At 38.3% G+C, this 71,750-nt stretch overlaps 5 protein-coding genes across 12 annotated transcripts in view; 1 reads left to right on the top strand and 4 right to left on the bottom strand.

The window, feature by feature from the left end:
• Nucleotides 1–25,716, bottom strand: part of LOC144649248 (uncharacterized) — a 78,709-nt gene extending 52,993 nt beyond the window's left edge. The window contains exon 1 of the mRNA XM_078508705.1: nucleotides 25,697–25,716. The gene's annotated coding sequence lies outside the window, so the exon portion shown is untranslated. The remainder of the gene's footprint in view (nucleotides 1–25,696) is intronic.
• Nucleotides 4,572–15,043, bottom strand: LOC144649260 (uncharacterized). 2 transcript variants are annotated; one of them, XM_078508732.1, is made up of 6 exons: nucleotides 14,944–15,043; nucleotides 12,847–12,905; nucleotides 10,928–11,349; nucleotides 10,608–10,830; nucleotides 8,526–10,128; nucleotides 4,572–6,960 (listed from the first exon to the last, which is right to left on the bottom strand). In XM_078508732.1, exons 4-5 carry the CDS (start codon nucleotides 10,768–10,770, stop codon nucleotides 9,800–9,802), a joined length of 492 nt encoding a protein of 163 aa, XP_078364858.1. In that variant the 5' UTR covers nucleotides 10,771–10,830; nucleotides 10,928–11,349; nucleotides 12,847–12,905; nucleotides 14,944–15,043; the 3' UTR covers nucleotides 4,572–6,960; nucleotides 8,526–9,799. The 2 variants fall into 2 exon arrangements, with proteins under 2 accessions (XP_078364858.1, XP_078364857.1); XM_078508731.1 differs by having other exon boundaries at nucleotides 12,847–12,981; nucleotides 14,944–15,032.
• On the bottom strand, nucleotides 19,448–34,773 carry LOC144649253 (uncharacterized). The gene is made up of 5 exons (XM_078508718.1): nucleotides 34,665–34,773; nucleotides 21,270–21,691; nucleotides 20,604–20,826; nucleotides 19,978–20,070; nucleotides 19,448–19,614 (listed from the first exon to the last, which is right to left on the bottom strand). Exons 2-5 carry the CDS (start codon nucleotides 21,675–21,677, stop codon nucleotides 19,448–19,450), a joined length of 891 nt encoding a protein of 296 aa, XP_078364844.1. The 5' UTR covers nucleotides 21,678–21,691; nucleotides 34,665–34,773.
• Nucleotides 34,774–38,620: 3,847 nt separating this feature from the next.
• LOC144649250 (uncharacterized) lies at nucleotides 38,621–67,174 on the bottom strand. Of its 7 annotated transcripts, none has more exons than XM_078508711.1 (5): nucleotides 67,051–67,174; nucleotides 53,717–54,128; nucleotides 46,794–47,022; nucleotides 43,772–43,966; nucleotides 38,621–40,132 (listed from the first exon to the last, which is right to left on the bottom strand). In XM_078508711.1, the coding sequence occupies exons 2-5, from the start codon at nucleotides 54,107–54,109 to the stop codon at nucleotides 39,960–39,962; spliced, it is 990 nt and encodes a 329-aa protein (XP_078364837.1). In that variant the 5' UTR covers nucleotides 54,110–54,128; nucleotides 67,051–67,174; the 3' UTR covers nucleotides 38,621–39,959. The 7 variants fall into 7 exon arrangements, with proteins under 7 accessions (XP_078364837.1, XP_078364839.1, XP_078364838.1 ...); XM_078508713.1 differs by lacking the exon at nucleotides 67,051–67,174 and adding an exon at nucleotides 65,491–65,570; XM_078508712.1 differs by lacking the exon at nucleotides 67,051–67,174 and adding an exon at nucleotides 63,711–63,813.
• LOC144648110 (uncharacterized) lies at nucleotides 56,005–57,546 on the top strand. Its single transcript, XM_078507744.1, has one exon. The coding sequence runs from the start codon at nucleotides 56,005–56,007 to the stop codon at nucleotides 57,544–57,546; it is 1,542 nt and encodes a 513-aa protein (XP_078363870.1).
• Nucleotides 67,175–71,750: the final 4,576 nt, after the last annotated feature.

The raw sequence follows: 71,750 nt of genomic DNA, 5'->3' as shown, positions 1-71,750 counted from the left end.
GGTGACACTAGCAGAATGACTTCAAACACCGTACCCGCCTAGCAACAGATAATTTCCCATTTATATGATTTCCAATCCTCGCTTTAGAAGAACTCTTTTCATAGCGAACCCAAGGTGATCTTATTTACTAAAAGGTTACGTTTATTATACATTTAACAGAGCGATGGTTTAGTATATTCGTATCAAAATTCATGTCTCGTGGAAAAGAGTTATTTGACATCGGTTTCCTAGAAATTCGATTGTAATTTCATTTTCTGCATAAATAGGCCCATGCAACAAGACGTTTCAGTGTACGAGTCCGTGTTTGAATTACTTTCATTTGTATAACACCAAGGAAGTAAACGAAACACGGTGTACAGCTTTATACAGGAATTTGTATATGATATAAAACCAAGAGGTTGTCAGTTGTTCTTAGTATTACCACCCAGTCTTGCCAGGATAATTATCGACTGCTGTTGAAGATAAACATCAGCTATGCTGATTTTAATTCAAAACTTTCAGCTCCAAAATGGCAGTGGTCAATATTCGAGAGTCCCCTGCCTTTTCACATTCGAGAAATTTTGAGATATTTGGCGATAAAAATCATGCACCCTTGTAACAAAAACTAGTTAAACATTTCGTGGACACCAAATACTGTTCCTTAGTCAAAAATTGACGAGTTACTTTCTGGTTTAAAGAGTCATGTTCCTTTGCTGAGGCAATTCTCTCTTTCATCAAAAAACTACAAAAATCGGAAAGAGTTATTTCACGTTTCTTAGAAATTCGATTGTAACTTTCCTTTTATGCATAAATACGACCCAACAACAAAACAAGATTCAGTGTTCGAGTTTGTACTTATAATAGTTTAGTTTACACATTACCAAGGCAATAAAATGCGAAACACGGTGTACAGGTTTGAAATTGAGACTGTGCCATAAGTTCTCGTTATAGTATTCCGAGAGGAGCCGAAGTGCTAGCAAGCGGAAACGCTTCTTGAGTTTTCTGTAGTTTCGCTTTCATTCGAATTCAAACTTGACTCCTGCTAGACATACTACTAAAATTATCTTTTGAAGAAAAATAAACATAACCTGTCTACACAAGAATATCAGAACTGAGAGCAAATGTAAACTGTTTAATTTGAAACTGCCTGAAGTATTAACCAAGCGGTTGAAGACTGGTTGAAAACGAATAGCATACCGTTTCAGGCTATTCCGGCTCTAGATTGCGGGTCGATCGCCATTCATTAGTTATTTTCCGTGCCAAGTTTTTATGATTTTTACATAGGTAAGAAACTTAAAATACTTAATATCTTTTTTATAATTTTAACCATTATTTACTGATACCTTGAGAAGTTTAACTCAGCCGTATTACATAAAGTCATCGAACATAGCCGATTGCAAAGGGAATGTTCGAAGAACAAAATATGTCATAAAAGCACATGGTGAGTCATTTAACCGTGTTAGGAAGCAAGATGTGAAGACCCAGGCGGTTGTTGAACAACTTTCAGAGTTTCTTATTCAACACAGATAATTTGTCGGTGTTGGTGAGTGTTTCAGAAAAACGCTTCGGTGTGATTTTCACTTAGTCGACTCGGAATGACTAATACAACGCACTTGATCAAATGTATTTCTCCTTCTTTAATTTTAACCCTCGTGTTAGAAATATCATCTCTCCTTCTCAGCTAATTAACCTTCTCTCATTTAAGAGAGGATTACGTGTATTATACATTATAAAACCAAACATTTAGTGCAGGACTCATGAAAATCAGTTATTTTAAATTCGATCGTAATTTCCATTTTCTGCATGAATACACCCAACATGAATTAAAAAAATTTCAGTGTCGAGTTTGTATTTGTAGTACTTTTATTGATAAAATGCCCAGGAAGTAAAACGAAACACGGTGTATACCTTCATCATAGTTACTACTAACTTGGCTTCATGGAATTGAAATAAAGACTGTGCCATAAGATTTTGTTACTATTCTGAGCGGAGAGTGCTAGCGGAAACGCTTCTTGTGTTTTCAGTAGTTTCGCTTTGAAATCGGATTTAAACTTGATCCACTGTTTTTTATACTACACTTAGCAAAACATCTTTTACAGAAAATCAACATATACTGGATATACAAGAATATTATGCAGTACTGAGCGAAAAATATAAACTGTTCAATTTGCAATTGCCTAAGTATCAACCACGGTTGAGGCCGAATAGCATATACAGTCTCTTTCCACCATATATTTGGGCTCGATCTTTATTCATTGGTTACTCGTTTTTCCGTGCCAAGTTGTAAATGTTCTTCCTTGGGTAAAAAACTTGAAATGTTCAATATACTTTTGTAATTTTAAAGCAGTATTTATTGATACCTTGAGAAGTTTAATCCAGCGTTTTACATCAAGTCATCGAACATAGCCGATCAAGTGTAACTGTAGGAGTGTCGGAAGACCGAACCACCCAATACTGAAAGCTTTCGAAATGTGTCGTAAAAGCACATAGCAAGTCACTATACAATGTTAGGAAGTAATTACCTTTTATACCTGATGAAGATGTGAAGACTTAAGTGGTTGTTGAACAACTTTCAGAGCTTCTAAAAGGCCAACGCAGGTAATTTGTATTGGCCAGTGTCTGAACAAAAATGCTTCGGGAGGCGTTTTCGCTTCTGTCGACTCGGTATGCTAATACACCACACGTATCGGTATTTGACTGATTGGACAAAAAATTTCTTCTCTGACAGTTTGTGAGGTTTTCCACGAATCAGCTGCAGAGATCAATAAATTTTCCCTTTGGCGAACAATTAAATTAATTGGGCCATTTATTTAAACGATTTAAAGAATCGGTTCACTGACCTCACTGTCACTTAGTATACTGTCGTTCACTTGTTTACAACCAGACTGACACCTGAAGGCAACCATGAAGGCGGTGATAAGCATTTATCGACAGGGTAAAGAGAAGCCAATTCTTTCGGTTTGTGATACAAAACACTACTTTTATCGACAGTTTAAAAAAAAACACAAGAAAATGAAAAAAGCTAAAGTTACCATATAAACCACAATCGCTTAAATTCTTTTTCCGCTGTCACTTGAAAGAAACCAACCGTTCTTTCTTTCTTTGTTTACTGAACCCATGTCTGATTTAAGCGATCGTATCATCTATCCACGTTTTGTATTTCCCTGATCGCGCCATGTCGCTCTGGGAATCTGAGTCAGAGACCACCTAAATGCCAGAGTATCGTGTGAAAGAAATGACTTCGATTGTAAGTGGGAATCTGACTTATTTCAGTTCACATTCGGCAGTTATATTGTTGAATTTCACTCGTGAGCACAATCGTTTCGTTGTTTTGGTTAAAAGAATTTCTCGAATAGAAACCAGTCTAGATATCGATTCTGCAGAACTTCGCGTCGTCGGAGGGCAACTAATAATAATTATTCAAATTAAAGAAAACAACCACGGTACATTCAACAAACAAGACTGCAAGGCTGATCAGACTACGTGAAATTAGACTTTGCGAGACACCAACACGACTAGAACCGATACAGTAGGATTTCAACCGCGGACAGCTGTTTCGTCCTTATTGCATGGGACTCGTCAGTGCGGTATAACACATGGCAACACATGGTATGGTATAACACGTTATATTTTACCAGTCTCCTGTTATATCAGGGCTCTACTGTACAGCATATGCTCGATGAAGCTGACGTCCAAGACACGTTACTGAAGCTCACAGGCATAACTACTACCTGATGCCCACGGGGTAAGAAGGTTTCGTATCCAATGGAACAGCTGCCACTCATGATCGATCGATCACGGGCCCCTCAAATATTTGTTTGTGGGGAGGCTAGAGCCTACCTGCCCCCTCCTGTTCCGCCGCCTATGCTGTATTTGCAAGTACAGTCAACTCTCTCTTAACGGACACCTCTATAAGACGGTCACCTCCATAAGACGGACACCTGGTGTTGCTCCCGTCCCTGCCGTTTTTCAGTCATTTTACTGTAACTAAACTCCCTATAAGACGGACACTTCTGTAAGACGGGCAGTTGGAGCTGGTCCCGAACGTGTCCGTTTTAGAGAGAGTTGACTGTAAGCTATTATTGAAGACGAACAGAGGGTGGCAGTACCGATCGCGTTCAAGCGTATGCATTCATAATTGTTTTTCTGCGTTTGATTTCTAAATAAACTTCAATTTGATTTCTAAACCAGACTTAATTCGTATATTAATTTTTAATTAATATATCAGGGAAATATGTACAGTCAACTCTCTCTAAAACGGACACGTTCGGGACCAGCTCCAACTGCCCGTCTTACAGAAGTGTCCGTCTTATAGGGAGTTTAGTTACAGTAAAATGACTGAAAAACGGCAGGGACGGGAGCAACACCAGGTGTCCGTCTTATGGAGGTGACCGTCTTATAGAGGTGTCCGTTAAGAGAGAGTTGACTGTATCCCAAATATCTTTTCGTTTGCGCGTGATAGTCGACCAATCTCGTTCCCAGAGCCCGCATCTTCTAGACCGGTGGTCGGGAAACGATGGTCTAGGGGGACGCGGGCTCTGGGAACGAGATCGCTAATAGATAAAAGCGCAGAAAGATAAGACATTTAAAAATTTATGCTCAACTGAACATCTTTTATTTAAGATAAGCATTTCTCTAACAATTTAAAAGCAGTTTAACTGGCCTTTATTTATTGCCAGGAGAAGGTTACAAATTTCTTATATACCCGCTTCACATACAAATACAATAAAAACTGTTCCCTTATGTATCTACATTCTAAAGATTTTTACTCCTTACACTCTGTCAGGCTATCAGTATACTTAGCCTTTTCGTACAACACATACTCTATAACTACTCCTTAACAATTTAACCTGCAAAACCAAGAATTCTCCAACCCTTCTGGTGCTGAGGTGGAAATATTAATTCTCATTACTGATAGACATAAGTTTTCTTGTAAAGTTGGTTATGAGAATTAACTGGTGCATTAAGAGTATGCTTTTCCTTCTTTCGATATTCTCATCACTGGTTTGTTTGACAATGTGTTCATTTTTACGAGGAGAAATAAGACATTGATCACACTGGGCACAAAAAGGGTTGAAAAGATACATTCTTGCATGTGTTATGATATGAAGCATGCAAGGAGAAGTATAGCTCTCCGCTCTAAAGCATATCTCTTAGTATAAATATCTATATTATCACTTAACCGGTTCGACTAAAAAATCTACTTTCTTTGCAGCAGGAAACCTCTTTATGCAAGCAAGGAGTTCAAAAAAGGTAAATCTCCTTATAAAGTCCAGCGACTAGACTAAAACCGTTTGATACCAGTTGGTAAAGCAAGTGCCGTTCTTGGCAAACGTCATTGAAGTACCGTCCCGAAGAAAGAGGAATTCCCGAAGTGTCGATAACTGCGGGACCTAGAACAAGTTTCACCTTCCGTGATATGTAATAGAAAGACTAGAAAGAGGCGGAAGCCACTAAGGAAGGGGCGGGGGGGGGGGGGGGGGAACGGGGTGTACAAGGTACACGCAATGGGAAGTTTAGGGCCCCTGTCTATTCCCCTCCCCCATGACATGTAGTCCATCACCGTACGTTAACAACTGAAGACTGGAGAGCGACTCTCCAATGACTGCCTAAATTATAAACTGAAAACAAGACAATAACTGATTTCGTTCCTGAGGCCATGTCCCAAATAGATGTCCCAAATGTCCCAAAATCGCGTGCACTTTTGTGCTTTTTCCGACAACCTTTCTCGAATTAGCTGTATACGCTGGAACCGGGATCGAGCGGTCTGGTCCTGGCCTGGCCCTAGTTGTGTTGTGTTCTTGGGCAAGACAAGCTCCGGCCTGATGGACCCTGATGGGCCACTGGGCTCGAACGCAGACTTAACAGTTTCAAAAAAGATATTTTTTGTTGCCAGTTCCTATCTAATTTCAGTGGAACTACGATCCCGGATTTACGTTAATAATCATTGCAACTCTTTCTTCGAATTGAAAAAGATTTTTTTCTAAATTTTATAGCATATATAATGACAAATATGCTCTCAATATCTTCTCGTTTGCGCTTGCGTCGTACAAGATGCTAACCCATCCTAATCCATCTAAAGCGCAGAAAAGTTGCACATTTGAAAAATTACGCTCAACTGAACATTTTTATTTAAGATAAGCATTTCTATAAGCAGTTAAAATGGAGTACATATATTACCAGAAGGTTAAAAACTTCTGATATAATACATAACATTATATACAAATGCAATGTAAAGTCTTATCCTATCTCCTACAAATAGCAAAATAACTGATATTGACAATGAAATAAAACTCTGACTTAACGCTAGATAGATTAAACTAAGGAATCCTTGAATGGACTACTTTGGCATTATCGCAACGTTTAAAACGAAAATTTTGATGTCCGTAAAGTTCTAAAATTTAAGGTCAACCGGGAGTTCACCTTTCCTTTGCAGCAGAAAAACTTTGCAAGCTTTCTGCTTAAATATCAAGAGTTAAACAAAGTGAAGCTCCACACACATAATTCACTTAATTAAGTCCGACAACAGGACTTACCGGCACAACCGGTTATATTTTCAAAGCAAAACAATGAGACCCAGCAAGGCAAATAAGTGCCTGTTCAAATCTTAAAAAACCTCCAGAGAGTTCGATCCGTATTGAACAATCAGAAATCTGAACAAGAGCACTCCGAACGTCGTCAAGCCACAGCGCGTTTCCATGGTGATAAATAATACTACTTAATATATTAGAAGACCATTTTAGAAAGACAGCGGCTGGCCAAGTAAGTCCCAGAGATGGGTTTCCTAAAAGAAACTCAAAGGCACCTGTTTTGCCTACCAGACTAGTTAATCAAAACTGATAAACAAACAATTTGTACTGGAAGTTTCCTCTCCAACACTGTGCCTAGATCACAAGCATGCAACATGTAGTCAAGATTCGCTGATGATATCGAACTGACTATGTAAGGAAGGCGAGTCTTGTGAACCAATTACCGTAAAAGCTCTATGACCCCTGTACTGTCGTAAATTGTAATAACGTCGTGAATTGTAATACCTGTCGTAAATTGTAATAACAGTTGTCGTAAATTGTAATAATGCACCTATCGCAAATTGTAATAACACATTGTCGTGTTTTGTAATAAGCAGTATTATCACACTCTATTCTTAACTTCGGATCTAGAGCAGTTTCTAATGGCAGCCTGGCAGGCCATTTTTGATCGTTTGGTAATGCTTTATGGTGAATTTGTTGCATGGAACGAGAAAAACTACATTGAAAACATAATATTTCGCGCTCGTAACTAGTGCAAGTCCAAGAAGGACCCCCCTAAACTCTGGCGACGTACATCGAAGGGAATTAGTGAGAGGCTCCGGCAATTATTATTATTTTTTTTAAAAAAAAAAATGTGCATTATTTTGATAAAAGAAAGAAAATACAAAACAAAATTCAAGTTCACAGCTTGTTTTTTTTTCTAAATAAAAGGGTAGAAATGGTACCTCATTAGTACTTAATTGCATTGCCCAGCCCCTCACTCTCAGGAGTGTTGGCACGGATTGGGAAAGGTTAACTTCGCTGTTTCTTAGTTTTTACCTTTTCAACATTTATTTTTCAGTTATCTGGCTTCAACCTTTCTCCGCCGATGATATTATTGAAAGGGTTATTCACCGGACAATTCTTTCAGCCAAAATAAAATAAAAAAGCCATCCAAACAAAATTATTTAATTGAACATCACTGTGAAAATAGGAGGAGTTCGGAATTACAATGGGTGGTCTGATACCACAACATCATTGCCGTGGAGCCTGGAAACAAAATCAATATGATGGCAATAAATATTGAGGAAGACAAGGTCGATGTGGTTGTAAAAATCAAACGAAAACACGGAGAAAAGAACGAAGAACCGCCATTACTACTATTGCGTGTTAAGAAATGCCGTTAATCTGTTGTGTTTGACTACGTCATTATCTTCCTCATAGTTCGTTTTACTTTTTTAACGTGAAAATTTAAGTCGGTCAGACGACACCGAAGGGAGATAAAGGGTGGAGTGGCTCAACACTTAAAAGACAAGCTAAATATCATGACAATATGTTTAGATTGTTTTTCCCTCACAAAAATGAAGACCAATGACTTGTTAAAAACCGACTAGAGGAATAACAAATGTAACTTCACGTTTCCTTACAACGTGCTTTGCTGCAAATTTGTCGCAGTTCTGGTGAGTAGTTAGCTAATAATGTTGAATAACTATGACGATACAAAGCAGGAATAAATTTACACCACGAAATCTTTAACTGTTTTTCCCCAGTTATAGAAAACGAAAACCAGATTTCTGTATGATTGCTAATTCTCATATTAAAGGATTATTACAAAACACGACAATGTGTTATTACAATTTACGACAGCTCGGAGTATTACAAAATACGGCAATGTGTTATTACAATTTGCGATAGGTGCGTTATTACAAATCACGACAATTGTTATTACAATTTACGACAGCTATTACAATTCACGACAACTGTTATTACAATTTACGACAGGTATTACAATTCACGACGTTTATTACAATTCACGACAGTACAGACCCCCCCCCCTCCCCTCCCGAAGGGGAGGGGCTTATTTCTTTTAAGGACCTTTTGGAGATGGGGGTTTTTTCAAATCGTATTTGAGTTAGGGTGCATATAAAAGAAATATAGTGGACTTGTTAATGCTCTGGTACTGTTTGCGGTAGACGAATACCATTAAAAGCACAGGGTTTTCTTGTTTCCTTGTTTCGCTGTTTATAAATGGTCATGATTTACCACCTAGGGAATGGGGGAAGGGGGGGGGGGCTTAATTCCAGACGGGGGTTTAATAGAGCTTTTACTGTATGTAAAGCCTTATGCAGTTTCTGATAACGCTCAGGTTAAAAGAAACGTGATTTGTTTTGCGAAACTCGTTAAAAAGCCGCTCTATTTTACTGGAAATAAAGCAGTATAATAAAGTATATCTACCATAAGCAACTATTCAAAACGCAACGCTATCGTTGTGTTTAACTGAATTCGACTTAATCACGGTCGTAGCTCGATATGGCGTTTTAGGATCTTTGAGACCAACGTCGCGCATGAGTCTTTTATTTTGGATATTTTTACACACTGCATAAGTGGCGCCAAGTTGGCGTTCAATATAGATGAACGCCCAGGGCGATTTATTGCGACTATCCCCAGTAAAAATTACTTTCTCTGGCTTGTCTCTTGTTGAATATGTAAAGGTAATGTTTAACTCCAAACAGAAACACGTAATGATTTGATCATTATGTAGAGGATGGCTAAGTAATGTACTGATGTGTCAGTTTCTAACCGCAACGCATAACCTGCACTGAACTACTTTTTGGCCAAGTTTTGCCGAATAAATCTACACATTTTAATCAAATCTCGAGCTGCAGTCGCTAACATGAAGATAGCGCGACGTTTGCTTCATTAATATTAATCAGATTATTAATCAATTTTTCATTGGAATTATAACTCCGCTTAGTTTTATAGTGAAAAAAAAACCAGACCAAAACAAAGCAAAACTGTTTCCCTAACTTATACTTGTCATACTTTGGCTTTCATTAATTAGATCTGTGTAATGACGATGAATTAATAGTAATAATTTGTTGCAAAAGTTCCTCTTGGCAAACCATTTTTTCAACACCAAGTAGAGGCCTGTAACAGAGACTGCAGCCCCAAGTGAAAGGGCTATAAAAAAAATGGTCAAAGCGGAAAGAATAAGTAAGAGTGCAGTTTAGCTGTCCAACTGTCCATGTTACAAAAATTAAGTAACAAGCTACAACAAGAGCGGCTTAATAATGAGAAATTAAAACCGAAATTTATGCACGCTTCTCCCCACAGCATTCAGTCCCAACTGGGCTTTTCAATTGATTAATCTTTATGGCCAGTTTATCATTTAAATCTATATTTTTTCCCTCGTACTCCAATTTAATGCACTCCAGTTGACTCTTCAATTCATTGCATTCAGTTTCCAGTACTTTTCTGCGTTTAAATGAACTGGTTAAAGCGTAAATTGAACTACCAAACATTGATAGACCCAACCCACCTGCGGCCCCGCCTCCAATTAAAGAGGCAGCCGCCGCTCCTCCCAGTGCTGAAACTGCACCGCTTGCGACGCTAGCGATTGCTGCAACTCCACCGGTGAAGACTAGGGAAGCAAATCAAAAATACAGTATTGAATAATAAGATGATTTGAATAAAATTGCATGCATGCATGGCACTGGCCATGGGGGAAAAATGTAAAACCTAAAGGTTGGCGAGACTTTAACTGGTGTAAATGGCTACTACAAAACAAATTTCCTTTTCGATTTTAGTTATAGCTATTTTCGAACAGTTATTGATAGGCCGAACAACAAACATCGACCTCCTTTTACACTGTAAATATGCTAGTTGATATTAATTAGGTTCAACTGTTTAAATTTAAAAATGACAAAGGGAAACCACACATTCCAATAAACTTATTTTATAAAACTGCACCTGAAGCCAAATTCGTTGTTTTGTGTGATGTTTGAGAATTAATACCAAACATGAAACACAGCTGTTGTGAACTTAAGAACTTTTGCAACAGGGAACTTACATGCGGGACATTTTCACTAAGAAAAATAAAGTTTTCAATTTGTTACTTACCAGTGGCAGCTACTGCTACAATCCCAACTCCAAGTTTAAGTTTTCTGTTATACTTCTTTTGGTGAGCTTTGACTTCCTCGTCAAACTTGGTGAGTATAGCATCGGCTTTTTCACAGTAGCTGTTCCATTTCTTCAACTCCGCCTCCATATCAATCTTTTTCATATCTATTTCTGATTTTTCGTTTCGTGACAAATCAGCTGACTTCTTACTGGCTTTGTCAATCTGAGGTATCGCAACAAAACAATTGATCGATTAATTATAAAGCGACAGACCAAGGCTGTTACGATGAACAATTTAAAATTCAAAACTAAGATCTAACCTTATCAGTTAAGTCTTTGTATAAACTTTCAACCTCTTTTTTTGCCTGGTTGACCAGAGATATGTAAAACTTGATCTGCTTGGTTATTGGGACTAATTCGTCGGGGAGTTTGGACTTCTTTTGATGTTCTTCGATTTCCCGGGCCGTGCTTGATAAGGCTGCGCTTTATGCTTTCAAAGGAACATACTCAGTTCCAAACATCAGATATAAACACATCTCCTTGATAAGATTAATTTTCTCATCTACTTCATTCGGTTGACCAGGGTTTTCTTTTTTCTGGTTATGTAGCTTTTGAAATAATTCCTCCACTTGGGATAGGATTTTCAGTTGCTCTTCCACTTCTTCCCCGGTTTTATTCCCAATCGCCTTCAGTGTTTGTAAAGACTGTTGGTACAACGTTTCGTCCATGATGTTTGGATTATCTGCCAACAGATTTTTAGTTATTAGTGTTCAATACCTTAATAATACGTGGCATTTAAATATCTCAGTCAGTGGTTCAGCCAAAAAGGAACAAGAAAAACTTATAGGAAATATAATTTAAAAAAATGGGAATGGGAATTTACAGTGGGATCTTCCACTAAGTGGCTCTTCTTGATCCCACTGATTCCAGATCGAATTGGAATTTGGAAGTGTTGTTTTTTCTGGAGGGAGGAAAACCGGAGGACCCGGCCGGAGAAAAAACCTCGGAGCAAGGACGGGAACCAACAGGCCACATTGGTGAGAGGCGAGCGCTCTCACCACTGCGCCATCCCTGCTCCCCAAAGAAGTTGTACGAAAAGAACGGCTACTTGTATATGAGAGTTTTGATTAGACTTGATAACTCCGACTACATACTTCTAAATATACTACTACTATTATAAAAGAACGTTCAATTTTGAGGCTGAGCGTTCTTATTTAAGGGCCCTGAAGTGGGTGGGTGGTATAAATCCCATTTCCCAACCTATTGTTTTCCCAAATTATTCCAAATCCCAGTCCCAGTTCTATTGTTTATTGTTTGTGATTCTTAGTACCAGTGACCCAAATTGTATTTTCCCAAGAGGCTGAGACTGAAAACCTTCCTAAGTTACATGTGATTGAATTTCAATTAAAAGAGAAACAAAGGGGGCGAATTAAAGACGTTCGGATAATAAACACAAAATAATGAATTTCATGCAGCTAATTATTTTCCTTCGAATAGCTAGACAGGATCGGCCGACTTGCGATTTTTGTGTCTGATGTTTTTTTCTCGAAATGATCGAAATTAGCTGAGACAGTGTCCTAACAACTCAACTGAAAAGCGCGTAAAGCCAATCGTGTCAAATCAAATCACTTGTAATGTAAGTTGTTAGTTGGAAGAATTCTATGGTTTATCTCTAGATTATATAATAAAATGATGATTTCCGTGCTCTGCAGTCTTATACCACATGCATTTATACATAGTTGGTTCAATTAATATTTTTGATAATAAATAAACTTATGAAAGTGTCGTAACACATTTAATCAAGGGTGCCTTATTCTACTTATAGAAGGTACCAACCTTAGTGACAATGAGCTTGAAATTGACTAAGTACTACTCAGTAACTGAGAGACTTCCCCGAAGACCGAGTTTTCTTAGTATTTTACAGACATTTTCAATGAACATTTAAAATTCTGCTTTGGTACAAATTTTACGTTTTGTTATTATTTATTGTTTTGTTGCAAGATAAACTTAATACTTGCTGAAAATGGTGAAAATTTAATAAACGCCCAGCCCGAATAAGCGCCCACCTCGAATAAGCGCCCACTCTACTCACTCTCAAGGTCCAAAAATTTAATAGGCGCTTAATTGAATAAATACGGTATATCAGTTGACGTTTGCATCTGCAAAGACCCCTTAGCTTTCAATTCCTAGAAAATAACAAATTAAATGCTGATATTCTAAAAAGTGAACTATCACAAACCTTTTACTTTTACTCCACCTCGATTATTTGCATGGTCTACAACATGCTTCATTTCTCGGCTACAGGATGGAATTGGAGCGCGTTAGTTGTGGAAATTAGCCAAGTCAAAATGACCGTCAGTGCGGTATAGTTGTGCTGAAACGTTAGGAACAATAACAAAAACTTTTAATATAAACCTTGAAACTGTCGATGATGCATTTACTGATCACTTATGCCTTTGAAATCATTAATACTTTTAGAAATTGAGACCTGAAAACAGCACTTGATACGTCAACAATACTAAGAATGTCCTTCAAAGAAAACTCATCATATCCTGATCCTGAATTATACGCAGTGCATAGGAATAAGACATATCTACAGCAATAAAATCGTTTCTTTAAAGCTTGTTGATGTGTTACATGCAGTAAACTAGGTCAAGCGGAGTCTCAACTTGTTTTTCGATGATTAAGCATCATCGTCATCACAGAACTGAAAGAACTGAAAATTCAGCAACAATGGCCAAGGAGAATTGATCCCGACGATTCCGACCTAGGACTCTTTTTATAATGTAAGACTGCTGGGGAAATAGTCGTGCAAGAGGTAACCAGCTCTTTATACCACTGACGCAAATCTTCGAGTGTTCAAAATGAAAATAATTCTAGTTCATTGTGCCCTGTATGCTGACAGTTCCGAATTGGAGCCTTTTAACGAACACTTCGAAGTGTTTACGTCGTGTTATATTGTTGCTAGGGGTTAGGGCTTATTTGACCCTTTATTTCTACGAAAATGGCAATTCAACACTCAAGCCATTCCTGCTCTGAATTCTGAGAAAACACTTAATCAAATCCTACTCTTCTTCCTGAAGAAAGCTTGCCAGCAAACCAGGCCTTGTTAATCATAGGCATCTACTTTTTTCCCAGGCTTTTAAGCGACATGCTTTATTTTTCTTTGGATTTCTTCAAGATACATTCTTTTGATTTGTTTCGATAGGAAAACGCCAACCATAGACTTTAAGGTGAAGTGTAAATAGCAATTCCGAACCTCTGCTACAGCCATGTTACAAAAGGCAAGGAAAGTCTGATGAGTTGATAATATAGACATAAAGAAATACCGAACAATATTCCTGTAGTGTTATCTTTGAATCCCTCAACATATGCTTTACCTTCAGTTAAAGTGAATTACCAAAACTAGGTAAGAATAGCTTCCTTCTTATGCTATTGTTCAAAAGAGGGACTGAGAAGATCTTTAGTGATCATCACTAAGTGGTAAGTTTCCGAGTCAGGCGAGTAAATCGCTTGTTTTTGTGGTAAGCAATGTAGTATTTATTCATTTACAATAAACAAGAACTTTTAGCTCACGTCAAACGCACAAGATTAATGCTAACTGACTTGAGAATAGCAACCATACTTCATGGGAAAATATATATCAGTTGACTTTTGCATCATCAGTGACCCCTTAGCTTTCAATTCCAAGAAAACAACAAATTAAATGCTGATATTTCATAATGCGAAGAAAAGCTGCGGCAAAAATTTTTATTTACTTCACTTCGGTTTATATTTGGTCTACTACATGCTTCACTTCTCGGCCACAGGCCCTGGAATTGGAGCGCGTCAGTTGTGGAAACTAGCCAGCTCAAAATAATCGTCAGAGCAGTTAGTTGTGGCTATACGTTAGGCACAATAACAAATAGATTTTTAAACCTTGACACTGATTGCGTGGCGCATTTTACTGCTCACTGAGGCCTTTGAAATCATTATCAATTTTAGAATTTGGGTCCTGAAAACAAAAGTAAGTCAACAATACTAAGAATGCCCTTTCCAAGAAAACTCGTCATATCCCGATCCTGAATTATACGCAATGCAAAGGAATAAGACATATTTACAGCGATTAAATCGTTTCGTTAAAAATTCCTTGATGTGTTACTAAAGTACGTCAAGCGGAATCTCGACTTATTGCTCAATCTAGTTTTTCAATGATTTAGATCATCGTCAACACAAAACGATTGCGTGCGTGTTGTGTTAGAACAGAGCGACTGCATGACTGCATGTTTGTGGCAACATCGCGCAAACCTTTGACCATATTTCAAACAAACTGCACGGTGATTTTACACCGACCCACCTTAAATGAGATTCCCCTGAATGGTTCAGCAAAACAAGTAACAATGGCAGCTAATGGCAATTATTCAGCTGTGAGTTGAAGGATGTCTGTGATGCGTTAGGGTGTTGTTCTTTAAGATTGTCTCATACCTTTCAGCCCCCCAACTCAGTTTCTGTTCTCAAGTTTCCTTAAACCAGTTTAACAGGTCTGCAACCAATCAAACTGTACAAATCTCCGGAACATGACAGGCCCCCTCCCCCCATATTTCAGACGTAAAAATTATTTTGATTATAAGCCCCTCCGGGAACAAAACCACTCAGATAGCTAAGTAACTAACTAAGTAAGTAAAAACCTTTGATTATACACGATTATAAAATAGCTAGGCCTTTTGAACAAATAAATCCCAGGGTCTAATATCCGAATTTTACATTTGAAGTCAAACTGAAAATTCAGCAACAAGGGCCACGAAGAATTGATGAGCCGTGGTATCCAAAAAACAAAAATTATGGCCTCTTATAGTGCTATTTATGTCACGACATGATGCCCAGGTACCAAGATTGCGTAAAATCTAACCAATGAGGTTGTAGGGTGGTTCCGATTAGTTTATACGCAAGATTTCTTGTTACTTGCGTCCTTATTTCCCTTGACCTCAGATCATCGTATGGAAGAGACAAGTTTTTTCCCACCACCTCCCCTTTCGCCAACCAACGGGTTATAACCTTTTTTAGTCAATATTGGTGGCGTTGTTTTTCGCCTGACGTTTGTTAATCAAGTTTATCTGTTTACATTTATTGCTGTGTTGTTACTTAAACGTGATTCAATATTATACCTGCCACAACCGTGACCAGATTCATCCAACACAGTTGTCTGGATTTATACTTGCGCCGCTCTTCGGTTATTCGCGACCTAACATGTAATTTACCACAGAGCTCACGTTCAACACTTGGCTAGTCTTTTTGGCAGATCGATGTCGTGACATAAACATGTCACGTTCAGTTTATCCCAGCCTAGGACTCTTTTTATATTGTAGGAATGCTGGGTAATTAGCCGTTTAAGAGGTAAGCAGCTGGGCGCGATTGCATAAAGCATCAATCAAGTGGAATTTTCTGCTGACTGCTCCCAGTGCGTTCCGCTGGATGTTTTCGCAGGGTCTTTGCTCGATTCATCCATAATGGCACAGAAGAAAATCCTTTGGAAGACAGGAAATGGTTGCAGGAAATCCCACTTAATCTCAAGTTGCTTTATGCAACCGGGCCCTGGACTCTACGCCACTGACGCAAACCTTCTGACTCTCTTCTTTATTGGGCTTCAGCTGCGACTGACGAACTAACTTCAACCTCGAACGTTCATCAACTTTATAGCTAAATTGTAGACATGTTTGGATACGAATCTTGGTGACCTTGGATAAGTCGAGACAATTCTGAGACTTCCTTAAGGTCGCGAGGGACACCTTAGGCTCATCATTATGCATTTATTTAAAGCGTATGCACGAAGTGCAACGACTGACAAAGTGACATCGACAACTTTACGAGATATTCATGACTGGATAAAAATATGCGGGTGCGTGCGCGTGATTATTTTGAAAAAATAAATTCCTGTTTCTTTGATATTTTAACCAATTTAAAACAACAATGGTGATATACGTTTATATAGATTGTAGGAAGTCTATGAGCTAATTTTTATTCAATTTGTTCTTGTTTCTGCAACTCCTCAGCGCCACCTGATCACGCGACTGGGAACGATGAACTGAATGTATTTGCAGATAAAAAAAATAAGTTAAATGTTTTTTCAAAAGTGCTTAATTTCAGTCGCAACTGATGAAAGGGTTATTCCCGAAACGTTTCGCAAAACGAGACAGCAATTTAGCACTTTTCAAAAAAAAATTTTTTTATAGTAAATGTATTTGCAGGCCAACAGAAGTTGTACTGACCGCGTTCAAGCGTATGCATTCTAAATGTTTTCCAGCGTTTGATTTCTTCGTAAACTTCTGATTTTTCAACTTATTTCGAATTGAAAAAGATAAAGAAAGTTTATTCTTTAATTTGATTATAGCATAAATGAAAAGATGTATCCTCGATATCTTTTCGTTCGCTCGTGCGACGTGCATGCAAGATGTTATTAAATCCAAGGCGAAAGCGCAAGAAGATAAGACATTTGAAAAATTATGCTCATCTGAACCTTTTTTATTTAATATAAGCACCTTTCTAACAATCTAAAAGCAGTAAAAACTGGTCTTAAAAATATTACCTAAAAAAGGTTACAATTTTTTATATAACCGCTTAACATTATACAATACAATAAAAATGTTTCCTTATGTATCTACATTTTAAAGTGTTTTATTCCTTACACTCGGCTATCAGTATATTTAGCCTTTCAGTACATTAAATACTCTATAACTATTCCTTAACAATTTAACGTGCACAACCAAGAATTCTCCAACCCTTTTGGTGCTGAGATGGAAATATCAATTCTCTTTCCTTATAGACATATGCTTCTTGTAACGTTGGCTATGAGAATTTGCGGGTTTCGTTATTCTCAACACTGACGTCTGTTTGACAATGTGTTGATACACGGCGAGGAGAAATAAGATATTGATTGCACTATGCACTAAAAGGGTTGAAACGTTAATTAAGATACATTCTTGCACGTGTTAATATGAAACTAGCATGGAGAAGTATAGCTCTCCGGTCAAAAGCTTGTCTCTTGGTATATTATTACTTTACTGGTATGAATAAAACAACTAATTCAATCCTATTTCCTGCAAATAGTCTCTAAATAACCGATATCGACAATAAAACAAAAGTCTAACTTTAATAACGTTAGAGAGATTAAACAATTTTTCCATCCTTGAATGGACTACTTTTCCAAAATTATTGCAACGTTTAAAAGGGAACTTTGATGTTATTTAAGTAAATGTATGCTTTTTTGCAGCAGACAACCTCTGCATGCAAGCCAGGAGTTAAACAAAGGTAAATCTCCTTATAAAGTCTAGCGACTAGACTAAAACCGTTTGATACAAGTCGGGAAAGCAAGTGCGCTCTTGGCAAACGTCATTGAAGTACCGTCCAGAAGAAATTCCCGTTGGTAGCCCGAGATCAATCCTGGATACGAGGTTTCCCAAAAACAAAAGTACTCGCTTTCCCGACTAGTCTAGTCTCTACTGGACGTGTTTTTTACACGTCCAGTAGACCAAATTTCTGCTAAAAGTGTTTTTCATTTCTTTTTTCCACGATATCTAGATTCACAAACGACACTAAGTCATGCTAGAAATTATTGTGTGGGGAGGAGGAAAGGGGGCAAGAAGCTAATTAAGTCCACAGGAGGAGGTAGGAAATGATGGAGAAAGAGGGATTCCCCAGGTGGCGATAATTGAGAGACCTAGAAGAAGATTCACCTTCCGTCATATGCAATAGAAACACAAGAAAGAAGCGGAAGCAATTTAGGAAGGGGCGGGAGCCGGGTGTACAAGGTACACACAGGAGGAAGTTCAGGGACCCTGTCTATCCCCCTCCTCCAACTATTAGCAACTGATTACTTTGTATTTGATTATATACTTATCTACTCTATGACAGTACGTTAACAAGGTAACAGAGCAATTCTCCAATGACTATACCTAAAACTAAAAACAAGGCTTTTATAACTGAGTTCATTGCTGAGTTCATGTCGAAAATAGTAGCGTAGAGCAATCAGAGCCCGAAGAAAATAATTTTATCTATGAAAAGCGCGGCAAAAGTTGTAAAATCCACGCAATTGCAAGTTATTGGCGTTTTTATAAGTGGTTTTGTGCTCGCCACATGGTGAAAACGCACGTACATGTGTTTTCTTTTCGAAAGCCATTGGAAAGCCGCACTAAATGTTTATGTTATAGTGTTATTTATGTTTTCGATTTTAGAAATTATAAAGACAACACAGTTTTCCAAATGACTACCATATTGGATTTTCTCTCTAATTTAATAATTGTTTGAGTGCGATTTATAGATGTGTTTTCTATTCAAAACGCCACGCTATCGTTGTGTTTAACTGAATTTGACTTAATCACGCGGTCGTAGCTCGAGATGACGTTTTGAGTCATGAGTCTTTTATTTTGGATATTTTTACACACTACATAAGTGACGCCAAGTTGGCATTCAATATATAAGAACGTCCAGGGCGATTTATTGCGACTATCTCCAGTAACAAGTCCTTTCTCTAGCTTGTCTCTTGCTGAATATGTAATGGTTATGTTTAACTCCAAACAGAAACACGTAATGATTTGTAGAGGATGGCTAAGAAATGTACTGATGTGTCAGTTTCTAACCGCAACGCATAACCTGTACTGAACTACTTTTTGGCCAAGTTTTGCTGAATAAATCTACACATTTTAATCAAATCTCGAGCTTTAGTCGCTAACATGACGATAGCGCGACGTTTGCTTCATTAATATTAATTAGAATATTAATCATTTTTTCATTGGAACTATAACTCCGCTTAGTTTTATAGTGAAAAAAAAAAAAAAAACAGACCAAAACAAAACAAAAATATTTCCCTAACTCATTGTGTAACTTATACTTGTCGTACTTTGGCTTTCATTAATTAGATCTGTGTAATGACGATGAATTAATAATAATTTGTTGCAAAAGTCCCTCTTGGCAAACCATCTTTTCAACACCAAGTAGAGGCCTGTAACAGAGACTGCAGCCCCAAGTGAAAGGGCTATATAAAAAATAAAATGGTCAAAGCGGAAAGAATGAGTTAGAGTGCAGTTTAGCTGTCCAACTGTCCATGTTACAAAAAATTAAGTAACAAGTACGACAAGAGCGGCTTAATAATGAGAAATAAAAACCCAAATTTATGCAAGCTTCTCCCCACAACATTCGGTCCTAACTGGGCTTTTCAATTGATTAATCTTTATGATCAGTTTATCGTTCAAATCTATCTTTTTTCCCTCGTACTCCAATTTAATGCACTCCAGTCGACTCTTCAATTCATTGCATTCAGTTTTCAGTAAGATTTTGCGTTCCATTGAGCTGTTTAAAGCGTAAAGTGAACTACCAAACAATGATAGACCCAACCCACCTGCGGCCGAGCCTCCAATTATAGAGGCAGCCGCCGCTCCTCCCAGTCCTGAAACTACACCGCTAGCGATTGCTGCAATTCCACCGGTGAAGACTAGAGGAGAAAATCAAAAATACAGTATTTAATAATAAGATTATTTGGATAAGATTACTTATAAATTCAAATGCTAATGATCAAATCCAGGAAGTTTTTTTAGCTGATTCCACAGTAGCAAATGGTTCAGACCAACAGAAAAGTAATTCAATGTCCGAGAGGCATGCATAGCACTGGGGGAAAAATGTAAAAACCTACAGGTTGGTCAAGACTTTAACTGGTGTAAATGCTACTATAAAACAAATTTCCCTTTTCGATTTTAATTAAAGTCTAGTTTTTTTAAGTCTAGATGATATTAATTAGGTTCAACTTTTTAAATTTAAAAATGACCAAGGGAAACCACGCACTCCAAATAAACCTCTTTTATAAAACTGCACCTGAAGCCAAATTCGTTGTCTTGTGTGATGTTTGAGAATTAATGCAAAACATGAAACGTAACTTAAGAACTTTCGCACCAGGAAAACAGCAACAGGAAACTTGCATGCAGGACATTTCACCAAGAAAAACAACCTAGTTTTTAATTTGTTACGTACCCGTGGCAGCTACTGCTACAAACCCAACTCCAAGTTTAAGTTTATTGTTGTACTGCTTTTGGTGAGCTTTGACTTCCTCGTCAAATTTGGTGAGTACATTATCGGCCTTTTCACAGTAGTTTTTCCATTTCTTCAACTCCGCCTCCATATCAATCTTTTTCATATCTATTTCTAATTTCTCCTTACGTGACAATTCAGCTGTCTTCTTACTAGCTTTGTCAATCTGAGGTATACAAAACAAATGATCGATTAATTGTTAAGTAACAGACCTGTTACGATGAACACTTTAAGATGGTTTCCGCCGGAAAGCATAGCAGCAGTTTGAATATAGCTAACAAAAACTTACCAGAACTTTAGCTCTTTAGCTGACCCCGCGAGAGAAAAATGAATTTAAAATCATCTACATTTCAGTTAAAACGGACATTTCACGCCAGTTTAAAACAAAATGGCGCACGCGTTAAACATTTTTACGAGGTTTGACTTTACTTTTCTCGAGAATGCTTTATAGTTTAATCACGGGGTCACTAAGACAAATGAATTTCAGTGAGATGTTTCAAATAGTATGTAAAATGTTACCGTGCTATGAGTAGGTTTCGTTTTGGTAATTAATTTTTGCACTCATTGCTCGAACTTTATCAGTCTTAAAATGCAAAACTAAGATCTTACCTTATCAGTTAAGTCTTTGAATAAATTTTCGACCGCTATTTTCACCTGTTCGACCAGAGATATGTAAAACTTGATCTCCTTGGTTATTGGGACTAATTCTTCGGGAAGTTTTGACTTCTTTTGATGTTCCTCGATTTCCCGGGCCGTGCTTGATAAGGCTGCGCTTTTTGCTTTCAAAGGAACGTACTCAGTTTCAAACATCAAATATAAACACATCTCCATGATAAGATTAATTTTTTCGTCTCCTCCATCCGGTTGACCACGGTTTTCTTTAATCCGGTTTTTTAGCTTTAGAAATAATTCCTCCACTTGGGATAGGATTTTCAGTTGCTCGTCCACTTCTTCCCCAGTTTTATTCCCAATCCCTTTCAGTGTTTGTAAAGACTGTTGGTATAAAGTTTCGTCCATGATGTTTGGAATATCTGCCAACAGATTTTTAGTTATTAGTGATATACCTTCATTAATACTTAAATATCTAGATCAGTGGTTGGAGCTGAGGCTGAGCGTTCTTATTCATGTATGAAGGGGGAGGGTGGTTAAAAATCGTACGCGCGCATTTTCCATGAAGTAATCTCTATTTATTATATAGCTGCGAGTGTTTTACTCAGCTGGAAAATAAACCACTCGTAAAATTCGTAGATAAATAAATAAATAAATAAATAAGTTCATAAAATTGTTTACTTCTGCTTGTTAGAGGGTCAAATAATTTTCCTTCACACTCAGGCGGTTGTCGAACAATTTTCAGTGCCTCTTATTAGACGCAGGTAATTTGTATTAGTGAGTGTCTAACCAAAAACGCTTCGGTGTGTATTTTCACTTTAGTCGACTCGGTCTGCTTATACACGGCACGAATAAACAATAATTCTTTCCTACCAGGTGGTAGGGTTTTCCACCAATCAGTTCTCGCGAACTTTCATAAACGCAATTTAAGCTAAAATGACAGGTGAACTGGTTAGATTTCCAAGAAAACCCTGACAAAAGGTGTTACTAGCAGAATGACAACTTCAAACACCGTACCCGCCTAGCAACCAGATAATTTCCAATTTTTATGATTTTCAATCCTCGCTTTAGAAGAACTCTTTTCAGAGCGAACCCAAGGTGATCTATTTAATAAAAGGTTACGTTTATTGTGCATTCAAAAGAGCATGATTTAGTATATTCGTATCAAAATTCATGTCTCGTGGAAAAGAGTTATTTGACATGTTTCCTAGAAATTCGATTGTAATTTCATTTTCTGCATAAATAGGTCCATGCAACAAGACGTTTCAGTGTTCGAGTCCGTGTTTAAATTAGTTCATTTGTATAACACCAAGGAAGTAAACGAATCACGGTGTACAGCTTTATACAGGAATTGAAATAGAGATTATGTTATTAAAGATGTCGTAGTAGTATTATATTCTGAGCGGAGAGTGCTAGCTAGCAGAAACGCTTCTTGCCTTTTTAGTAGTTCTTTGCTTTAAAATCGAAATTAAGCTTACCAGAATTACCTTTTGAAAAAAAATCAACATATACTGGCTACACAAGAATCTTAGTACTGAGCGGAAAATTTGAAATTGTTCAATTTGACTGAAATCCCCGCGGTTAAAGCCGAATAACATATATTTTTATATCTGGGATCGATCGATATCCAGTAGTCATTTTTTGTGCCAAGTTTCCATTATTCTTGCTTGGGTACGAAACTTGTAATATTGAGCAATCCTTTCTACAATTTTAAGCCAGTATTCACTGATTCCACAAGGAGTTTAACCCATCGTATAACATCGAACATAGCCGATTGTAATAGGAATGTCGGAAGTACCGAGCCACATAGTATTCAGTTAAAACTAGCTTTTTACAAAATGTACCATGAAAGCACACAGTAAGTCACTGTACAACGTAAGCAAGCAATTACATAAACAACTTTCAGAGCTTCGTACAGGTAATTTGTGTTGAAGAGCGTCTCAGCAAAAACGCTTCGGTGTGCGTTTTCACTTCAGTCGACTCGGTAAGATAATACAGTATGCTAAGACACGTGTATTTCACTGATTGGACAACCAATGTCTTTCTTGACAGGTTGTTAGGTTTTCAACGAATCAGCTGCAGAGTTCAATCAATACGTTTTCTAGGAAAGAGTTATACAGCGTGGCGCGACTTCCATAAAGATCAAATAATTCTGAGGTAATGTCTTTGTCCGATGAATATTTAGCGTTAAAATACTTTCAAAAATAAAATACTAAGTTCTAGCCTTAAGCTAAGCTTTTATATATTATATAAAACCAAGACTGGAGGTTGTCAGTTGTTCTTAGTATTACCATCCAGTCTTGTCAGGATAATTCTCGACTGCTGTTGAAGATAAACTTCAGCTCTACTGATTTTAATTCAAAACTTTCAGCTCCAAAATGGCAATGGTCAATATTCAAGAGTCCCTTGCTTTATCACATTCGAGAAATTTTGAGATATTTGGCGATAAAAATCATGCACCCTTGTAACAAAAACTAGTTAAACATTTCGTGGACACCAAATCCTGTTCCTTAGTCAAAAATTGACGAGTTACTTTCTGCCTTAAAGAGTCATGTTCCTTTGCTGAGGCAATTCTCTCTTTCATATCAACAAAACTTTTAAAAAAGCGAACTTTTATAAACGCAATTTAAGCTAAAATAACAGATGGACTTGTTAGATTTACAAGAAAAACCGGACGACAAGTAACTCTTCAGGTAATGAATACTTCAAACAACGCAAAGGAAGTACCCCGATAATTTTGCTTTTCTGTCTCAATTTCAGTCAACCTTCGTTTTAAAAAATATCCTGTCTCCTTCTGAGCTAAACCAAAGTGGTTTCATTTAGGCGAAGGTTACATATATTATACATTATAAAACCGAGCATTTAGTAAATTCGTATCAAAGATTCATGTCTCATAAAAAAGAGTTATTTCACGTTTCTTAGAAATTCAATTGTAACTTCCCTTTTATGCATAAATACGACCCAACAACCAAATAAGATTCAGTGTTCGAGTTTGTTCTTATAATAGTTTAATTTACAAATTACCAAGGAAATATAATGCGAAACACGGTGTACAGGTTTGAAATAGAGATTGTCTTGTTATAGTATTCCGAGCGGAGCCGAAGTGCTAGCTAGCGGAAACGCTTCTTGAGTTTTCTGTAGTCTCGCTTTCATTCGAATTCAAACTTAACTGACTCCTACTAGACATACTTAAATGATCTTTTGAAGGAAAATAAACATAACCTGGCTACACATGAGAATCAGAACTGAGAGCAAATGTAAACTGTTAAATTTGAAACTGCCTGAAGTATTAACCAAGCGGATGAAGACTGGTTGAAGACTAATAGCATACCGTTTGAAGCTATATATCCGTCTTTATATTGCGAGTTGATCGCCATTCATTAGTTATTTTCCGTTTTTATTATTTTTACATAGGTAAGAAACTTGCAATATTTAATATATATTTTTTTAATTTTAACCATCATCGCACATAGCCAATTGTAAAGGGAATGTTCGAAGAACAAAATATATAAAGCACATGGTGCGTCACTTTGCAATGTTAGGAAGGTTGTTGAACAACTTCCAGAGTTTCTTATTCAACACAGATAAATTGTCGGTGTTGGTAAGTATTTCAGCAAAAACGATTCGGTGTGCATTTTCACTTAGTCGACTCGGTATGACCAATACAACGCACTTGATCAAATGTATTTCTCCTTCTTTAATTTTAACCCTTGTGTTAGGAATATCATCTCTATTCTCAGCTAATTAACCTTCTCTCATTTAAGAGAGGATTACGTATATTATACAGTACGAAGATTCATGCAGGTCTCATGAAAAACAAAGACCGGTATTATAAATGTTCCAAGAAATTCAATCGTAATTTCCATTTTCTGCATGAATACACCCAACATGCATCAAAAGAATTTTCAGATTTCGAGTTTGTATTTGTATTACTTGTATTGATACAATGCCTAGGAAGTAAAACACGGTGTATACCTTCATCATAGTTACTACTAACTTGGCTTCATGGAATTAAATAGAGACTGTGCCATAAGATCTTCAGTGTTACCATTCCGAGCGCAGAGTGCTAGCGGAAACGCTTCTTGTGTTTTCAGTAGTTTCGCTTTGAAATCGGATTTAAACTTGATCCACTCTTTTTTATACTACACTTACCAAAACATCTTTTACAGAAAATCAACATATACTGGCTATACAAGAATATTATGCAGTACTGAGCGAAAAATATAAACTGTTTAATTTGCAACTGCCTAAGTATCAACCACGGTTGAGGCCGAATAGCATATATACATCTCCACAGTATATTTGAGGTCGATCTTTATTCATTGGTCACTCGCTTTCCCTTGCCAAGTTGTAATTGTTCTTTCTTGGTTAAAAAACTTAAAATTTTCAATATATTTTTGTAATTTTACAGCAGTATTTATTGATACCTTGAGGAGTTTAATCCAGCGTTTTACATCAAGTCATCGAACATAGCCGATCAAGTGTAAGTGTGAGTGTCGGAAGACCGAACCACAGTACTGAAAGCTTACGAAATGTGTCGTAACAGCACACAGCAAGTCACTGTACAATGTTAGGAAGTAATTACCTTTTATACCTGATGAAGATGTGAAGACTTAGGCGGTTGTTGAATAACTTTCAGAGCTTCTAAAAGGCCAACGCAGGTAATTTGTATTGACCAGTGTCTGAACAAAAATGCTTCGGTGGGCGTTTTCGCTTCTGTCGACTCGGTATTAATACACCACACGTATATGCATTTGACTGATTGGACAAAAAATTTCTTCCCTGACAGTTTGTAAGGTTTTCCACGAATCAGCTGCAGAGATCAATAAATTTTCCCTTTTGCATACAATTAAGTTAATTGGGCCATTTATTTAAACGGTTTAAAGAACCGGTTCACTGACCTCACTGTCACTTAGTGAACTGTCGTTCACTTGTTTACAACGAGACTGACACCTGAATGCAATCATAAAGGCTGTGGTGAGCATTTATCGACAGGATAAAGAGAAGCCAATTCTTTCAGTTTGTGATACAAAAAAACTACTTTTATCGACAGTTAAAAAAGAAAAAAACACAAGAAAATGAAAAAACTGAAGTTATCAATATAAACCACAATCGCTTAAATTATTTTCCTGCTATCACTTATCCACGTTTTGTATTTCTCTGATCGAGCCATGTCGGTCTGGGAGTCTGAGTCAGAGACCACATATGCCGGAGTATCGCGTGAAAGAAATGACTTCGATTTTAAGTAGGCTTTAAGAAGGAATCTGACTTATTTTCCAACTCAAATAAATTGCCCAATAAACCATACACTGTATCAAGTTCCGTTACTTTGAACTCACGTTTTTGTCTTACAGTACATTAGCCCACAGCAGTGTTGTCGCGCAAGTAAATCCACAGGCAAACCGCACGGTAATTTTGTAACAAGTAGTTTTTTCTTTGTGTGAGACATTTTTGAAGTTATTTTGGAAATTTTCCACCGAAAACGCGGGAAAGGGCACTTCTGACACTCTAAATTTCAGAATTTTCTGGAGGGGGGGGGGGGGGGGGAAGCGGGTTGAGGGAGGGGCATGCTTTTCCCTAGGCCCCCAGAAATATGCGCGAGTTGTCGTGCGTACCTCTATAAAATGCTGGGCAGTATGTACTGTATTGCCGCCGAACTTCTCGTGCTATAAAAAATGATATCGACAGAAGTTCATAACCTAGAAGTTTAATCTAGGATTAAGGCGCAGGCTGTCTATTGAGAGTGGACTATTTATAGAACAAACCTTGCGTACTGATAACACCAAGGAAGTAAACGAAACACGGTGTACAACTTAATACAGGAATTGAAATAGAGATTATGTCATTAAAGATGTCGTAGTAGTATTATATTCTGAGCGGAGAGTGCTAGCTAGCGAGAACGCTTCTTGCCTTTTAAGTAGTTTCGCTTTAAAATCGAAATTAAGCTTACTAGAATTACCTTTTGAAAAAAAAAAAAGATCAACATATACTGGCTACACAAGAATCTTAGTACTGAGCGGAAAATTTGAAATTGTTCAATTTGACTGAAATCCCCGCGGTTAAAGCCGAATAAGATATATTTTTTTTATCTGGGATCGATCGATATCCAGTAGTCATTTTTTGTGCCAAGTTTCCATTATTCTTGCTTGGGAACGAAACTTGAAATATTCAGTAATCTTTTCTACAATTTTAAGCCAGTATTCACTGATTCCACAAGGAGTTTAACCCATCGTATAACATCGAACATAGCCGATTGTAATAGGAATGTCGGAAGTACCGAGCCACATAGTATTCAGTTAAAACTAGCTTTATACAAAATGTACCATGAAAGCACACAGTAAGTCACTGTACAACGTAAGCAAGCAATTACATTAACAACTTTCAGAGCTTCGTACAGGTAATTTGTGTTGAAGAGCGTCTCAGCAAAAACGCTTCGGTGTGCGTTTTCACTTCAGTCGACTCGGTAAGATAATACAGTATGCTAAGACACGTGTATTTCACTGATTGGACAACCAATGTCTTCCTTGACAGGTTGTTAGGTTTTCAACGAATCAGCTGCAGAGTTCAATCAATACGTTTTCTAGGAAAGAGTTATACAGCGTGGCGCGACTTCCATAAAGATCAAATAATTCTGAGGTAATGTCTTTGTCCGATGAATATTAAGCGTTAAAATACTTTCAAAAATAAAATACTAAGTTCTAGCCTTAAGCTAAGCTTTTATATATTATATAAAACCAAGACTGGAGGTTGTCAGTTGTTCTTAGTATTACCATCCAGTCTTGTCAGGATAATTCTCGACTGCTGTTGAAGATAAACTTCAGCTCTACTGATTTTAATTCAAAACTTTCAGCTCCAAAATGGCAATGGTCAATATTCAAGAGTCCCTTGCTTTATCACATTCGAGAAATTTTGAGATATTTGGCGATAAAAATCATGCACTCTTGTAACAAAAACTAGTTAAACATTTCGTGGACACCAAATACTGTTCCTTTGTCAAAAATTGACGAGTAACTTTCTGCCTTAAAGAGTCATGTTCCTTTGCTGAGGCAATTCTCTCTTTCATATCAACAAAACTTTTAAAAAAGCGAACTTTTATAAACGCAATTTAAGCTAAAATAACAGATGGACTGGTTAGATTTACAAGAAAAACCGGACGACAAGTAACTCTTCAGGTAATGAATACTTCAAACAACGCAAAGGAAGTACCCCGATAATTTTGCTTTTCTGTCTCAATTTCAGTCAACCTTCGTTTTAAAAAATATCCTGTCTCCTTCTGAGCTAAACCAAAGTGGTTTCATTTAGGCGAAGATTACATATATTATACATTATAAAACCGAGCATTTAGTAAATTCGTATCAAAGATTCATGTCTCATAAAAAAGAGTTATTTCACGTTTCTTAGAAATTCAATTGTAACTTCCCTTTTATGCATAAATACGACCCAACAACCAAATAAGATTCAGTGTTCGAGTTTGTTCTTATAATAGTTTAATTTACAAATTACCAAGGAAATATAATGCGAAACACGGTGTACAGGTTTGAAATAGAGATTGTCTTGTTATAGTATTCCGAGCGGAGCCGAAGTGCTAGCTAGCGGAAACGCTTCTTGAGTTTTCTGTAGTCTCGCTTTCATTCGAATTCAAACTTAACTGACTCCTACTAGACATACTTAAATGATCTTTTGAAAGAAAATAAACATAACCTGGCTTCACATGAGAATCAGAACTGAGAGCAAATGTAAACTGTTAAATTTGAAACTGCCTGAAGTATTAACCAAGCGGTTGAAGACTGGTTGAAGACTAATAGCATACCGTTTGAAGCTATATATCCGTCTTTACATTGCGAGTTGATCGCCATTCATTAGTTATTTTCCTTTTTTATTATTTTTACATAGGTAAGAAACTTGCAATATTTAATATATATTTTTTTAATTTTAACCATCATCGCACATAGCCAATTGCAAAGGGAATGTTCGAAGAACAAAATATATAAAGCACATGGTGCGTCACCGGCTTTGCAATGTTAGGAAGGTTGTTGAACAACTTCCAGAGTTTCTTATTCAACACAGATAAATTGTCGGTGTTGGTAAGTGTTTCAGCAAAAACGCTTCGGTGTGCATTTTTACTTAGTCGACTCGGTATGACCAATACACCGCACTTGATCAAATGTATTTCTCCTTCTTTAATTTTACCCTTGTGTTAGGAATATCATCTCTATTCTCAGCTAATTAACCTTCTCTCATTAAAGAGAGGATTATGTATATTATACAGTACGAAGATTCATGCAGGTCTCATGAAAAACAGTTATTATAAATGTTCCAAGAAATTCGATCGTAATTTCCATTTTCTGCATGAATACACCCAACATGCATAAAAAGAATTTTCAGATTTCGAGTTTGTATTTGTATAACTTGTATTGATGCCTAGGCAGTAAAACACGGTGTATACCTTCAGCATAGTTACTACTAGCTTGGCTTCATGGAATTGAAATAAAGACTGTGCATAAGATTTTGTTACTATTCCGAGCGGAGAGTGCTAGCGGAAACGCTTCTTGTGTTTTCCGTAGTTTCGCTTTGAAATCGGATTTAAACTTGATCCACTCCTTTTTATACTGCACTTACCAAAACATCTTTTACAGAAAATCAACATATACTGGCTACACAAGAATATTATGCAGTACTGAGCGAAAAATATAAACTGTTCAATTTGCAACTGCCTAAGTATCAACCACGGTTGAAGCCGAATAGCATTATACATCTCCACAGTATATTTGAGGTCGATCTTTATTCATTGGTCACTCGCTTTCCCTTGCCAAGTTGTAATTGTTCTTTCTTGGTTAAAAAACTTAAAATGTTCAATATATTTTTGTAATTTTAAAGCAGTATTTATTGATACAGTTGAGGAGTTTAATCCAGCGTTTTACATCAAGTCATCGAACATAGCCGATCAAGTGTAAGTGTGAGTGTCGGAAGACCGAACCACCCAGTACTGAAAGCTTACGAAATGTGTCGTAACAGCACACAGCAAGTCACTGTACAATGTTAGGAAGTAATTACCTTTTATACCTGATGAAGATGGGAAGACTTAGGCGGTTGTTGAACAACTTTCAGAGCTTCTAATTACGCAGGTATTTGTATTGACCAGTGTCTGAACAAAAAATGCTTCGGTGGGCGTTTTCGCTTCTATCGACTCGGTATGCTAATACACCACACGTATATGCATTTGACTGATTGGACAAAAAATTTCTTCCCTGACAGTTTGTAAGGTTTTCCACGAATCAGCTGCAGAGAGCAATAAATTTTCCCTTTTGCAAACAATTAAGTTAATTGGGCCATTTATTTAAACGGTTTAAAGAACCGGTTCACTGACCTCACTGTCACTTAGTGAACTGTCGTTCACTTGTTTACAACGAGACTGACACCTGAATGCAATCATAAAGGCTGTGGTGAGCATTTATCGACAGGGTAAAGAGAAGCCAATTCTTTCAGTTTGTGATACAAAAAAACTACTTTTATCGACAGTTAAAAAAGAAAAAAACACAAGAAAATGAAAAAACTGAAGTTATCAATATAAACCACAATCGCTTAAATTATTTTCCTGCTGTCACTTATCCACGTTTTATATTTCTCTGATCGAGCCATGTCGGTCTGGGAGTCTGAGTCAGAGACCACATATGCCGGAGTATCGCGTGAAAGAAAGACTTCGATTTTAAGTAGGCTTTAAGAAGGAATCTGACTTATTTTCCAACTCAAATAAATTGCCCAATAAACCATACACTGTATCAAGTTCCGTTACTTTGAACTCACGTTTTTGTCTTACAGTACATTAGCCCACAGCAGTGTTGTCGCGCAAGTAAATCCACAGGCAAACCGCACGGTAATTTTGTAACAAGTAGTTTTTTCTTTGTGTGAGACATTTTTGAAGTTATTTTGGAAATTTTCCACCGAAAACGCGGGAAAGGGCACTTCTGACACTCTAAATTTCAGAATTTTCTGGAGGGGGGGGGGGGGGGGGAAGCGGGTTGAGGGAGGGGCATGCTTTTCCCTAGGCCCCCAGAAATATGCGCGAGTTGTCGTGCGTACCTCTATAAAATGCTGGGCAGTATGTACTGTATTGCCGCCGAACTTCTCGTGCTATAAAAAATGATATCGACAGAAGTTCATAACCTAGAAGTTTAATCTAGGATTAAGGCGCAGGCTGTCTCTTGAGAGTGGACTATTTATAGAACAAACCTTGCGTACTGATAACACCAAGGAAGTAAACGAAACACGGTGTACAGCTTAATACAGGATCTTGAAATAGAGATTATGTCATTAAAGATGTCGTAGTAGTATTATATTCTGAGCGGAGAGTGCTAGCTAGCGGAAATGCTTCTTGCCTTTTAAGTAGTTTCGCTTTAAAATCGAAATTAAGCTTACTAGAATTACCTTTTGAAAAAAAAAATCAACATATACTGGCTACACAAGAATCTTAGTACTGAGCAGAAAATTTGAAATTGATCAATTTGACTGAAATCCCCGCGGTTAAAGCCGAATAAGATATATTTTTTTTATCTGGGATCGATCGATATCCAGTAGTCATTTTTTGTGCCAAGTTTCCATTATTCTTGCTTGGGAACGAAACTTGAAATATTCAGTAATCTTTTCTACAATTTTAAGCCACTATTCACTGATTCCACAAGGAGTTTAACCCATCGTATAACATCAAGTTATCGAACATAGTCGATTGTAATAGGAATGTCGGAAGTACCGAGTCACACAGTATTTCAAACTAGCTTTATACCAAATGTGCCATAAAAGCACACACTGAGTCACTGTACAACGTAAGCAAGCAGTAACATTTTATATCTGTTGAAGATATGAAGAACCAGGTGGTTGTTTAACAACTTCCAGAGCTTCTTATCCAGTACAGGTACTTTGTGTTGAAGAGTATCTCAGCAAAAAACGCTTCGGTGTGCGTTTTCACTTCAGTCGACTCGGTAAGATATACAGTATGCTAAGACACGTGTATTTCACTGATTGGACAACCAATGTCTTTCTTGACAGGTTGTTAGGTTTTCGACGAATCAGCTGCAGAGTTCAATCAATACGTTTTCTAGGAAAGAGTTATACAGCGTGGTGCGTCTTCCATAAAGATCAAATAATTCTGAGGTTTTGCTTTTGTCCGATGAATATTTAGTGTTAAAATACTTTCAACTGAAAATAAAATACAAAGTTCTAGCCTTAGGCTAAGCTTTTGTATATTATATAAAACCAAGACGGAAGGTTGTCAGTTGTTCTTAGTATTACCACCCAGTCTTGCCAGGATGATTTTCGACTGCTGTTGAAGATAAACATCAGCTATACTGATTTTAATTCAAAACTTTCAGCTCCAAAATGGCAATGGTCAATATTCAAGAGTCCCTTGCCTTTTGACATTCGAGAAATTTTGAGATATTTGGCGATAAAAATCATGCACCCTTGTAACAAAAACTAGTTAAACATTTCGTGGACACCAAATCCTGTTCCTTAGTCAAAAATTGACGAGTTACTTTCTGCTTTAAAAAGTCATGTTCCTTTGCTGAGGCAATTCTCTCTTTCATATCAACAAAACTTTTAAAGAAGCAAACTTTTAAAAACGCAATTTAAGCTTAAAACAACAGATGGACTGGTTAGATTTACAAAAAAACCGGACGACAAGTAACTCTTCAGGGAATGAATACTTCAAACAACGCAAAGGAAGTACCCCGATAATTTTGCTTTTCTGTCTCAATTTCAACCTTTGTTTTGAAAAATATCCTATCTCCTTCTGAGCAAAACTAAGTTGATTTCATTTAAGCGAAAATTACGTAAATTATCCATTATAAAACCGAGCATTTAGTATATTCGTATCAAAGATTCATGTCTCATAAAAAAGAGTTATTTCACGTTTCTTAGAAATTCGATTGTAACTTACCTTTTATGCATAAATACGACTCAACAACAAAACAAGATTCAGTGTTCGAGTTTGTACTTATGATAGTTTAATTTACACATTACCAAGGAAATAAAATGCGACACACAGTGTACAGATTTTTGCCGGAATTGAAATAGCGACTGTGCCATAAGTTCTCGTTATAGTATTCCGAGAGGAGCCGAAGTGCTATAGCTAGCGGAAACGCTTCTTGAGTTTTCTGTAGTTTCGCTTTCATTCGAATTCAAACTTGACTCCTACTAGACATACTAATTATAAAAATGATCTTTTGCAGAAAAATAAACATAACCTGGCTATACAAGAATATCAGAACTGAGAGCAAATGTAAACTGTTAAATTTAAAACTGCCTGCGTATTAACCAAGCGGTTGAAGACTGGTTGAAGACGAATAGCATACCGTATTTCAAGCACATGGTGAGTCACTTTACAGTGTTAGGAAGCAACATGTGAAGACTCAGGCGGTTGTTGAACAACTTTCAAAGTTTCTTATTCAACACAGATAATTTAATTTGTCGGAATGACTAATACAACGCACTTGATCAAATGTATTTCTCCTTCTTTAATTTTAACCCTCGTGTTAGAAATATCATTTCTACTTCTCAGCTTATTAACCTTCTCTCATTTAAGAGAAGATTACGTGTATTATACATTATAAAACCGAACATTAAGTATATTTGCAGCGACGAAGATTAGTGCAGGTCTCATAAAAAACAGTTATTTCAAATGTTTCCCAGAAATTCGATCGTAATTTCCATTTTCTGCATGAATACACCCAACATGCATCAAAAGAAATTTCAGTGTTCGAGTTTGTATTTGTATTACTTGTATTGATATAATGCCTAGGAAGTAAAACACGGTGTATACCTTCATCATAGTTACTACTAACTTGGCTTCATGATTCTTCACTATTCCGAGCGGAGAGTGCTAGCAGAAACGCATCTTGTGTTTTCAGTAGTTTCCGGGACGCTTTGAAATCGGATTTAAGCTTGATCCACTCCTTTTTATACTTCACTTACCAAAACATCTTTTGCAGAAAATCAACATATACTGGCTATACAAGAATGGTATGCAGTACTGAGCGAAAAAATATAAACTGTTCAATTTGCAACTGCCTAAGTATCAACCACGGTTGAAGCCGAATATCTTTACAATATAGTTGGAGTCGATCTTTATTCATTGGTCGTTTTTCCGTGCCAAGTTGTGTAATTGTTCTTCTTTAGGTAAAAGACTTGAAACATTCAATATATTTTTACAATTTTAAAGCAGTACTTACTTATACCTTGAGCAGTTTAAGCCAGCGTATTACATCAAGTCATCGATCATAGCCGAACAAGCTAATATCGGTAACTGTAGGAGTGTTAGAAGAACCGAACCACCCAGTAAAGCTTACGAAATGGTCGTAAAAGCACACAGCAAGTCACTGTACATTGTTAGGAAGAAATTACCTTTTATATCTGCAGATGTGAAGACTTAGGCGGTTGTTGAACAACTTTCAGAGCTTGTAATCCAACTCAGGTAATTTGTATTGGCGAGTGCCTCAGCCAAAACGCTTCGGTGGGCGTTTTCGCTTCTGTCGACTCGTACGCGTATGCTAATACATGGCCGGCACGTGATCAAATGTATTTGACTGATTGGACAAACAGTTTCTTCCCTGACAGCTTGTATGGTATTCCACGAATCAGCTGCAGAGATCAATAAATTTTCCCTTTCCTAAACAATTAAATTATGTTTATTAATGGGGTCATTTATTTAAACGGTCGAAGAACCGGTTCACTGACCTCACTGTCACTTAGTATACTGTCGTTCACTTGTTTACAACCAGACTGACACCTGAAGGCAATCATAAAGGCGGTGGTAAGCATTTATCGACAGGGTAAAGAGAAGCCAATTCTTTCAGTTTGTGATACAAAAAACTACTTTTATCGACAGTTTAAAAAAGCCGCCCGACATAAAATGAAAAAACTCAAGTAACCAATATACCTTTTTTATTAGAATAGACGCCGCGGCGTTTATTAAATTTTTCGTGATTCGAGTGCGGCGTTTATTCGAGGGTGGCGTTTATACGAGGGCGGCGTTTATTTAAAATACAATTTATTTCTTGCAACGAATAGCATGGTAACTGAACATTTGAGCTTTAAAAACAGGGACATAAAGTATTGCTTGTCTCAAAAGTCGTTTTCAATTTCGAAAAACATTGTTGCAATCAAGGAAAATAATTATTTTAGGCTTGCTCAAACATGATAGTTACTGCATTTGTTTTTTGAGTCTATAAATTGAATAAACGCCGCATCATGATGCGGAGTTTATTCGAGGGCGGCGTTTATTAATTTTTCTGCTCTAAAATGTGGCGTTTATTCGAGGGCGGCGTTTAATCAAGAAAATACGGTATACCGCAATCGCTTAAATTCTTTTCCAGTTGTTACCTGAGAGAAACTGAACTGATCTTTCTTTCTTTGTTTTCTGAAAGTGTGGTCTGAACCCATGTCTGATTTAAGCGACCGTATCATCTATCCACGTTTTGTATTTCTCTGATCGCGCCATCGTTCTGGGAGTCTGAGTCAGAGGTCTTATATTCCAGACTATATCCCGTAAAAGAAATGACTGAATCTGACTTATTAGTAGTATTGTTGAATTTTACTAGTAGACAGAATCGTTTTTTGTTTCAGTTAAAAGAGTTTCTCGAATAGAATACAGTCTAGATATCAATTCTACAGAACGTCGCGTCGTCGGAGGTCACCTATTCGATAATTATTAAAAAGAAAATAAACACAGTACATTCAACAAACAAGACTGCAAGGCTGATCATACTTCATGAAAAGTAGACTTTGCGAGACACCACCACGACTAGAACCGATACAGCAGAATTGCAACCGCGGACAGCTGTTTCGTTCTTATTGGGACTCTTCAGTGCGGTGTAGCGATTCTAAATGACGCCAGCTCAAAGAGCCAACGCAAATAAATTGCGCAATAAACCGTACACTGTATCAAGCTCCGTTACTTTGAACTCACGTTTTTGTCTTACAGTACATTTGCTCACTGCAGTGTTGTCGTGCAAGTACATCTACAGAGCTAATGGCACGGTAATTTTGTAACCGAAATAGCTCCTTCTTCATGTTAAACATTTTTAAGTTATTTTGGAAACCTTTTCGCAGAAAACGCGGGAAAGGGCATTTCTAAGACTCTCAATTTCAGAACTTTCTGGAGTGTGAGCATGGGGTGTGTGTGTGTGTGTATGGGGGGGGGGGGGGGGGGGGCATGCATTTCCCCAAATTGCCGACAAACTGCTCGTGCTATAAAAAATGATATCGACAGAAGTTCATAACCTAGAAGTCTAATCTAGGATTAGGGCGCGGGCTGTCTTTCGCGAGTGGACTATTTATAGAACAAACCTTGCGCGCGTTTTCTAAACAATAAAATCAACCCATAGGACGATGTTTTCCCTGCCTGATGAAAATTTTTCATGTCTTTTGCTAATTTCCTGCATCAAAAACGTAACCCCTTAAACTCTATTTTCGCTGCCTAAGACAACAGGCTAAGACAAACTTTTATATCTCTCCCTAGCCCCCACAATAAAAATTAACATCCAGCACAGCCTAACCCAATATTTTCACCACTTAAAACAGGTTGACCAGGTTATGTTTCATCTACCCAGGACAAGCTAACTTATTATTCTCATGACGTTTTCTACCCCACACAACAATTTAAATTAACCTCTAAGGCTTTGTTACTTTTCCTAACCCCCGATCCCCCGACACCAAAAGTTAACCGCTAAGGCTATGTTTAATACCTTTGCAAATATGATCAAGCAGGCTAATTTGACGGCGCAGCTTCTCAGATCAAGAAATGACTACGACAGTGTATCTGGGAAATCGTTTGATTATCACCGAAGCAACTGCCATTTTTGTAGTCGTTAGCTGAAAGTAAATCACTGCGCTATGTATTCGCTAGCATTCCACTTTAAAGTTGTTGGGATGACGTCATTGCAGGCAACCGCGTCAATTTTCTCCCTGCTCAAACCGTCGTATACTAATTAAATACTGAAAGTTTAGGTCCAAAAGCGTTGTTAAACTCGATTGTTAAACGCTAATATACGCACACTACGACTTGGCTCTGCTTGGCTTTGCTCGGCCGAGGCCAGCCTCACACGCATGCGCACAGCGTATTACCCGTGCAGGACCCGTGCAATGTGGCAGTCATGGACAGTCGTGATATCGTCCTCGTTGAAACTCACTGGCATGGTATAAGGGTATAGCTAGACAAAGGGCCTCTAGCCCTGCGGCTGTGTGCTTATAGTAAACGCCCTTTCGCCTTGCATGCAGAATTGTTTGGCCTTATATATTCCACTGGATAAAATCTCCTTCCTCTTTCCACAGTACAATTTTCTTAAGAAACCCCCTGAAACAACTTTAGCTATAAGGTTGGTATTAATCTCGTTCCCACATCTCGCAGGTTAGGTTGGTATTTTAAAGGTTCGTAATTCAAACCGAACTATTCTGCAAAGTATGTTATGAAGTTTGTTCTTTTCTTTTACTTTTTTCTTCTCTACCAAACGTATCAGTTTTTCCAAACCGGACCAAATCGTCAGGGTCGTTTACCTATCATTAAAGTTAACCAAAACTACCAGCTGAAATTTCGGTTGGAGAGCACATGAAACTTCGGTCGGAAATTGTAGCCGTTTTCAGAAAGTCATTTCATCCTAGTTGGGTCGAACAGGGTTTTTTTTTTTGCATTTATCCTATTTCCAGTTCCGTACCAAGGGAAAGCAGTTTTTCAATGAAAAGCAGTATCCATAAATCAGTTAATTAAGGAATGGCAAGTGACATCTCTTTCGGTTTGTTTTGCTGAGTTTGAAAGAAACCGTGCCATCATTCAACACTAACCATATTCAGACAGATTGTAAGCACCCAGTGCGATGCTAGAGAGCGATGAACGAGTATTATAATAAAGCATGGCCGGGGCTAGTTGTAAGCTATCATTTCTCCAATCTAGCTCAACACAAAACTTTTTCTTACTATGGAGACAACGAAGACTCGTTTTTCCCTCATATGATGAAACCTCTTATTTACGCAATCACCTGCTTTAAGTCAGGGGAAATGCGAATGCAAATGTTTGTTTATACTGGTCATGCAGATAACTGCGAGATAGAAAGAAAAGAATAATTTAATTAAAGCTAAGAATTGCCTAGAACAAACTTAATGTAAGAGTGGGCGTTGTCGTTGAAGGGGACTGTATTCGCAGGCTGTTGGAGAACGTGAAGGTGGCAGTACCGAACGCGTTCACGTGTATGCATTCTAAATGTTTCCATGCATTTGGTTTCAGAATAAACTTCTACATTTTCGTTCGCTCGTGCGCCGTACAAGATGCTAATCATGTAAAGCGCAGAAGAATGACATTTGAAAAATTATGCTCAACTGAAATTTTTTTTATTCAAGATAAGCATTTTTCGAACAATCTAAAAGCAGTAAAACTGGCCTTTATATATTACCAGAAGAAGGTTACAATTTTTTTATATAACCGCTTAACATTATACAAATACAATTAAAATTTGTCCTTATGTATCAACATTCTTAAGTCTTTTAAGCCTTTCAGTACACGTACACGTACTCATTAACTACATTCTTAAGTTTTTTAAGACTCAGGCTATCAGTATATTTAGCCTTTTAGTACACCACATACTCTATAACTACGTGCATAACCAAGAACTCTCCAACCCTTTTGGTGCCGAGATGGAAATATCAATTCTCCTAACTAATAGACATAAGTTTTCTTGTAAAGTTGGTTATGAGAATTTGCTGGTCTATCAAGACTCTGCTCTTCCTTATTTGGCTATTCTCATCACTGTTTGTTTGACAATGTGTTGATTCTCGGTAAGGAGAAATAAGATATTGATCTCACTGGGCACTAAAAGGGTTGAAACGTTAAAGATACATTCTTGAAACTTACAAGGAGAAGTATAGCTCTCCGGTCCAAAGCACATCTCATAGTATGTTATTTCCTTACAGGTATGAATAAAACAACTACTTCAATCCTGTTTCCTACAAAAAGCCTCCAAATAACTGACAGTAAAATCAAACACAACGTTACTGACTTTTACCGCTATGTAGATTAAACGATCCTTTAATGGACTACTTTGACTAATTATTGCAACGTTTAAAACGAAACTCAAATGTCAAGTTTTAAAATCTCACTAACAAAAAACCCCGTTATACTTAATTACTTACTTTCATTCTACAAAAGTAATACATGTACTTATTTGTGATATGTTGAAAAACGGCATAATTCTTTTTTTTTTCTTTTTTTGCAAAAGCACATATTTGTATTTCGCGCCCATAAGGTATGAAACATGGGCAGTACACCACAAAAGACTTACTTACTACCCACTGACTACACCTACTGAACTTCTTGTTTAGTTCTGGATATTGAAAGTTGGCTAAACGCATAACGAAAACAACAAGTTTTTTCTACAAAATCATCGTACATACACTAACAAGCTACCTTCGGCAAACCGTTGCTTCCTAATTACCTATCGAACAGTAATTATAAACGATTTTATTTGTTAATAAAGGGGATAAGAATATTCTTGAAAAAAAAAAAGCACAATAAACTTCCTAAATAAGAGCTTCGAAGTATTATGCCGAAGAAGCCTTGTCAGTCCACTTCATTATTTGGGACTGTGTAAGTTTTAGAGGGATTTAGAGCATTTAAAGATGCAGAAGCTTACGGCACACAGTCATTTGTCCTTATTTCCTTAAAATGTATTTAAACCTGTCACTTATGCATTGGCTTTCATTAATTAGATCTTTGTAACTACGATAAACCAACAACAATTCGTTGCAAAATTGTCTCTTGGCAGCCCATCTTCTGAACACCAAGCAGAGACCGGTAACAGAGACTGCAGCCCCCACGAGAAGGGCTATGATAAAAAGCGAAAAAGTGTAAGTTAGATTGCAGCCCAGTAATCACAGCACCAAAAATTCAGTTTAACGATTAAAAAAAACGCGTTTTGGGGGGGAAATTTGGGAGTGAAAGGGTTAAGGTATGGAAAGGTCACGCTTACAAAAAACATAAACAATTGCTTATTAAAATTAATGTGACTTTCCTGAGTCATTTTTAAATATACCATTTCAAAAACGTTTTACTCAAGCTTCTTAAACTGGCTTACGTGACTGTACTCTTTTTGCTTATAACTGACTTAAGCTGGTATATCTGGTATATCTAGGTATAGAGTTAAAGTCTTAAAATTGCAGTTTCTGTGTATTGCAAATCCTACCTGTTTATTTCAAATTAACTTAACGTTTACTACTTATTTATACAAATGGCAATTTTGAAGCTCATTACAAACAGGAAATTGCAGTAATATGCATATGTCCCCCGTATGACCAATCTATAACTTAATATATGTAAACTTGAAAACGTCTGATTTCGCTAGAATTCATTAAAGTTCCATTCTCATAGTGATATAAATCATGCATTTTTTAAAAGTTGCCCTAAAGAAAACTTGGCAGACACCGAATTTTCTCGATTAACGACGGGGAAGTTCTTGTAAACTCGAGCAGCTTCTTACTTTATTTGAACTTAGACATAAGAAAAACGAAAACAACGTTTATTCTAGCCAATAATTATAACCGAAAATAATACGCTGTGGAGAATTTGGTACTCAGTAGAGTGCAAAAGTACGTCATGGCGACTTTTTAAGTTAGTCTGTTCTCTTAATTATAACTAGTCCAGTCCCTGAACTCTCTCTTCCGCGCGCTCTTTACAGGGGCTGAACCCAGGCGCGCGAGGAGAGATACATCGACGAAGCGATACATCGACGATGTGGTAGGAGTCGCGTGTTGTGACCGTGTGGAATACATTGCATTTGTATCTAACTTTCATCCCGCTCTGCAATTCACACATACCATCTCCGAAACCGAGTTACCTTTCCTGGATATCAAATTGCGCATTTCTGGTGACCGTCTCTCAACCTCCATTCACTACAAAGCCACTGATACCCACAGCTATCTTCATCATGACTCATCACATCCCCGCCACTGCAAAGAAAGCCTCCCGCACAGCCAGTTTTTACGCCTACGACGCCTCTGTTCCGACAACGCCGACTTTCTCAACCAAGCCCATGAGATGGCTTCTTTCTTTGAAAGGCGTGGCTACAATCCACAAACCCTCCAACAAGACCTGGAGAAGATAAAAGATCTATCCCAGACCGACGCCCTCCGAAAGAACATCTCAACAGAGGAAAAGGTGAACAGGATTCCTTTGGTTCTCACATACCACCCTCTTAACAACAAAATCAAGCAAATCCTGCTAGACACCTTCAAGGTAGTCACTGAAGATCCCGCGACTACTCACATTTTCCCTCAGCCGCCGATGGTCGCGTTTCGCCGAGATAGAAACTTGCGTTCAACGCTGGTACATACAGCCTCCAAGCAAGCTACCGCACGCTCAGGGTCTTACCCTTGTGGAAACTCCCGCTGTCGTACTTGTGACCACATCTCGAGTAACACCAACATTCAGGGCCCAAAGGATTCTATTAACATTCGGGATTTGTTCACGTGTTCGTCCTCAGGACTCATTTACTGCATCTCCTGTCGCCGCTGCTCTGCCATTTACATCGGCGAAATCGGGCGCACTCTAAGGGAACGTTTTGGGGAACATCTAAGAAGCATTACCAAGAGTGCGCCTGGCCTCGCCGTCGCAGGGCATTTCAGCTCAAACGGACACAGCTCAGCGGACGCACAAGTCCGCGGCGTCAAGCTCTGCGGCGGTAACAAGCAAAGAAAGCGGCAGGAGATGCGCTAATTTTTCCAACTTGGCACCTGCCATCCGCGCGGCCTCAACTTAGAATTCCGTTTCTATTGAGGTTCTCGCGCGCGCGCGTGCTAGAGACATGACTTTAAATACATACTCTCGTGGCGTATTTTTAACGGTCGTTTTATTCACGACCAATTCACCACTGATGAAGGGCTAAGCCCGAAACGTTTGGTTTATAATGAACTTTTTGGCACTTACAATACCCTTTTTTTTCGCGCGAGGATTGAGTCCAGGATAACTTGCATGCGCATGCGCCAGTTTTTCCTCCAAAATTGGGGGAAAACCATATTTGGCAGCACTTTTGAAAACGCGCGCGCACAGATGACGAGTTCAACTACGCCACCGTGTACTAAAGCTGGATCACCGGAATAACTTTAAAAAGCCTAGTTTTCCAGTCAGTGTCTACTAAAAGCTAACGGCCAAAACACAAATCACTATCCGTCAACTATTCGTAATTTTGTAGCTGTTTATTGAAATGGTTTTGGATTCAATTGTCTGCAGTTTTTTTTCTTGCATTTATTCGCGCGCTTGGTCGCGTAGTTGAATTCGTCATTTGAGCGAGCATTTTTAACCAAGCGCGCGCGTCCCAAGCAAGTGGCGCCACGTTCCTCGCTTCTGATTGGTTCTTTCTGAGCATGCGCATGCAAGTTATCCTGGACTCTCTCTTTGCGCGCCAGGATTCGACCCCTATAAAGGGCGCGCGGAATACAGAGTTCAGGGACTGGACTAAATTATAACATACTCAGGCGTTTCGCATTTGTTTGAGCTTGAGGTTTTATGCGGGCGTGGCGTTTATCGAGAAAATACTAGGCTTTTATAGATTGTGCTCCTAAAAGTGGCATATTATGCTACTAGCAGTGCTCAAAATTTTGCCAAATTATGCAAAAATTATGCCAGAATTCCCACATTATGCTTCTGATTTCCGAAATTATGCTCACAAAATGACGTAGATTCTATACATAGAGGTGCGCAATAACGACACCAAATTATGATGTTTTTTAAATAAACTGTTGTTGTAAATTTATTTGTGTTTATGGCAGTTTATCACGGCCGTCAGCTGTCCAAATTAGCTGCTCGCATCTCTAAACCGTTTGTAAAATGCCTCCAACGACTTAACAATCACAATTGTATAGCTAAAACACGCATTGCAAGAACAAACTACCTAAATTTCATTTATTTCTGTAGAAAGTACACCATATTTACTACATTTTATGAATTTATGCTCCAAAAAGTGCTAAAAATTGCTAATTATGCCGTGGCAGTGCTCGTTTCACAAATTATGCTTTTTAGCTCCAATTATGCCAAAAATTATGCTAGCACAATCTATAAAAGCCTAGAAAATACCATGAGCTTAGCGAGATGCGGACTCCGTATATATTCAAATAGTCCGGGTTCGAGCCCCGAACGAAAGGGCTTATTTTCTGAATTTTACAGTAAATCAATATCAATATTTCCTGTTCGACGGAAAGTTAATTTAAAGTTAACGAGTAATGTAATCAACTTTCAGTATATATGATAACCTTTATTTATTCGGTGTAGCTAGAGAAGAACGCTTGTCATTTTTTGACAGTAAATGAGTCCTACCCTTCCCAATCTGATTCAGTAAATTATACTTGCTTCAAATTATTGACTTTGTTCTGTTGTACTTTACACTTTGTTGTTGATTTTCGCTGTTTAGCTTGTAGGCTTTTTAATGCAGCATCTAGCTTCATGGTTTCGGCTTTAAATTTTTTAAACTTACAAGTAAGCTGATCTACACTGTAAAATCCATATGCCGAACCTCCGAGAATGCCGCCTCCACCTGCTGCAGCACCCATCAACGCGCCGAGTCCGGCGCCGCTGTCCGCTGCCACTGCAGCTGCACCGGCTTCCGTGGCCAACGTTGCAGCTCCAGTAACTCCACTGACAATACCAGCTACTCCAGCGACAGCACCCGCTGGAAATTAAAACAGTGCAAAATAGTGTTTTTTAAAAGGAGAAATCAGGACGGGGTTATATTAAGAATACAAATTAGCGTTTTGATTGGATTGAAAACTGATCGATTCACCTAACCGTGGTTTTGAAATCAAGTTTACGCCAGTTTATAGGGAAATTTTGTTTATTTCATTGACGGGAGGCTCCATCAATAAAAGGACAGGTCATTTTCACTTTTAAACGGGAATTGCCGGATTTGCCGCAGTAACTTGTGCTTTAACAGACGCAGTCGACTATAAACTTGTTAACAACTCTGTTGTAAACTAGTTCAAACAGGTGATGATTCATTTGGGAGGTTATAAATGTGTTATCTGTAACGCGAGACTGCAGTGCATGTAAGTATGTACGAGCAGAACAATGATAAGCTCCGAAATGAATCAACACATGATCTGAATTGGGTGGCAACAAGGGTGTAAACACATTCGATGGCGGCAGTGTAAGGCGTCCACAAAGTGCTCCGACAAAAGTGATGCCGGTAGAATTGAAATTTCATGTCCTCGAAAAGAAAGTTGACCAATAACATCGTTGTCTGACAGCGCAGCCTAGCCGGAGGAAAGGAGATCCAGTTGCGAAAACAGTATAAGCGAGGCAAGAATCGAAATGAACGCCGAAGGTCCTGAGACGCTCTCGGCAGTCGAAACACTCACAAAGGAAATGGACACCGTCCTTACAAAGCTTCATAAGCTCGATTAATTATATCGCATGGCGGATCTAGGGGGAGGGTGCAGGGAGTGCGCACACTCCCCCCCCCTCCCCCCAAGGTGACCTGCGGCTTTCTTATACAACTGGTATTATGCAAAAAAGTCAGTTATGCCATTCCTTACTGGTGCACCCCCTCCTAAGAAAAATCCTGGATCCGCTCCTGCATGTATCGAAAGTATACTCGTTAACATATTCAAAGGTGTGTCTATCATAGAAAATACTGTCGCCAACGTTTTTGTTAAAAGGTTAAAAAAACAACAACAACAAAGCGGTGAAGAAACTTGAAGAAAGCGTCGATTTTAATAATGCAGAAATTGCTAACAGCAGCAGATGACAGAAGATGATCTCGGTAAAGCACTGCTTTATCAAGGACACTATACAGTAAAATGGAAAACCTAATTTTTATTGGCATCTAAGAACAAAACACAATGGAACAAGACAAAAAGCGGAGAATACGAAGGAGATTATGTTAAAAGTTCGTGGAAAAAAATTCAGATCCACAACTCACGCGACAAAATTGGATATTTTAGAATTCATCGAACGTGCTCATCGTCAAAACGACACTTCTCTGATGCAGGGATCGTTGTCAAACGTGATAGAGCATCTGCAATATTATCTCTTGATGCAACACAGCACACCTTATAATTATAATGCTGCAGTCTCAACACCCAGCGCTCGGTACGTGCCGATGGTTTAAATCTTCTGGAGTAGATCACCTTCTGTCACTAAATCAGATCTGCAATCCGTAGTAGTATAAGCTGAACCGCTCAGATGCCCACACTAGTGCCAACGCCTCCTTTTCCGTCTGACTGTACCTCCTCTCTACGCTGCTAAGGCTCCTGCTGGCGTAAAAAACAGCTCAACCCTTACCATTCTTCTCCTGGACTAACACCGCTCCTAGGTCCACAGGACTCCCCTCAGCCATCACGCTCGTGTGTGCATCTTTGTCGAAACAGGCTAGAACAGGTGCACTTGCTAACTGCTGTTTCAGTTTCTGAAACGACGTTTCCTGCTCACTGCCCCATACAAAGGGTATTCCCTGCCTGGCGATCACTCGAAGAGGCTCTGCAATGGTCGCAAAATTGAGAATAAAACATGCACTGAAGCCAACCATCCTTAGGAAGCTTCTAACCTCTGTTGGTGTGGTTGGGCGGCTCGACTCAAACACAGAACTCTCTTTCTCTTCTGTTGGATGTACTTCGATACTAGGAGTCCCATGAAGATTATCTTGTCCATTCGGAAATGACATTTCTCTGTGTTCAGGGTGAGGTTCTTCTCTTCCGATCTCTGCATCAATATATGGAGATTCCTGTCATGCTCCTCATCGTTCTTGTCATGTACTATCAAGTCATACGCAATATTCTGAACTCCGCCAATATCTGATATCACTTGCGTGACTATCTACTTGTACTTCTCGGGTGCGAAACTCTCTTGTACACGAATAATCCATCATGTGTGGCGAATGTGGTTATGTCTCTGAAGATCTCATCTAACTTGATCTGGTGGAATCCGAGACGGAGGTCCAATTTTGAATACACTGCACTGCCGTTGAAGCTCCTCAACACTTCATCCACAGTCGGCATGGGTATCCTTTCGCGAATAATAACCGCATTTGCCTTTCTCATGTCCACACACAACCTTTGATGCCTTTGGCGCTATCACCACCGGACTAATCCACGACATCGGTTTATCTACCTGCTCCACAATATCCTTAGCCATGAGGTCGTCTACCTTCGCAGTTACTTTCTCTCACAGTGCAAATGGAACACGCCTTGGCTTCTGTGCTTTCGGTGTCACCTCTGACTCATCTACCATTAACTTTTGACCAATGAGCGCGAGAGAATTCTCTTATAGTTATTGTCATAAACGAACTCTCAGATATTAGAATTTATAGAGTTAATAAGGCATATGAGGCAGAAGTGTCGATCAATCAAAGTAAATTGTAAATTTGATGTAAATTGTAAAAGTCAACTACGTTTTAAATTTAAAACAAAAAAAAAAGACAAAAAGAACATCACAACCGCGTGCTACAGGGTATAGAAAGTCAACTTGGGGACGCTATTGAAGAGGCGCTAAAATGTGCTCACCTCCGACACCTGCAGCCATGGTTACGCATACACCTTTAATTACAGCGGCCTTAGTCTCGCTGTTGTCATAAGCGGCTATCTCCAAGTTTAGTTCTTTCATCGCTTTCTCTGCCTGCTTCTGATAGTCTGTACATATCTCTAAACCACCGTCGAATTCCAACTTTTTCATTTCCAAGTCCATCCTTTCCATCTCAGAGATTCTGTATTGATTTCTGCAACATCCTCGTATCTGTGAAAACGTTACACCAATGTGTCAAAAAGCAATAAATCAAATTCAAAGTTTCTTTATGTCTATAATAAGAAAACAGTTAACAAAATAACGTTTTTGTTTTACGTGAAAAATTAAGATGTATATATAAAAGGTTTATGTTGTAGTAATAAAAGAAATATATATTGGTTATGCACATGCATTTCGTGAAATATCCCACTAGTGACTTGATTTTTCAGTATTCACGTTATGCCCTGGGAAAACTGTATAACTATTTTACCCTCCCTCGTGCATAACAGGTGCCAAATGGACACCTCACTAAAATGTAAGATTAAGAAAGATTAAAGGGGCTATGTTACGCAATTTTAGGCATTTTCGGCACTGGCCAACTGGTCATAGAATTACCTGAAATATCACAATAACGGCTTAAAACTGTAGAACAACTCAAAAGAAATACAGAAAGGCCAAAAAGGGGCATGGTAGGCAAAATTCGTGAAGATTAAAAAGGATTGCGTTCGGGTAAACTTGAAAAACGTCCGCCCGACTTTTTTCAAGTTTATCTCAATTTGTATGAAAGTGTCATTTACAATGCTCCTTGTTTGTTATGTGGCCGTGATTGTGCCAATAAAATACTTTTTTGCTCTGCAATTTGAAGTTTAGAGATTTTAAGTAACGAAAATAAATAAAATTACCTAAAATACCGTGACATAGCCCCCTTAAGCCAAGCCTAAGGGTGGAGCTGCACATACAATTTAACAATTATTTGACGAAGGCGAAGTGATTATTTAACAATTATTCTATGAGCCCGCGTTGGATACGAGGTGGTAAATAGCCAACGAGACGCGAAGCGCCGAGTTGGCTTTAACGACTCGTATCCAACAAGAACAGGTGAATGGAATTATTGTTTTATTAAATTCTTTTTTAAGTTTAAATCGACTGGACATTTCATTTTGATGCAAACGAAGTGATAGTATGAGGCGCAGGAAAATTTGTGGCGCGGTGTTCACTTCTTGAGTTGAATGAAACACACGAGGAAAGCGAGCCAGAGAGTTTTCTTCCCAAGATTTTCCTCGGATTATTTCCTCTAAAGTCGTCTATATATGCTGGAAATTGTGGTAACAGTTAAGATTTACGGGATGATCCGAAGCAAAAGCTGAAAACTACACGTCTTGTGTAAGTCGAACGAAGCAAGTGTTTACTTTGTACTTGTAATTTACGGCTCCACGGCTGTCATCAAGACTGCTATTATTTGAAGCGAAATTGAGCTCAAAGTGGAACAGGTTTATTGAAGTATAAAAGGACAAGACCAAGATTAACAGGTAACAAACTTTACAGAAGTGCTGAGCCTAATTTTATGAATGAAACTTTGTCAGTTTGCAGTTCTTTCGTAAATTATTTGCTGCTTTTCTACTTTATTCACTCGCTCTTGTTGTGCGTTTACAAGTATTATTAATTAAACTTTTTGCATCAATCCTTTTGTTTTGCGTAGTTAATTTTACTATGGCATTTCTGTGGTTTTCCTAGGCACCGCTGATTATTTCTTTTTCATAAAGCTCGCCAAATTTGCTGTTTTTCAACCATTTTTCTGATGGAACTGTCGCTTTCCGCAGAAAAATTTTACGCTAAGCGGCACTTGCCGCACTCATTTCCCATATAAGGTCAAAGATAGGTATACGAGCTGATAACCGGGATTGAGTGAACCAATCAGAAAGCTAGAAATGCAATATCCGAGGTTGAGAATTTAATAATGTTAAATAATCCTCGAGACGAGGTCGAGGGGATTATTCAACAATAATCACTGAGCCTGAGGCAAATAATTGTTTTAGTTTTATTTTCAGAGGTGAATATCAAGAACTGCAAAATAACAATAGAAAACACGAAAACAACAAACACGAGTGCTCGCTTGCATACGTGTAAACCAGTTTAATTTATCGATTGAAATTGTAATTTACACTCAAGTTTTAGAAATAAAACGGAACAAAACAAACACTACAAAGAAGATAGATATCTGGTACCTTTGTTTAATCGTTGGTGACTTCTGAGAAATTGTGTGAATCCTCTCAAAATTACTAGCTCCGGTGAGAAGAGAACTAAACAATATTTTGCCAGTCGATATGACTGAGTACATAGCCGCGTGCGATCTCTAAAACCATCATGTTAACGATCAATCCTAATGCCTTGAACACCATCTCTTGAAAATATTTTCGGTTAACTTGTCGGTTATGTAAGCTCTTCAAAATTGATAAGAAAGCAAACAGCACGGCGAACCAAGTCTCTTACGCTGACGTTGAACAAGGGTGGGTCAAAAATTACAGTAGCGGATCCAGACCTTTAGGTAAGTGGGGGCCCCGATCATCCAGACCCTGGTATATATAAGAGGGGGCCCCGCTCTCAAAAATAATTTTTTTATCGGCCCTTGGAGCCTCAGTTTGGCTTTAAAATTAAGGTCTTCCCCCACCCCGGGCCCCTCTCCTAGATCCGCCAGAAAAAGAAAAGTTCAAGCTTTTCCCGACAAGTGTTACATGTAAGTCCAAAACGCTTTCAACTATTTCACTATTTGTACCACAAAAACGCCAGAAGCGAGCAAATACTCTGCAAAACGTCCATTAATCAAAAGCTGGCGGCCAGATGGAATGGACATTATTGTTTTAGGCTTCAAACTCCACGTTGATTTGAAAGCCATTTCAAGACGTCACCCTTTTTAGGGCTATAAAGAGGTGAATTTCCCTGCTGTCGCTTTGTTTTACTTCGACTTGATTCATTCAAGAATTTGATAGTCACTCGTTTAACTTGTTACCCATGAAATGATTTTAATTTTCAGTTAGCCCAATTAGGATAAAGTAGCGCGCCATTGCTTGTGTATATCAGGGAACTGGCTTCTTTTTCAGTGCTTTTAAAAAATCATATAATAAATCCTTAATTGGCCAGGCGTACTCGAACAAGATGGCAAGATATTGGCCTCGTTCTTTTTTACGTGTTTAGGAATCTCGACTTCGTCTCGCTCCATAAACACGCAGAAAAAGAACTTTGTCAATATCCCACCATCTTGGTAGATGGCCATATATATAACTCCAACTGAATTGCGGAATTCAAGGAAAAAAAAACATTCTCTGGTCAGCGGTCAACTTAAAAAAACACGTGACCTCGATGAGCTTCACACGGACGGATGTTCGCTCGTACTGTTACGTGACTACCAAATTTTCTCGGCTTGATGGGTTGCCAAATTTTCTTACCCATGGTGCTCCGCGGGCGCGTTTCGTGCGATTGGGCTCCGCTACAACTTAGACGAAAACTGTACGAAATAAACTGCACACCGTGGATCAGCTAAGATTTTGGCCTGGATTCCGACTCTGCCTCTCCGTCCCTCTGCTTCCCGGACTTGGTCGGTATGTTGGCGTTATTATCATCGTTCCAAGGTATATTGTATTATCAGCATTATGTTTAAAGTTACCTTCGTGTAAAAAAGCAATGATAGGTAACGCATTTAAAAATAGGCGAAAAAAAAAACCCAACTAAATAGTCCGTTGCAGTAAACTATATATATATATATCTACCTTGATTTGATAAAAGGTGTCTTCCGAATTTTGACACAACACTATAGTTCTGAGCCATATTTCGGCAGAGAACGTTGAATGAGGGATAGTTTTAGCTCGAGGTGAACGTTGATTACTCTAATTTATGTCTTTTCGAACCAAGAAGACTGCATTTACGGCATTTTGTTCAAATTATGAATTCTACAATTTAATTAACTTGTTTACAACATGAAATAATATCAACTGAAAAACCAACTTAAAAAGTGCTAGAGCGAGAGCTGAACTGAAGCTTTCTAAATCCATGCATGGTCTAAAATGAACTATCAACAGGCGTTCTACATCGACGTTCGCTTCATTTTCAAGGAATTGGGGAATAAATAACTAAACAATTCATGACTCAGCGAGACAATTCGATATGTTTCATGTCAGTTCACGGCCGGAAACCACGCATATCGAATTGCTTCTCGCTGACAAATCACAAAACGCGCTGATCGCCAAATGAGCCAAAACGGCAAAATAATCATCAAATGAAGAGAATTCTACTCACATAAGGGTTTCAAGAAATTCCCTTTCGACCATCAGCTGCGCTCTTTGCAACCTTTCCATCTTATTCAATACTGGTAATACCCCGGATGTGAAGAATCGTTAAAAAGCGAACCAATACCCTCGGACATTACAACAGAATTTTTCCAAGTCTCCAGCCAAGGAAGAGTTCAAGCCCAATATCGCCATGACCGCCTTCAAATCAGCCCTAAAGTCTAGTTCCGAGTCCTAGTTGATGTGGCTGAAGACCTTTGCTGTCTAAAGGAAGCACAACGTTATTTGTACCAAGCAAAACATACCGAGTCAAGAGTTCAACCCGTTAAAGCTTTGTTCTAAGGTACAATAACAGCCGACGCAAAACTTGCAAATCGTTAGACTTCCACCTTCATAGGACTTAATGATGTCCTCTGGCAAACTTCCTTTAGACAGCAGAATGGAAAGCTATAGATCACAACTGTTCTACTAGTAAGCGCGCGCAACTAGAATTCAAATGAAAGAGAGGGGTTGGAGTTAGAGACTGGGCTAGACTAACCACAAGTAAATCTAGGGGGAGGGAGACGGGGGGGGGGGGGAGACAGGGAGGGAGAAAAAAAAGTAAGATTGCATTCACTACATTAGACAGGGCGACATTTCATTGGAAGAAAGCCGAACAATTCTCCGTATCCTCAAAAAAAAAAAAAAAATGAAACCCCATACATTCCTTAACAGCCCGATAGCCACCTTTTATCAAATCAAGGTAGATATATATATATATGTCTGAATTTATCAAAACCGGGTCAAAGAAAAGTGACGTCAGTATTCTTGAACAAGTACGTTATTGCGCGAATTGGCTTAAAACGCCACTAGAAAGGAAAAAAGAAGAAGAAATACAGCGCTGCAAGGTGAAGAAGAGAGAGGAGAAGAGAAAAAAAGACTGACATTCACTTTAGTTTTTATATCATCGAGTTTGGAGAAAAACGCGTTTACAGCGATTTCGCTTAAAACGGTGAAAATTTCCTTGACCTGGTTTTGATAAATTCAGACATATATATATACAACAGATAAGTTTTGAGTAATATGGATCCGGATTTGAACGGAAACATTAGCGGATCGATAAAAAGGGCTATTGAAACAACTCGGAACGCCGGATTTGCGTACCCCTATTATTCTGCCCCAGCCTGGGATTTCGGCTGCTGTTTGGCAAATTATTCTACGTCGGCATAAAATTTCTCCTCTCTATTTTTAGGGATTTTCCGAAGCTATAAAATTAGAGTACCGAGTGGCCCGTATTTATACTACTGAGAGCAATCACTATGTAGATGCATAAATTGTCTGTTACCCGTCATTATTATTCACCAAACTGTCACGATGCCTATAAATGGTCAGTCAGTATTAGGCGATATTCCGCGCGATTATATACACAGACGGATTCAACCACGTTTGTTGTTTAAGGACGGTGCCTCCTATTGCTACTGCGCACTTGTTCTGCGCATCACGCAATGCATCGATCACACTGGGCGCGCGCGCTTTTAATTAATTTGCTCGCTCAAAATGACGAATTCAACTACGCGAGCAAGCGCGCGACTAAAAATCAAGAAAGTTTAATTTCTCTGCGACGAAATCCAGTTTATACACATATCCTAAGCCAGGAACAGCGGAAAAGCAACATATCAGTAACCATTGACCGATAACCACTGAAAATGGCTCACATTAACAGTTAAAAACAAATCGCTAAGCGCTAAAACGTTACCCGCAAACTGCTAACCGTGACAAATGGCGTAGTGCACGCGCGAGATGCAAATATTCAACTCGCTAGGGAGGGGATAGGAAAAATGTAACAGACCCCAAAAGCGATTTCATAGAACCTGAAAACAACTGGTATAACTTTTAAAAACGCGTGGTGACCCCTAATTTTTATTTTATAAAATGTAAGTGGTAAGTCTATATAGCACATGTTTAATTCTTCATTAAGTGAAAAAAAAATTTAAGCCGATTTTCTGGCCGTGCAAGTGAGAGCTGGTAGAGTCAAAAATGGCTCAAACGCAATTATTTTGTTAATAAAAACGTGAATCACGCAGTTCCGAAGACATTATTTGTTAGTTATTGTAAAGATTGTTATATTTAATGTTGATTTTGTTCACGAAAAACCAATTTCAAATGGAATTTGCAAGGAAATTGTATTTAGTTTTACTTTATTTTAAAATGCCACGTCAGCACTTTTTTCCAGATTTCAAACCTAATTATCTCGAAAATTTGCGTGGCTACCCCCAATTTCCTTTTTGAATTTCAGTAGCCCTTGGTAACATCTACATTTCTTGCATAGTCATCGGCCGGGCAAAAATACTTTGTTATTAGTAGGCACCGTCCTTAAGACGCACTTATAAGCAGTCCGTCTTGACAAGTAATCCGTCTTGTGCCAGTCTTAATACTGAAACGCATATCAGCCGCATTTCCCTTCACTAAGGCACGACAAACGTTAATAATTATATTCACAAGCTACACTTAGGATATCCTGAGAAAAGAGTCCTTTCGGCCTTTTTAAAAAAGAGAACTCTGCTCGCAGTTTACATTTGGGACACCATTCTTGTTGTTTGCGGTTTAAGGCCTCGTTAACTTCATCTTGTTAGTTTACATAACGCTAACGCAATATGGCTACTTACCATATTCTCGATTTCTTTTAACAAATTATCGACCTCCTCCAGTTGCGCTGTGATCTCGTCAACGTAGCCTTTAATCTCATAACCTTTTGGTTGTATTGATTCCGGAAAGGTCTCAATCCCCATGTTCTCGACTATTTTTTTCAAGCCAGCAGCGTTGGTGTTCTCTTTAAGGTAGTCGCCGTACACCACAGCTGTACACGTATTTTTCACGGCCACCGCGCCCTGATTTTCATTACTTTGCTGTTCTGTATCGGCGATCTGATTAGCAGCTTCTAAGTGGTGCTCAATCTCACTCACGTTGTTAAGTTTTTCTTCGAATTTCTCGGAATAAATGTCATTATTTTTTGCGAGCACTTTTGTAGTGTTTACTATGCCTTCAACTGAGGCTTCCATGGTTTCTGGTTACTCGCACCTGTAACAAAGATGGATGATTAGAACCCTACAATAAAATTGAACACTATTAAAACATTTCGGTTTGTTAGTTTTGTGTCTCGAAACAGCTTTTTCGGACCATACTTAACATTTCCAATCATGACTTTTTAGTAATTAAATCTTACCTTGAACGGAATGATATGAAAATAATTAACAATTATTCACCGAAGTGGAGGTGAATTTCGCGGCTCGGTAAATATCCACTACAATCACCGACGCTGAGGTAAATAATAATTTTAGTCAGGAGCCATAATCGGCTCCTGTTTTAGTATTTACCGTACCCAAATTCGCAAGTTGTTCCGAACTGAAATGTTATGTTAATTTTGTGCAAGGCGCATTTTGTATTTACCGCGTGGTCCTAGTGATGAGTTTATGACATGTTGAAAAAGATACGTGTAGTTCGAACACGTTGCGTTTACGTTTTTATGGAATAAATCGTTCATTTTCATGGTCCTTCGAGTTGGAGATTGGATTTGGAGAAACAGTATCGACGATTGGTCGAGCAAAAGAAGTGTTTGATCCGTTTATTGCTGCGAAGAAGTTGGTTTTCGCATATCGGCGATTTGGCGCCAAAACACGTGTATTGCATCAGCTCCTTGATCGAGTGGAACTTCTGTGAATGTGCAGAAACTGTGTTGTTGCGATTATTTTAGGTCAGTGAAATTTATGGTGTTTCAAAATGTCGAAAGAATTAGAAGCTATCAAGAAAAAGAGAAAATTCCTGAGAAAATCTGTCACAGACACGTTGAAGTTAATCGACGAAGCCTTGTCACAACAAGATAATAATGCACGAGTTCAAGTGTTGAAAGATAACGTCGCTTGTAAGTGGAATGACTTGCAGGAAGTGCAAGCCACGATGTGCACAATGTTAGAGGATGAAGAGATCCGCATAGCCAGAAATTCCGAACCACGACCGAACCGCGACCCCCCACGAAGCGTGACAATTGTGTTTGCATGTGCTCTCAGGTTTCTAAAAGAAAAATATATAGATATCGTATTTCAGTCGATCGCTGCAAAGACCGAGGTGCTTGAATTTCACTGTTCCGATAAAAATTTCTTCAGTTGTGATGATAGTTTTGAATTGGAAAGAGTTTTGTAGCTTAGCGAAGTAAAATTCTTTCGGCTTTTTCCACTTGAAAATTTTACGAATGCTAACAAGGATCCGCCATACTAACCTTTGTATATTATGTCTTGTTTATGCAAACCACTGATCTTTGCTTTGGGTTGCTCTCTCTTGCTTAAGATTAGAATCTCCATTCCAATGCAGAACTTGAAGACCACATCCAATACTTTAGTTTTCGATAATTTTTGGTTCTCTTCGAGTTGAATTCATTGCGGTTTTTTGCTTTTTAAAACTCCCGAAATCTCGCAAAAATTGTCCGTCTTGACTGCACACTTTCAAAATCGCTCGGATGAAACTCTTGACGAACGCGAGCGCTTTTCTTCACCGTTTTCATCACAAAATCTAGCCACCATTTTGAAAAATAGTTCAAGCTGTTCTCCAGGCTCTTTTCGGCGTTTTTAGGGAAGAGTTTAATAGAGCCTGGGACTTGAATTCCCCTGAGGGTTTTCGTGCTGCGTGACATATCGGTCACGGTTCGAAAATGATTTTCGATCTGATTTACGGCGGCTCAAAACCGCTTGGAAAGGCTTCTCATTGTACGAAATCGGACCGGAGAAAACAGAAACGTATCAGTAGAGTTTCTACAGAGCTTATTTCAGGGAAATCTTCTTAGACAAGTGATAATATTTGCCAGATAATCTTTATTTTCTCGGCTGAAAGTTGGCTTGTCAGCGCCGGCGCTGGCGTGACTTGTTTTCTTGACAGCCGTGAGCCAATCAGCGCATTGGATATAATGACGTATGTCACGCCTACTATGGTTCGGAATTTCTGGCTATTCGATACGGAATGTGCGAGTCATAATGACTACGAAGCGCGTGTAATTGAAAGCATGGCGAAAATGACAAGTTATTTGGCAAGTAAACATGTTCCCGAAGTGCAATTGTTAGGAAGCAATCCACCCGCATCCCAGTCGTCCTCTCAAGTACAAGTTAAGCTACCCAAGATCAATCTACCAACCTTTGACGGAAATGTTTTGAACTGGCAACCCTATTATCAGTCGATAAAAGTTTCGGTAGTTGACAATCCGTCGTTGGCAGATGTCCAAAAATTAGAGTATTTGATGAGATCGCTAAAGGGTTCGGCTGCTGAAGCGGTGAAAGGTTTTGCAGTGGTACAAGCGAATTACAAGCCAGTTTTGGAAACCCTGAAAGAAAGATTCGGGCATGCAAGGTTAATACTTGATGCGCATGTAAGATCCTTGATTCATTTGCCACGTTTGACCTCTGATGATGCAACCTCCATGCGTAAATTCTACGATGAAGTGATAGGTCACGTTCGCTCTGTTGAGTCCATGGGTGAAAAGTTTAATTCTGAAATTTTGGCTCCAGTTCTTGTGCCTCCTTCTCTTGATTCGAAAGCTTCGTCAAAGGAAAATCCTGGAAATCGTGAAGGTCGATTCAAGTTTAACCGGTCACAAAAATCATCCATCTTTGCATTATGTGCAAAGACGCAAGAAAGCAAGTGTGTCATTTGCTACAAAAACCATGGTTTGAAGTCATGTGTCACTTTTCTGTCATTGCCTGTGAAAGAAAGATTCAGAAAAGCAACGTCTAAAGGCCTATGTTTCCGATGCCTTGAATCTGGTCATAGAGCTGAAGTGTGCCAGAAACCTCCATGCAAGCATTGCCAAGGCAGACATCACAGTCTCCTGCATCAGGATTCAGCTCGTCCTCCCTTGGAAGAAGTCAAAGTGGAATCACCCCCTGAATTACCACCCTCGTCGTCAGGTCCTGCTGTGTCGTCCCCAGTTGTGGCAAATTCTGTTGCAGTGAGCTCAGGTGGAAAGGTGATTCTGCAGACCGTGCCAGCTATTTTGTGTGGATCAAATGATAACCGTTGTTCAAAAGTTGTAAGATGTTTCTTTGATGCTGGTTCTCAGACATCATTTGTTCGGCAGAGTGTAATTGATGAGCTTGGTCTTGATGGAAAGCGTGTTAAAATTGCTGTTTCTGGATTTGGTGGAGAGGCCACCAAGAGCACTTTGCGGAAGAGAATTGCGTTAACTGTGGCACCTATTGACAAATCAGGACAGCCTCAATGTATTGAGGCACTTACTGCACCAGTAATATGCCGGCCAGCTGAAGCTGTGGATATTCATCCATCAAGATGGTCTCACCTTCGAAACATAGTATTTCCTGAAGAATTCCCTAGAGAGGAACAGGAGATTGATGTGCTTATTGGCTTGGATTTCTATTATTCCTTTGTGACAAGAGACATTGTAAGAGGGGGTTCCAGTGAGCCAGTTGCCGGGATAATTCTTCGCGCGTGTTCGTAAATTAAATTTGAAGTTACTGGCATAAAATGTATAAATTCTGGACCCAAACAGTGCTATTTGACCAAAATTAGATCAAATTAGTTTTATCTGTAGGTTGGAAAATTTTTCTTTGAGCAACAGCTAATTAATTCGAAATTTTCGTAGAAATAATTATCTTAACTCACGAAACAACAAATATAATTTCAATTTGGCGGTCAAAGACTGTTGAATTTCGATTGAATTCCGCTATAAATGTACTTACTAAAGTTCTAAGAGCTTGCACATCAAAATAAAATGGGTTTGAAGACAGCTAGCCTTGATTGTTTAGTAAAAAGTCAATCATTTGGAGCTACATGGTTTTCCCACGCTGTGACACGCTTCAATGACGCTGTCTCAACTCGGGTAGAAGGGCTGTGAATTCGGCATGTAAAGGCGGGCTATGTTTCATCCCTTCTAGTCGGGTAACTCGGTTAGCCGGGGCACCCTCCTAGGAAACAATTACCTTTTATCTTTATTAGGAAGATGGGACCCAGGTGGTTGTTGAAGTAACAGTTTCAACGCTTCTGAGCAAATCGCCTTCGGTGTGCGTTTTCACTTTTGTCGACTCGGTATGCAAAAAATACACCAGGCACGTGATCAAATGTATTCTAGTGATGTGACACACAATTTTTCCACGAATCAGCTGAAGCGCAATCAATGAATTTTCTAGAAAAAAAAGTGGTAACGGGGAACCAGGAACGACCGGGAACCGGGAACGGAAGTCTGGGAACGAGTGTACAGCGGTAATCCATATAAGAGTTCAAAATGGCGGACGAAAACACAGAAACGGAGTAAAATGTAGCCTACTGATGCAGGTAAATGCTTAGTGTTACCAGTCCAGATTATCCCAATATATTAGGACAGGGCCATCTGGCCTTTCAGCCAATAGGAAGGTCCGAAGCCGCCTTTTGGTTCACCGATCGTGGCGGACGAACGAAGACATTTGCGAACTTGTGGACGTGCCGAGGTGTATAAGAAGAATTCGAATGTTTATTTCTTTCTAGAAGGAATCTTTCAAGCAAGGCCAGTGTTCGAATCCACATTTACACACAACGCAACGCAAAGGACGGCTGTGGGAGCAATGAGCTTGTACGCTGATCAATAGCTTCGAAATAGCTCATTTCGAAATTCAAATTATGTTTTATTGAAATGCAGTCGAATAGTAGGGAAAGTCATAATATGCTGTATTTTCCACTACAGTTGCGGAATTGGTTTCATTTGACAGGATGGAACCTATGCGTTGCATAACATTAGCAGATATATATTGGCTTGGTTTGTTATCCGATAGATCATACGTTCGTAAATTGTTGCGTGCTAGTCATATTTATGCATTGTCCCACTCTCGTTAACAAAGTTCCCAAGTACATCTATCTCTTGACTTAAAAACAATTTTTTTTTCTGGCATTTGTAGGTTGTTAGATAGTAATATGAATGGTGACTTTTATTTTGCTGTTGAACCAAACAATTTTTGTAGGCAACACTGAATATTTGTAGCATTTCCAAAATACTATTCAGTATAATACAGTGTACATCATTGTCCCTGAAAATCACTTTTTCTTCGTACACATGGTATTGCATAAAAGGAAAAATAATTTAACATGTGCTATTAAAGCTGTACTGTAAATTATAATTGTAATTCTCTAGGAGTGTATAATTACACTGATTTACCTTTTTGCAACATCCACCGAGTGTTAGGATGGACATTGAAATAAAGACAACCTTGCAATGTTGTGAATATTGATTTTCTGTATATGTCATTCCCCAACTGCATGCATTCATTCCGAATTCATATCATTGCGAAAAAAATAAAACTGGTTGCGTGCCATAAATAACAAACTGCTTACAAATTATGTGTTGTGCTGTCCTACTGATTGTGCTGAAATATAACAGCATACAATAAAAAACTGGTGAACAGCCATCACCAAATAGTTATTTTCTTTTCATAAATGGAACAAATCTGAAACTTTATAAATGTAACAATCGGGGGAAAATATTTACAACTCCAGGAAAATATTAATGATTCTTCACCTACCTTGCAACTCGTCCCAAAATTCCGCCTAAACAGCACCTTCGTGACTCCTCTATAGCGAACAAAAACACAGGACAAGTCGACTTGCTCAGACCGAATTCGAACACTAGTTCCCAGTCCCTTTTCTGTGTTTACGTCCGCTATTTTGAACTCTTTTACGGATTACCGCTGTACACTCGTTCCCAGACTCCGGTTCCCGGTTCCCGGTCGTTCCCGGTTCCCGGCTCCCCGTTACCACTTTTAGTAGCATCCGAAAAGAACAGTACTATTACAGCGTGGCGTGACTTTGATAAAGATCAAATAACTCTTGCATAATGCGTTTGTCAGAGTGTCTGATGGGTTCTGATGAATGCTAAGTGCAATGATATTTTAATTTCAAAAATAAAATGATAAGTTCTAGCCTTTTGCTAAACTTGACTCTCTCTCTCTTCAGTTAAAGTTCGTTTGCTTGTTTTCCGATATTTTACTTCCGTCCAACCAACCCTCTGCTCTGGGTCAGCTCACGCCACCAGCGAACAAAATGGAAAGTTCCAAAGGGGTTTTTCCCTGTTTTAAAATTTCAATTTTCAAATCACTGAAAAATCCCCTTGGAAACCAGTATTAGCAGCAAGCAGCGACAATTCCGAGACGCAGCCGTCGTTTTGTGCAGCAGTGACAATTCCGAGAAACAGCCGTCGTTTTGTTCAGCTTTAGTTTAGTATCGGCCTGGTTAGACTTTCTCCTGGCATTGAAGGCAGTTCCAAAGGGTTTCTTCCTGCTTTAAAATTCCAAAGGGGAAACCCCGCATTGGAAACCAAATCAATACTAATCGAAATTCCATTTTCTGCATAAATAGGCCCATGCATTAAAAAGAAATTTCAAAAATTAAATGATAAGTTCTAGCCACTTGCTCAATAACCTTGACTCTCTCTCTCTCTCTCTCTCCCTCTCTCTCCCTCCCTCTTCAGTTGAAGTTCGTTTGTTTGTTTTCCCGATATTTTACTTCCGCTCGCCCAACCATCTGCCCTGGGTCAGCTCACGCCACCAGCGAATAACATGGAAAAGTCCAAAGGGGTACCGGTTTTTCCCTGTTTTAAAATTTTCATTTTCGAATTTCAAAACAGGGAAAAATCCCTTTGGAAACTAGATCATTACTAAGAATGTTAAAAACATTATTTTAAGTATAAGCAGGCATGATTACATCTAGTTTCGAATATATCAAGAAGGGGCAATTCCGAGAAACAGCCGTCGTTTTGTTTACCTTTAAGTTTACAAATATCGGCCTGGTTAGACTTTCAACTAGAACTGGAGGAAATTTATCGACCTAGCTACTTAATGCTTCCTTGCTTTCTTTATTTTTCCCAAAATGCGTCTCTACTACGCGTTACTTCAGAATAAAGCATAAATAGTTGATGAATAATAACGGAACGAAAAGCTAAATATTAAAAAACCGGTTGAGAGAATTTCTAAGAAACGCCAGACTAAATACAAAGCGGCAAACGGATCAATTTTTTTCGCTCAGTCTTTCAAACTCAGTTGATGGCCAGCTTGATACTCTGTTAGGGACTGAAAAAGATTTCAAGAACAAATTTGCATTCGTTGGTCAATGGAGAAACATATCAGGCGCGTGCGGTACTTGCTGGTTTAGTATTTTCATCTCTCGCTAAACAAGTTACGGTATTGAATCTATTTCATTTCTCAGAAACGCGATCGTCATTTCGGCTAATGTTTTTGAGTCAAATAAACGAGTGGTCCTGACATGGGATTGATTGAAAACTCTTCAGTCTGTTGACTCTGATTACCTTCCTTCCTTTCCAGAAAAGGTTTTAGGATTACAACACTAAACAACATAAACTAAACGAGCTTTACGGAGCAATATTCAGCTTCTGGGAAGTGTGATTACAACCGTACTTGTAAACAAGCTTTGATACCTTACCAATAGTTTCAGTTCCTACCAGGAGTTTCCAAGATAAGTTGGCTCGGGACTGACAGCAAGAAATGTGCTTTCTAGACTTTCAATATTTTTCGAGATATGTTCGCTTCCCTTTTGCTGAAAAGGTTTTGCGATGTGTGTAACATAAAGGAATGAAGACCCCGTACTTTGAAGTGTGCAAAACAGACCCGAACTACTTCAAGATGATAAGGACAATTTTAAAATTTCAATTTTCAAAACAGGGAAAAATCCTTTTGGAAACCGAGATCATCAGTACTTTAGAATGTTAAAAAAGACGTTCTTAAATGTATTAGCATTACTCATTTGTCTCTGCTAAGTTGCTTGCTCGGAAGTACCGAGCAATAGTAAAGCTTACGAAATGCATAAAAGCACATACTGAGTCACTTTACAATGTTAGGAAACAATTACCTTTTTTTATCTGATGAAGATATGAAGACCCAAGCGGTTGTTAAACAACTTTTAGAGCTTCTAATTCAATACAGGTTATTTGTATTGGAGTGAGCAAAAACGCTTTGGTGCGCGTTTTTACTTTTGCTATAAATCCACACGGCACGTGATCAAATGTATTTTAGTGATGTGACAAACAATTTTTCCACGAATCAGCTAGGAGCAATCAATGAATTTTCTAGAAAAGAATAATACAGCGTGGCGTGACTTTGATAAAGATCAAATAACTCTTGCATAATGCGTTTGTCAGGGTGTCTGATGGACTCTTAAATGAATGCTTATTGCAATAATATTTTAATTTCAAAAATAAAATGATAAATTCTAGCCTCTTGCTAAACTTGACTCTCTCTTTTTCTCTCTTCAGTTCGTATGCTTGTTTTCCCGATATTTTACTTCCGCTCACCCAACCATTTGCCCTGGGACAGCTCACGTTACCAGCGAATAACATGGAAAGTTCCAAAGGGATTTTTCCCTGTTTTAAGATTTCAATTTTCAAATCAGGGAAAAATCCATTTGGAAACCAGATCAGTACTAAAAATGTTAAAAAACATTCTTAAAAGTATTAGCATGCATGATTACATCTGGTTTCGAATATACTTATATCAAGAAGGAGATTCCAAGAAACAGTCGTCGTTATATGTTTAGCTTTTAGTATCGGCCTGGTTAGACTTTCAACAGACATTGGAGGAAATCTATCGACCTAGCTACTAAATGCTTCCTTGCTTCCTTTATTTTCCAAAAATGCGTCTCTACTACACGTTACTTCAGAATAAAGCATAAATGGTTGATGAATAATAACAGAACGAAAAGCTAAATATTAAAAAACCGGTTGAGAGAATTTCTAAGAAACGCCAGACTAAATACAAAGCGGCAAACGGATCAATTTTTTTCGCTCAGTCTTTCAGACTCAGTTGATGGCCAGCTTGATACTCTGTTAGGGACTGAAAAAGATTTCAAGAACAAATTTGTATTCGTTGGTCAATGGAGAAACATATCAGGCGCGTGCGGTACTTGCTGGTTTAGTATTTTCATCTCTCGCTAAACAAGTTACGGTATTGAATCTATTTCATTTCTCAGAAACGCGATCGTCATTTCAGCTAATGTTTTTGAGTCAAATAAACGAGTGGTCCTGACATGGGATTGATTGAAAACTCTTCAGTCTGTTGACTCTGATTACCTTCCTTCCTTTCCAGAAAAGGTTTTAGGATTACAACACTAAACAACATAAACTAAACGAGCTTTACGGAGCAATATTCAGCTTCTGGGAAGTGTGATTACAACCGTACTTGTAAACAAGCTTTGATACCTTACCAATAGTTTCAGTTCCTACCAGGAGTTTCCAAGATAAGTTGGCTCGGGACTGACAGCAAGAAATGTGCTTTCTAGACTTTCAATATTTTTCGAGATATGTTTGCTTCCCTTTTGCTGAAAAGGTTTTGCGATGTGTGTAACATAAAGGAATGAAGACCCCGTACTTTGAAGTGTGCAAAACAGACCCGAACTACTTCAAGATGATAAGGACAATTTTAAAATTTCAATTTTCAAAACAGGGAAAAATCCTTTTGGAAACCGAGATCATCAGTACTTTAGAATGTTAAAAAAGACGTTCTTAAATGTATTAGCATTACTCATTTGTCTCTGCTAAGTTGCTTGCTCGGAAGTACCGAGCAATAGTAAAGCTTACGAAATGCATAAAAGCACATACTGAGTCACTTTACAATGTTAGGAAACAATTACCTTTTTTTATCTGATGAAGATATGAAGACCCAAGCGGTTGTTAAACAACTTTTAGAGCTTCTAATTCAACACAGGTTATTTGTATTGGAGTGAGCAAAAACGCTTTGGTGCGCGTTTTTACTTTTGCTATAAATCCACACGGCACGTGATCAAATGTATTTTAGTGATGTGACAAACAATTTTTCCACGAATCAGCTAGGAGCAATCAATGAATTTTCTAGAAAAGAATAATACAGCGTGGCGTGACTTTGATAAAGATCAAATAACTCTTGCATAATGCGTTTGTCAGGGTGTCTGATGGACTCTTAAATGAATGCTTATTGCAATAATATTTTAATTTCAAAAATAAAATGATAAATTCTAGCCTCTTGCTAAACTTGACTCTCTCTTTTTCTCTCTTCAGTTCGTATGCTTGTTTTCCCGATATTTTACTTCCGCTCACCCAACCATTTGCCCCGGGACAGCTCACGTTACCAGCGAATAACATGGAAAGTTCCAAAGGGATTTTTCCCTGTTTTAAGATTTCAATTTTCAAATCAGGGAAAAATCCATTTGGAAACCAGATCAGTACTAAAAATGTTAAAAAACATTCTTAAAAGTATTAGCATGCATGATTACATCTGGTTTCGAATATACTTATATCAAGAAGGAGATTCCAAGAAACAGTCGTCGTTATATGTTTAGCTTTTAGTATCGGCCTGGTTAGACTTTCAACAGACATTGGAGGAAATCTATCGACCTAGCTACTAAATGCTTCCTTGCTTCCTTTATTTTCCAAAAATGCGTCTCTACTACACGTTACTTCAGAATAAAGCATAAATGGTTGATGAATAATAACAGAACGAAAAGCTAAATATTAAAAAACCGGTTGAGAGAATTTCTAAGAAACGCCAGACTAAATACAAAGCGGCAAACGGATCAATTTTTTTCGCTCAGTCTTTCAGACTCAGTTGATGGCCAGCTTGATACTCTGTTAGGGACTGAAAAAGATTTCAAGAACAAATTTGTATTCGTTGGTCAATGGAGAAACATATCAGGCGCGTGCGGTACTTGCTGGTTTAGTATTTTCATCTCTCGCTAAACAAGTTACGGTATTGAATCTATTTCATTTCTCAGAAACGCGATCGTCATTTCAGCTAATGTTTTTGAGTCAAATAAACGAGTGGTCCTGACATGGGATTGATTGAAAACTCTTCAGTCTGTTGACTCTGATTACCTTCCTTCCTTTCCAGAAAAGGTTTTAGGATTACAACACTAAACTGACATAAACTAAACGAGCTTTACGGAGCAATATTCAGCTTCTGGGAAGTGTGATTACAACCGTACTTGTAAACAAGCTTTGATACCTTACCAATAGTTTCAGTTCCTACCAGGAGTTTCCAAGATAAGTTGGCTCGGGACTGACAGCAAGAAATGTGCTTTCTAGACTTTCAATATTTTTCGAGATATGTTCGCTTCCCTTTTGCTGAAAAGGTTTTGCGATGTGTGTAACATAAAGGAATGAAGACCCCGTACTTTGAAGTGTGCAAAACAGACCCGAACTACTTCAAGATGATAAGGACAATTTTAAAATTTCAATTTTCAAAACAGGGAAAAATCCTTTTGGAAACCGAGATCATCAGTACTTTAGAATGTTAAAAAAGACGTTCTTAAATGTATTAGCATTACTCATTTGTCTCTGCTAAGTTGCTTGCTCGGAAGTACCGAGCAATAGTAAAGCTTACGAAATATGTCATAAAAGCACATACTGAGTCACTTTACAATGTTAGGAAACAATTACCTTTTTTTATCTGATGAAGATATGAAGACCCAAGCGGTTGTTAAACAACTTTGAGAGCTTCTAATTCAATACAGGTTATTTGTATTGGAGTGAGCAAAAACGCTTTGGTGCGCGTTTTTACTTTTGCTATAAATCCACACGGCACGTGATCAAATGTATTTTAGTGATGTGACAAACAATTTTTCCACGAATCAGCTAGGAGCAATCAATGAATTTTCTAGAAAAGAATAATACAGCGTGGCGTGACTTTGATAAAGATCAAATAACTCTTGCATAATGCGTTTGTCAGGGTGTCTGATGGACTCTAATGAATGCTTATTGCAATAATATTTTAATTTCAAAAATAAAATGATAAATTCTAGCCTCTTGCTAAACTTGACTCTCTCTTTTTCTCTCTTCAGTTCGTATGCTTGTTTTCCCGATATTTTACTTCCGCTCACCCAACCATTTGCCCCGGGACAGCTCACGTTACCAGCGAATAACATGGAAAGTTCCAAAGGGATTTTTCCCTGTTTTAAGATTTCAATTTTCAAATCAGGGAAAAATCCCTTTGGAAACCAGATCAGTACTAAAAATGTTAAAAAACATTCTTAAAAGTATTAGCATGCATGATTACATTTGGTTTCGAATATACTTATATCAAGAAGGAGATTTCAAGAAACAGTCGTCGCTATATGTTTAGCTTTTAGTATCGGCCTGGTTAGACTTTCAACTGACATTGGAGGAAATCTATCGACCTAGCTACTAAATGCTTCCTTGCTTCCTTTATTTTCCAAAAATGCGTCTCTACTACGCGTTACTTCAGAATAAAGCATAAATGGTTGATGAATAATAACAGAACGAAAAGCTAAATAAGAACCGGTTGAGAGGATTTCTAAGAAAAGCCAGACTAAATACAAAGCAGCAAAGTACGGATCAATTTTTTTCGCTCAGTCTTTCAGACTCAGTAGATGGCCAGCTTGATACTCTGTTTCGACTCTGTTAGGGACTGAAGAAGATTTCAAGAACAAATTTGCATTCGTTGGTCAATGGAGAAACATATCAGCGCGCGCGGTACTTGCTGGTTTAGTATTTTCATCTCTCGCTAAACAAGTTACGGTATTGAATCTATTTCATTTCTCAGAAACGCGATCGTCATTTCGGCTAATGTTTTTGCGTCAAATAAACGAGTGGTCCTGACATTGACTCTGATTACCTTCGATCCTTTCCACAAAAGGTTTTAAACTTACAACACTAAACAAAATAAAATTAAACGAGCTTTACGGAGCATTATTCAGCTTCTGGGAAGTACTGTGCATACAACCTTAGATACCTTATCAGTTGGCTCGGGACGGAGAGCAAGTAATGTGCTTTCTGAACTTTGGATATTTTTTTCAGATATTTTCGCTTCCCTTTTGCTAAAAAGGTTTTGCGATATGTGTAACATAAAGGACTTTTACGGGGATTTAAAAAACCCGTACTTTGAAGTGTGCAAAACAACCAATTTAGCTTATTCCAAGAAATCCGGGCACGAACAAAAACAAAGATCACTCTCAAATTTAACATTCAGCAATCACTTACCTTATTTAGGGCTGCAAATGTAACTGGAAGGTTTCTTTCAAACGCTTCTAAACGCTTCTAGCGAAAGAGTCCACAAAGTAAGGTCTAAATATGCTTACCGAGGTTCTTCCCTGCGGGCAACTGATCGAACACTAAAATGCTTAGGTCAAGAGGTTTCACTTTCCATCTCAGTAATTTATGCATACCGCTAAGTTAGGCTCATTGGAACTTGATGAACTTCCAAGAAAAACAGTTGTCTCTAGCGCTTAGGAAGCGGTCTTTAGTTATTTGGGGGGAGGGGGGGGGGCAAATTTGTGGGGAGGGCTAAAATTTTTTGGGCTCCCATTTGGGGAGGGCAAAATGTTTTTGGACCCACGATAAGGGGAGGGTCACAATTTTTTGGTCTCTAATTTGGGGCGGGTTGCAAATTTCTGGGCTGCAATTTGGGAGGGGGTCACAATTTTAGAGCCCACTTGTTCAAAAATTTACCGGCCCTCCCCCCCCCCCCCCCCCCAGTAATTAATGATCGCTCCCTTATAGGAATAGGCCTTCTGATTTCTCAACTTACATAGTCATTGGGTACCGGTTGTTCGAAGTACTATTAGGTAATCCAGTAGTATTATTTTACTCTTTAAAGCCCACCAATTAATTTTCGCGCGCGCCCATTGGACAAAATGCATCCCTGGTAAAAAAAAAAAAAAAAAACAGACGACGGGTATCAGACAATAATTTATACTCCGCCCGATTTGATATCCCCGCCCTATTTTATAGACAAGTACAAAACAAACAAACAAAGTCACCTTTTCTGGTCTTACTTTTTATCAAATCACAGTGTTAAAAACAGCGCAAGCCAATCGACTTGCATTTACAGTTTCAACCGGAGTTACGCCGGGTTTATCACTGTAGGTTTTCGTATTGGTTGGCTATTAAATGGGTTGCAGAAATCAATCAGGGGGTTAAAAAAATAAATAAACCCCTTTATGACATGGCTTGCTGGTTTATTAATCGGGCGTGGCCGATTTATAGTTTACCCTTTGGTCGTCCTAGAGCGTAGTCTCCTGGCGCGGCCAAAAAGACGGGGATAGCTTGGGGTTGCTACAAAACCGCTACGGGTGACGCATACCGCAATGGTTTTCATTTTAGTTTTGACAGGAAATCGTTGCAGGCACACTTGGTCGACTTTTGGGTTAATGTGTAATCAGGTTGTGTTTTTTTGCTTCGGCGGAAGGACAGAGAAAAAAGCTTACGGGGCAAAGTACAGTATGGGGCCCAGTTCTCGGCCACTTTTGACGTAAACTTGTATTTCTTACCTCAGAAGAACCGCAGGAACTTGAAATTTCTCCCAGAGCTAGCTACATTATTCAGCTTTTTGGTGTAAAGCTATCGACCGGTCAAAAATTAATTTGCCCGAGCAATAATAAAAATAAAAGCTCCATTTGTGGGCCCAGTTCTCGGCCACCTTGGCCCAGTTCTCGGCCACTTTTGACGTAAACTTGTATTTCTTACCTCAGAAGAACCGCAGGAACTTGAAATTTCTCCCAGAGCTAGCTACATTATTCAGCTTTTTGGTGTAAAGCTATCGATCGGTCAAAAATTAATTTGCCCGAGCAATAATAAAAATAAAAGCTCCATTTGTGGGCCCAGTTCTCGGCCACCTTGGCCCAGTTCTCGGCCACTAAAAAGCTTGTGCGTAATTATCTGTAAAAAAATGCTCAATTAATTTTCACAGTCATAAAATCACTCTGTAAACCTATTTATACTATATCGATCCCAAATTATTTTTATGATGCTTTGTTTTACTTTAGAAAAGAAGGATTTTAACGCGCCTAGTTGCCTATGTGCAGGTTCTGGCAAAACCGCATTGTGTGACCCGTGCATTTAGATGGTTTATTTTGCAGTGAAAAGGTCTTGAAAGTTTAGGTGTTGTAGAAATAACAGACAAGACAAGAGTCAGCTCAAAACTTAGAGATAAGATTGAACTTTATTTTTAAAACATTTATTTCTTTCATTCTGGCAGCAGCAGATGAAATTATATTAAAAACCAAGCGCTAAGCTGTGATAGCGAGCAGGGTGGCCGAGAACTGGCAAATACGCAAACGTCGCAAGAAAACATTTCGAAGTAAATTAAGACCAAAAAATACAACGGTTCAACGAAAAGTTAACTAAAGCAGAAAGCTGAATTATTCTACGTTTCACATGCCAAAAATTAGCTCGTATGGTGGGGGCCTTTGGATAAAATACGAATTTATCTACATCCATGAATTTGGAGCCGTAAACAAACAACCAATTTTTTTTGGGAATGCAAATTCACCTACCTCCGCGTAAACTCGACGTGTGAGCTTTCTATATCGAATTGAACGATCAAACTCAAGATACTTAAAGCACATGAATCAGTCTATCGTTTGAAGGAAATACCTTTTTCTTTTGATTCAACTGGAGTGTGAGAAAACGCGTTAAACACAAAGTGGCCGAGAACTGGACCCGGCCGAGAACTGGGCCCCATACTGTACTGATATTCACCATTGTGAAATTGCACTTACTTTGACAAGTTAAAGTTATTTTTGTAAATGAAAAAGGTAACGTCATTGATGTCACGCAGTGTTTTTTTTAGCAAACTAGATGGTTTGCTGGTTTCTGACTATGAATGGGGGTGTGATCTTGCGGTATATTTTTTGAGCCTGACTCCGCCGTAAAACTTTTTTTTTATTTAGCAAGAACTGTGTCGATTTTCATTTCTGAACAATTGGTCGTCAAGTCGTTTGTCACAAAGAGTAGAATGTTTGTACAGCATGTTTTGGAATTATTTTAGATTTGGTTAGTAAGACGCTTCTGAAGACCTGAGCACACATTGGGAATGTACAGTATTAATAGGAACTTGAATGGAATTTTTCACAAGTTGGATAAAGGTATCAACTGAAAAAAAAAATGGAATTTAAAATGAGAACTTGGATTTTGTTGTAATTAAATTTTATCGCGGATTGGATGCATAATATCACGGCTTTGAAAGTCTTCAAATAATTAGAAAGGTTCCTTTCTTCCTTTTGATCTTATTGTTATTTTCATGTATTGATTATTCGAAAGTGGTTTTCGTTGATACGAAAAAAAAAACGGGTTTTCTCTGAATTGCTTGAAGTATTTTTAGACGTGATAATATTGGCTTAATCAAATTACATTGTGCACGAAATATTTGTTATTCTTTTGTCTTGAAACTTTGAGGAAATTGAAATTTTTGTTTGACAGTAGTGTATGAAAGGCATTTTATAGAACTGAATAAAAAATAAGAAACATTGATAAAGGTTATTTCAAAGATTTATTTTGCCTGATTTTGAAGGGTTTCAGGAGTTTTAAAGAGTGCTGGTAAACGGCTGTATGTTGTTTGTGATTACGGATCTTATTTAGTTTCGAACGCTCTAATTTTTGAAAGGTTAAAACAGGTTAAAACCGGGCGGTTTCATGAGTTTTTTGGGTAGAAAGGTACGGTGGTGGTAAAAAAAAAAATGTTTAGAAAGGAATGACTGTAGTAGCACGTAAGTCGGAGGTTTGCGTGAGTCACGGGGTATAGTATGCGTGAGCTGGATTTCCGGCGTCATAACGGCATGTTTTGTTTACTGAAAGATACACTCGACGTTTAGTTAGCTTAGTCGGCTTGGGAAACTATTTTAAAAATGAATGTTGTAATAGTTAATTAATAGTAATCTAGAATTAACCCACTCTCGATTGGAGTCTGTTCTGGATTCGCGCTACCTTTTCGCCGCGAAGGAATTTTGTAAAATTTCGCTAGTGGAAAGAGGTACTGTAAGAACAGTATCAATAACTCAAAAGGAGGAACTTCTTTGTAGCTCTGAATTAAGACGTATGATAAAATTTTAGAATAAGAAACTTTCGATATATGGTTTTCATATTGTTTTTGTCAATTTCCTTTTGTGGCAGATTTTCTGAGAATCAGCTTTTCTTTCGTGTGATGACAGACACAGGACAGAACGAGAGGTGGATGAGAAAGATGCCGAAGATGAATAGGCACCGAAAAACGACAAGAACCGTCAAGGACTTATCTTTAGAGGGCGGGGAGTTTTGGCATACTGTATTTCGAGGACTGGACTGGACTAGTAAAACGCGGACTAGTAAAACGCGGACTTGTAAAACGCGGACTAGTATAACGCGGACTTGTAAAACGCGGACTAGTATAACGCGGACTAGTAAAACGCGGACTTGTAAAACGCGGACTAGTAAAACGCGGACTCAGGTAAAACGCGGCTTGTAAAAGGCGGACTAGTAAAACGCGGACTTGTAAAACGAGGACTAGTAAAACGCGGACTTGTAAAACGCGGACTTGTAAAACAAGGGCTTGTTAAGCACGGACTTGTAGAACGCGGACTTGTAAAACAAGCGCTTGTAAATCGGATAAAACTAAACGGTTTAGCGAGCGAAACAATTTGTGTTTGAAGCTCTTGTGTGTTTCTTCGACGGCATATTTCTAGCTTTTTTGAGCACTCTATGGTCTGTTTTAGCGTGGAGATGTTTTTGCAGTATAGCACATGTTCGTTCTGCAAACCCCTACTAAAACAACGGGATTGATGCTATGAGTTGTGTGCATATGTTTCTTTCTTTCCACTACTTGACGTCTGTTGAGTGCAGTCGTTTGTATTGCTCGCACGAGGTAGAACGGGGCCCGTCCAGAAATCAACAGTCAATGGTAAATAAAGGTGACGGGCCTACACGAC

This window comes from Oculina patagonica, chromosome 4 (assembly GCF_052425735.1).
Source record: "Oculina patagonica isolate OP01 chromosome 4, crgOcupat, whole genome shotgun sequence".
NCBI classification, from domain to species: domain Eukaryota; kingdom Metazoa; phylum Cnidaria; class Anthozoa; order Scleractinia; family Oculinidae; genus Oculina; species Oculina patagonica.
Note: the sequence above shows the minus strand (reverse complement) of the source record. Positions and strands in the feature narration are given on the sequence as shown.

What these genes read in the sequence shown, in the direction of transcription:
- LOC144649253 (XM_078508718.1), bottom strand. Translation starts at nt 21,677, where the DNA reads ATGGACGAAACTTTATACCAACAGTCTTTACAAACACTGAAAGGGATT. An exon ending in TGTAGCAGTAGCTGCCACGG is followed by an intron (nt 20,071 to 20,603) that starts GTACGTAACAAA and finishes TTTCTCCTCTAG; the next exon opens with TCTTCACCGGTGGAATTGCA. An exon ending in AATTGGAGGCTCGGCCGCAG is followed by an intron (nt 19,615 to 19,977) that starts GTGGGTTGGGTC and finishes TTTTTTATATAG; the next exon opens with CCCTTTCACTTGGGGCTGCA.
- LOC144648110 (XM_078507744.1), top strand. Translation starts at nt 56,005, where the DNA reads ATGACGTATGTCACGCCTACTATGGTTCGGAATTTCTGGCTATTCGAT.
- LOC144649250 (XM_078508711.1), bottom strand. Translation starts at nt 54,109, where the DNA reads ATGGAAGCCTCAGTTGAAGGCATAGTAAACACTACAAAAGTGCTCGCA. An exon ending in CATGGCTGCAGGTGTCGGAG is followed by an intron (nt 43,967 to 46,793) that starts GTGAGCACATTT and finishes TTTAATTTCCAG; the next exon opens with CGGGTGCTGTCGCTGGAGTA. An exon ending in CAGTGTAGATCAGCTTACTT is followed by an intron (nt 40,133 to 43,771) that starts GTAAGTTTAAAA and finishes TTTTTATCATAG; the next exon opens with CCCTTCTCGTGGGGGCTGCA.
- LOC144649260 (XM_078508732.1), bottom strand. Translation starts at nt 10,770, where the DNA reads ATGAAAAAGATTGATATGGAGGCGGAGTTGAAGAAATGGAACAGCTAC. An exon ending in TGTAGCAGTAGCTGCCACTG is followed by an intron (nt 10,129 to 10,607) that starts GTAAGTAACAAA and finishes TTGCTTCCCTAG; the next exon opens with TCTTCACCGGTGGAGTTGCA.